Source organism: Saccopteryx leptura, chromosome 1 (genome assembly GCF_036850995.1).
Source record: "Saccopteryx leptura isolate mSacLep1 chromosome 1, mSacLep1_pri_phased_curated, whole genome shotgun sequence".
NCBI classification, from domain to species: Eukaryota; Metazoa; Chordata; class Mammalia; order Chiroptera; family Emballonuridae; genus Saccopteryx; species Saccopteryx leptura.
In genome coordinates, this window is record NC_089503.1 from 27,611,449 (window position 1) to 27,683,537 (window position 72,089).

General features: G+C 41.9%; 1 protein-coding gene across 1 annotated transcript; it reads left to right on the top strand.

Moving 5' to 3' along the window:
- The first annotated feature begins 4,339 nt into the window (after positions 1–4,339).
- LOC136387958 (uncharacterized) lies at positions 4,340–35,125 on the top strand. Its single transcript, XM_066360059.1, has 6 exons — positions 4,340–4,494; positions 6,693–6,850; positions 7,444–7,690; positions 9,801–9,985; positions 31,269–31,300; positions 35,026–35,125. Exons 1-6 carry the CDS (start codon positions 4,340–4,342, stop codon positions 35,029–35,031), a joined length of 783 nt encoding a protein of 260 aa, XP_066216156.1. The 3' UTR covers positions 35,032–35,125.
- The last annotated feature ends 36,964 nt before the right edge of the window (positions 35,126–72,089 follow it).

Below are 72,089 nucleotides of genomic sequence, written 5' to 3' on the forward strand. Positions count from 1 at the left end.
GCATTTGCCATATTCCCCCTTTAATGTATAGACAGACAGCAAATATTTACTTATGGTGTTTCCACTATAAAGACTGCTGTCTTAGAGACAAATGTTGATGAACTATTTCAGCAGTTCCTCCTTCTTCAAAGACTTATATGTCAACATAGAGCTCTATGTTTCATAGGACATACTCAAGCTCACTTCATGCTCCCTGGAGCTTTAGCACAAGGGAATGCCCCCCCCCCCTTTTTTTTTCTTCCTTTTCTTTTTTCTCTTTTCTTTTCTTTATTTTTTTTATTGTTGTATTTTTCTTTTATTTATTTATTTTTTGTATTTTCTGAAGATGGAAATGGGGAGGCAGTCAGACAGACTCCCACATGCACCTGACTGGGATCCACCTGGCATGCCTACCAGGGGGGAATGCTCTGCCCATCTGGGGTGTTGCTCTGTTGCAACCAGAGCCATTCTAGCGACTGAGGCAGAAACCATGGGGCCATCCTTAGTGCCCAGGGTGGCTTTGCTCCGGTGGAGCCTTGGCTGCGGGAGGGGAAGAGAGAGACAGAGAGGAAGGAGAGGGGGAGGGGTGGAGAAATAGATGGGCACTTCTTCTGTGTGCTCTGACTGGGAATCGAACCCAGGAATCCTGCACACCAGGCCAAGGCTCTATCACTGAGCCAACCAGCCAGGGCCTAGTAATGCCCTTGTTGATCAAGCTACCCAAAAGAATATTATATAGAGCAACCATGACAGACCAAGCAAGTCAGTCTCATACTATTCATCACCAGAACGCTGCAGCCCGGTGTAAACAGTTTCAACTTTCTCGGGAAGCAGCACGGCAGATTGGGAAATCCTGTCCAAGGGGTCTTAAACTGCCCCTTCATTTAGAGTTAACTCTCAAGGACCCCTACCAGGACAACTTTGGCAGATGGATGTTACTCATATACCTTCATTTGACAAATAGTCGTATGTCCACATTACAGTGGATACATATTCCGGATCTATAGTAACCTCTGTCAGAACAGGAGAGGCTGCTAAGCATGTTATAGCTCATTGTCTGTATGCATTGTTCTATTGGATTTCCTAAACTGGCTAAACTGAAAATGCTCCTGTATATGGAGCAAAAGCATTTACTGTATTTTGTCATGCTTACAATCTTTAAAGTTAAGGTATTATTAAAGTGTACTCAGCAAATATTTTAAGGTCAATTTAAAAAAAAATTTAAAAGGGGGTAGTCATATCCTGGAACTCCTACGGGTCTACCATATCATACTTTTTACTTAAAAAATTTTTTTTTAAAATTTACATTTCTTTTGAGTGCTGATGAACAGGAGACACCAAATCTTTTTCGCCTGCAAACTACTACCTTCTTTATTAGATCCAGCTAATAACACTGTTTTGTCTTTTTCCAAATAGCTCCAGATATATGGAAAAGATTTATATAGGCGGATGGGGATCCTCAAACCCCTCAGTGAGATCTTCTGAGCATGGCTTTTAAGATACCTAGAGGCAGAAAAAGCCCAATAGAGATCAGGGGAACTACCAGCTTTTAGGATACACCCTTAAAGGCTCCAATGCCCCAAAGGGGTCTCATAGGATGCCATCTGGGTCCTGCTTCAATAGTGGAAAGGAAGGTCATTGAGCTAAAGCCTGCCAGGCTTACGTGCCTCTGCTGTGAGGAAACAGGGTCACTGGAAAGTAGGTTTCCCCCTTGCTCCTCTAAGGGAGGATTCAGTCTCTTCCAGCCCTGCTCCAGCCACCTATGACCTAACCTTGCCCAGAAAGCTGGGATTTGCCACTGAAGGCTGAAGGGTGCCCAGGGCCATCGGCCCCATCTACGACACTGTGGACGAGCCTAGGGTATTTCTTCCAAGAAGCAGGTAAACTGATCTCATTTGCACAAGGGCCACTTAACTATGTTCTGCCTGAATAGTCAGGTTTTTTATTCTTCCCTCAAAGATCTCGGTTGTGGTGTTGATAGTCCTATTTTCTGCTGCTTTGCTTAATATATAGTGCTTCCTTTATCTCTCCTACCTCAATGCCCCACTCATATTTCAGGTTGGGACCTACTCCTAATTTAGAGCTCTCTTTCCCCCTTTTGCCAACTTCGATTATGAATCTACCTTTGCCACCCAGCTTAGTGTATCCCAAGGTTCTCTTTACCAAGCCACAGTCTCAGAGCTCCAGGGAAAAGCAACCTGGTCTCATCTCTCCAGGCAGAGGAGAACAGAAACTTCTCCATGCATGCTGCAAATGGCTTTTCCAGTCTACCTGAATCATTACCAGCTAGAAGCAGCGGTCATTGGGACTTGGACATGAGCTGCAAAGTATAGAATGGTGACAACAACTCCAGTGCCATGCGGACTTTTCCTGGATATGGACTTTTCCTGGACTCCTGCTCCCTGTGACAGCTCCTAACAGACTGAACTGTGATTGGGTTGCATTTTTCAGGGATTTGGCATGGTGATGGGGCCAACTTGGACTTGGTGAACATATTAAGGACACTACTCTTTTATGGATTCTTACTATATTGGCCAAGAGTTTGCTTAAAGGCTTTTAATCACTGTAAAAAAAATAGAAGACTGGATAAAGAAGATGGGGCACATATACACCATGGTATACTATTCAGCTAGAAGAAATGATGACATTGGATCACTTACAGCAGAATGGTGGAATCTTGATAACATTATGCAGAGTGAAATAAGTGAATCAGAAAAAAACAAGAACTGCAGGATTCCATACATTGGTGGGACATAAAAACCAGACTAAGAGACATGGACAGGAGTGTGGTGGTTACGGGGGGTGGGGGGAGGGAAGGTGGGAGAGGGGGAGGGGTACAAAGAAAACTGGATAGAGGGTGACGGAGGACGATCTCTCTTTGGGTGATGGGTATGCAACAGAACTAAATGACAAGATAACCTGGAAATGTTTTCTTTGAATATATGTACCCTGATTTATTGATGTCACCCCATTAAAATAAAAAATTATTTAAAATTAAAAAAAAAATAAGAGAGATCTTAAATGAGGCTGAATGTAAGGAAGTGGCTAAAATATTGCCTAAGATTTATCTTGAGATCCTAGAATTGCAATCGCAAATAAATTGTTCCCTTTGGTGAAGGAAAAAAAAAAAGAGAGAGAGAGAGAACAACTGCTCAAAATGCTTTAACACACTTTCAATTTTTCCAGAATCATGGCTTTTCTACTCCAGCCATTCTGTACACCTTGACTTAGGTTATACACGCATGCACGCACGCGTGCGCGCGCACACACACACACACACTCACGGAAAGAAAGAATGTAGACTTTCTGCTTCCACTGCAGAGTGACTAAAGGTCACACGGGGGCAGAATAAGACAGATAAGAATGCATGAGGCTGGAGAGGCTGCCAGGGATCAGGGCTGGGGTGCTCTAAGGTTTGTTATGTCTGACCTTTTTCAATAGTTTTCTCTTCTTCGTGAAGCCAGGTCTGTGTATCCTAATCTACACACACACACCCACCACCACCAAAAAAAAAAGTATGTGGAGCAAGGTTACCCACAGGTTCCCCTCCCATGAAGATGAGGTCACCTCCTGTGCATCTGGGTGTAGCTGGCAGGCTGTTTGACCTCCTGTCTTCCTCTCTTGCAGGTGTCCTCTGAGTGGCCTCAAGTGGAGAAGGGGGTGACACTGCAGAAGATGTGTAGCTCCTACCCGCTGGGAGTGGAGCCCGGCCCCTGGTGAGCCTGGTGGGTCCCAAAGCGGATTTGCTCAGCGGGTCCTCATTGTGCACTACTTCCTCCCTCCCCAGAACAGCAGTTCACTGAGTGGGCCCTTTGATGTGATGGGCGTTCGGTGCTTTGGTGGAATGTTGCTTATAGATAAATTCACAGAGCAGGAAAACAGCCCTTTCTGTAAAACAGTGACCAACTTGGGGTTCTAAAAAACAGTCTCCCTTTCCCACGGATGTGCCCGAAACACATGGTCAAATCAGGACAGCGCAGTAGATTGGGGAGGGTAACAGCCCTCTAAAGAAAAATTGGGGAGCTCTGCTTAATTTTTAGAGTTTAAAGATCATGTTACATGTGGTCAAATTCATCCTTTTCAGTGTACAGCTTCATGAGTTTTGACAAACACATACACACATGGGACCTCCCCTCACAATTAAGATACAGAGCAGTCCTGTAGCCTCGGAAAGTTCCCTTGTATGTCCGTTATGGGTTGAATTGCTTCCCTGCAAAATTCATACGGTGAACTTCTAACCCTAAGCACCTCAAAATGTGACTTTTTTGGAAATTGGGTCTTTACAGAGGGAATCAAGTTAAAATGAGGCCATTAGGGTGGGCCTTAATCCAATATGACGAGGTCCTTATAACAAGGGGGAATGAGGGCCCAGATGCACACAGAGAGTACACCGGGTGAACATGAAGAGGCCCGTCAACACGTCAAGGGGACAGCCTGGAGCACAGCTTTCGCTGGCTGCCCTTGGAGGGAGCCAACCCGCGAACACTTTGACTCAGACTCCCAGCCTCCAGAACCGTGAGACAATAGATTTCTGTTGAGTAAGCCACCCAGTTGGTGGGACTTTGTTGTGGTGGCCGTCACACACTAACTCAGTCGTAATAGTTATCCCCTCCCCCACTTCATGCCCCTGGCAATCACTACCTGGATTTTTGTGCCAATAGTTTTCTTTTTTCTAGATTGTCATAGAAGTAGAATCACACAATCTTGTAGCTTCTGAGTCCTGCTTCCTTCATTCAGCACAATGCTCCTGAGAGTCAGTCAGTTTCCTTTAGTTTTCATCCCTTTTTATTGCCGAGCAGTATTCCATCTTACAGATGCATCGCAGCTTATCTCTCCATTCACCAGTGGAAGGATATTTGGATTATTTGCAGGGTTTGGTTATTGTGACCAAAGCCTTCATAATATTTGCATATCCTTTTTTTCTGTTTGTTTTTGCATTGAATGTAAGTTTTTATTTCTCTTGGGCAAATACCTAGGGATGGGATTCTTTGGGCATATGTTAAGTGTCTGTTTACATTTGTAAGAAACTACCAAATTGTTTCCAAGGTGGCTGCTTCATGTTTGCACTGTTGCCAATAGGCATGAACCGTTGAGGCGGTTCACATCCTTTGCACTGCACTTGGTGTTGTCTGTTTTGGTTTTTGCTAGCCCAGTAGGTATGCATGAGTATCTCATTGTGGTTTTATTTGCATTTTCCTAATAACTAAAGAAGCTAAGAATTTTTTATGTGGTTATTTGACATCCAGATAACTTCTTTTGTGAAGCTGCTATTCAAATACCTTTTCCATTTTTTTTTTTTTTTTGTATTTTTGTATTTTTCTGAAGCTGGAAACGGGGAGAGACAGTCAGACAGACTCCTGCATGCGCCCGACCGGGATCCACCCGGCACGCCCACCAGGGGGCGATGCTCTGCCCACCAGGGGGCAATGCTCTGCCCCTCTGCGGCGTTGCCCTGCCTCAACCAGAGCCACTCTAGCGCCTGGGGCAGAGGCCAAGGAGCCATCCCCAGTGCCCGGGCCATCTTTGCTCCAATGGAGCCTTGGCTGCGGGAGGGGAAGAGAGAGACAGAGAGGAAGGAGGGTGGGGGGTGGAGAAGCAAATGGGCGCTTCTCCTATGTGCCCTGGCTGGGAATCGAACCCGGGTCCCCCGCACGCCAGGCCGACGCTCTACCACTGAGCCAACCGGCCAGGGCCCCTTTTCTATTTTTAATTGGATTGTTTGCTTTCCTATTATTGAGTCTGAGAGGATAAAAATCCTTTATCAAATATGTGTTTTGAAAATATTTTTTACCAACTATGGTTTGTCTCTTTTTTTTCTTAGCAGTATCTTTCGAAGAACAGAAATTCTTAATTTTGATGTAGTCCAATTTATCATTTATAAAAGAATATATCGTGGTTTTGGTGTTCTATCTAAGAAATCTTTGTCTGACATGAGGTAGCACATATTTTTAGAACCCTTGTTTTTCTTTTTAATGAAGAGGCTGCTTCTGATCCTAAAAAAATCATTGATATTTTCTCAGTCCTTAATGTCCCCCTCTGTGAAATGTGGAGATTGAAGCGACATCTCTCTCCAACGTTTTGATGGAAGGGTACCTACTTTTGAACGAGACTATGCGTGGCACCTGAGTGTATAAAACTGATGTGTATTCCGAATGGGGCTCTGCTCTCTTGGGGACCCTTGAGCAATGTCCCTCTTCCTTTCCTGTGTTCATGAGTCACTTGGGGGCCATGTAAAAATGCAGATTCCGATTCCTAAGTCAGGGGTACAACTGAGGTTCTGCAGTTCTAACATGATCCAGGCCATGCCCATTGCTGGTCCAGGGACTCACTTTGAATGGCAAAGCTCCAGAGTCCCCTCAAAGCCCAGTGTAAAGTCTATCTGTGTCAATATAAGACTTTGGATTTCTACATTTTGCGTGTCTTTCGAGATGAGCAAACTTCTTCCATACCAGTAATTCTCTATATTTATAATCCCCAATTAACTAGTGGGTCTACCAAGGCCTAGGTTTGGGCAGGTTTACTGGAATGGGCCAGAATGAAGTGGGGAAGAATGCTACCAGCAGCTGGGTGCTAGGACCACTGTGAACCATATGACAAAGTCAGTGTCACCCTGAGAACTTGTTCTGCTGCACCAGAAATCAAACCGGCTTAAGGAAGAGGGAGAACTTTTTTGGCTCATGGCACTAAAACGTCTTAGCTTGTGCTGGCTGCAGGTACAGTCAGATCCAGGTGTCTGAATGCTATCATAAGGAATGTGGGTCTCTGAAAGGTTCAGTTCCATACTCCTCTGAGTCGATGTCACACCCAGGCAGGCTGTGCTGTGGTCGGAAGACCATCAGCTGGTCTAGGCCTGCATTCTACCAGCTCAGTGGTCGGCAAACTCATTAGTCAACAGAGCCCAATATCAACAGTACAACGATTGAAATTTCTTTTGAGAGCCAAATTTTTTAAACTTAAACTATATAGGTAGGTACATTGTTATTAACTTAATTAAGGTACTCCTAATTTTGCGCCCTAATATTTTCTTAGTCCTTAATATAAACTTTGCGCCCGCACTCAAGGGGCCAAAGAGCTGCATGTGGCTCGCGAGCTGCAGTTTGCTGACCAAGGCCCCACCCGAATGCCGTCAGCAGAACGATAGCCCCCTTTCTCAATAGTTTCAGCAGAAGCTTTACATTTGAGATTTGTCATCTTCACTCAGGTCACATGCCTGCCTATTGATGTAACAGGGACGATGGCATGTGGGACTCTGGGGTGCAGTAATCTGATGGGCCCAGGCCTAGATGATGCTTACTTAGCCCCTGGGGTGTAGTCAGCTACACCTGAACCACGTGGACCTACATTCTGGATGGAAATGTTCCAGAAGAAAGGAGAGTGGTGTTTGCTGGATGGACAAACAACAGTGTCTACTATAGTCATGGTGAATTCTCATGTGTGAAAGCTTGTGTTTTTGTTTGTTTCAAGGAGGAAAAGGAAAAAGAATCTGTGACTCTGGTTACCCAGGAAACGCTGTCATTGTGCCTTTGATGCCACAGCTCTTCTTTAGCACCCAACTTTCCCCCCAGCTCCTCAGAATCTCCCCTATTTTAGCGCACCCCCCCCCCCCGCCTCCAACGCCCAAAGTTTTCTCGCCACCTGTCCCATCTGAGAGACGTATTTCAATGCTCAAAAATGTGTGCTCCTACCCCTCCCAGCACGAGTGGGACTTGAGGTAAGAATTGCAACAGCACAGGGAATTATGCACCAGAGATGGAATTTCAGGCATTGGGGGATTTTTTTTTTTCTTGGAGAGAAAGGTCTCTTAGGCCTTGCCAAATGACCCATCTGGTTTTGCAGACCCACAAAGTTGGCCAAGTTCACAGCTTTCTAGCCCTAGAGCAATCTCCTGTCTGGAGGTGGCAATGGAAACAGGTGGGGTCACAGCGGGGCTGATTAAAGTGATGTCAGGACTGCCTTGGGAGGAACCTCTAAATAGAAGGGCAGGTGGCAAAGCTTGCCTAATTATCAATGTGCAAAGGCTGTAAACCAAGACCTCAGGAGGGGAACATTCCTGCTTTGTCTCTGGCTGAAAGAAGAGGCTGGTTGGGGCCTGATACCATCACCTCAGCCATCCAGGTGGTTAGAAACAGTCCTCCACTGTCAGTCTGCCGACAGGCCCACACATTGTCCCAGCCAAGGACAGTGGATCTTGCAGCGAAAGAACTGGTTTTGGCCAGAGATGGGATTTTTGTACAGGACTGAGTTGATGTTCTATATTGTCAGGTTAGGCTGATAGGGCATTTTATTGAATGACACACATTCCAGCTTCGGTAACAGTACCCCAGTGTCAATAGCGACTGCAAATAGATTGTCTTATAAAATGAGAACACATGTGCACAGCGTCCCAACCTTCCCCCTCCCGAGTGTATGAGCTATGAGACCACACTTGGCACCTGGAAGGCACCTCTCCCTCCCTCGCCCAGCATACACAATGACTCCCTTTATGCGCTGCCCGCCAGCCTGCCTGGGAAGGGCGCTTGGGGTGTGCAGAGTTTGACTACAGTACTACTGTACGTGGTAATCATTAACCTGAAATGGCGTTTACGATGATGAGAGGTGGTGTGTGTGCTGCTCTGCCTCTGTTCGTCCAGCAAACAGAACATACTGACTCTAAACAGGTAGGACCAGTTGCTGCCAGGCCCTCAGAGACACAATGTTCTGTGGTGGAATTAGCAAGGCATAATGGGCCCATTGAGACAGGCCACAGGTGCTCCCCTCTCTGGGCCGCACAAATCCCGGAGTCGGGCCTGGACCCCAGGGACTGGCCGGCAGGGCTGGGCTTCTAAATGGGCTTTGTTCACTCGCTGGAAGAGAAAGCTCCAAGGCTAAGTGGAGACCCTGTGAACTGAACTTAAGGCTTTGCACAAATTCCCCAGTAGGGTTGAGTCATCCTTTGGGTGACTTCCTATCTAAAGCAAGGTTTGATCACCCTTGGGCCTTTTTGTATAATGGTTGGTAAAGTATGGGAAAGTCATTAGGGTCAATTTGAGAAAAAAGGCGCAGAGGAATTAAGTAGTTTACTCAAAACACAGCAGCCCTTTTGGGCCTAAACTGGAGGGAAGACGGGCCTCCCAATTTGTGTTTCGGCCTGTTGGGAGGCTGCTCAGTTCCAGGAAAGCTGCTCACATTAGGGGTCCAGGCGTCACTCCTTCCTCGTGTCTCACCGTTTCCCTGGATGAGAGAGGAGAGGCAGTGCGTGTGTCGAGCTTAGAGAGAGAGAGAAAGTGGGTCCCAGTGTGGGCTCTGGCCCCCAGCTGTGTGATGGTAGGTAGACCCCTTCCGTGTATGGACCTCAGGTTCCTCATCTGCAGTGAGAACGAGCCAGGCCGGTGCTCCGCGGAGCCACATGCACCACCAACGTTCAGCAGGGCGCACTCTGCCAGGAGCCACATGCACCACCAATGTCCAGCCGGGTGTTCCGCGGAGCCACATGCACCACCAACGTTCAGCAGGGCGCACTCTGCCAGGAGCCACATGCACCACCAATGTCCAGCTGGGTGTTCCGCGGAGCCACATGCACCACCAACGTCCAGCAGGGCGCACTCTGCCCGGAGCCACGTGCACCACCAACGTCCAGCAGGGCGCACTCTGCCAGGAGCACCCGGAAAGGAAGGGGGCGGGCAGGGCTGTGGTAATGCCGAAAGGGAAAAGAAAGCCCTGAAAATTGCGCCACTAATTTGGAACTTTTACTTCTTCCTGGGGACCTGTGTGAACTGTCCTAAAGATGAGAAAGTGCCAGTCAGGATCTTCGAGTCCATGTATTTCATTCCTTCCGTTTTCAGGTCCTGGAGCTTCAGATGGACCGACTTGGGCAAGGTCACAAGGAGAACTGGTAGGAAATCTTCTGCTTCCCACCTGCAGCTCTTTCCACTGACCATGTGGCCACCTATGCTCGGTAACGAGTCCGCAGACTGTCCCTCAGTGGGTCACAGCCACAGCGGGAAACATGGGTTCCTGTGGCTCTCAGGTAACAACATGGCATCAGGGACTGAGCTCAAATCCTGTGCTACACACGTCACCTACATCAGCTCATTTTTTAAAATTAAAAGCCTATGATAGGAACACCTGAAACTCACATAATGTTATCTTTCAATTATACCTTCAAATAAAAAAGAAAACAATCTATCAGAGGGTGTTTTTTTTTATCAGTTTCACAAAAAGATGTGGAAAGGAAGGCTTAGAGGGTGATTTGCCTGAAGTCACAAGCAGTCTGGCTATAGACTCTGCTCACCTAACCATTGCACCACACTGCCTTGCTCTAAGGGAGGACATGGGGCCAGGGGCTCCTATTCAAAGTTATGGAAATATTCCATAAAGATATTTTTTAAAAAAATGACCTCAACATTCCTGATTAGAATACCAGTTGGCAAATTGGGCCCCTCCCTACGGACTGTGGGCTTTCCTTGGTGCACTGGGGCTGGCCAGGAGACAGCCCAATTGTCCTCCTTTCACGCTCTTAGCCCCCTGAAAAGGGGTTTTCTCCCCTTCTGCAGTGTTGCCAGACATGCTGACACTGGGGGCTGGCCGGCAGCCATCTCGCCGGGGTGAGAGTTTCCTAGGCTCCTCCTCCAAATAAGAAAGCAGTGTGATCATTAGATTCCAATAAACTGGGGAACAAAATAGAAGCAGAGGTGGGGTCACAGGGACCAGATGGACAGCTGTCAGAGGGAAGGGGCAAGAGGGAATGAGATCAAAGAAGGCGAAGGGATTGGCCAAATTATATACACATAACACACAGATACAGCTAACAGGGCAGCAACTCCCAGAGGGAACGGGGGAATGGAGGTAGGGGAGGCAGGCAAAGGGGGTGAAATGGGATTGCAAAGAGGCTTTGCATGAAGCACGGGAGGCACAATGCGGGGGGTTGTGGGTGTTATATTGAGTGCGACACTTGAAACCATGTCAACACAATAAATTAAAAACAATAATAATAATAAAAGAAATTGAATAACTGTAGAAAAAAGAACAAGAAAGAAAGCAGTGTGATCACTCTGGCTCCCGCTGCTCAGGCAGACAAGACAACAGCCCCTCGTCCTAGACACTCTCTCCCAGTCAAGGTCCTGTTTCAGGGACTTTGTGTGACAGTCGGTGGGGAGGGAGGGGGGGAGAAGCTGGAGCCATGTTCAAAAGTGACCAGAGCCATTTGAAATGCTTTTCTCTATTTCATCCTGAAAAGAGTCATTCCTGACTTAATCCTCAAAATCAGAAGTGGGAAGGGTAACTCTTTTCCAAATGGATGGGCCAAATCTGGCCTCAGGAGGCTCAGCAGTTGCCTTCCTGTCCCAGAACCCTGGATGGAGGCAGAGAAAGAGACTGCGGTGCTTGATGTGTCATTGCCAAATGCCTCCTTTGCGCTGAGGTATCGTGACACCAGGTCACTGAGTGTGCCTCCTGATGGCATTCAGTTCTAGGAAAATTGCTGAACTAGAACTAGCTGACCATGGGAGAGCATGAACCCAGAACCACGTGGCCCCTTGCGACAGGCCTGGGCTGCAATCTCTTCAGTGTCACAAGCAACTGACTTTAAGGTGACTGTGGCTGGCAGTCAAAGTTCATAAAACACAGCCTATGAGAGGGTTTCAGTAGACTTTGCCCTTACCAAAAGCCTCAGTTGAAATGCCCCTTCTTCAGGGAGGCCTTTTCATAACCTCCGGCCAGGCCTATGTCCCCTGTGATCCTCCCTGGGAGCTCTTGTCACACAGCTCCTGAAATAATTTCTTGTACAATTATTTGTTTACTACCACCCCTCCTAAGGTGTCAGCTCCTCGGAAGAGACTGAATGTCTGATGGACCATCAATGCCTAGTTCAGTGCTGGCACTTAGCAGACATTTAACAACTATTTGTTTCCATGAAGGAGGAGTAATATAGAAAATATTATGATATATCAAAAATCCATAGGAAAATGTTGGAACTAGAAATGATCTTCTGTGTATTTCCACCCTGGGAAGCAAAGCTAGGAGTGATAAAGTGATTTGTTCAAGGTCCCATGGCTGGGTGACTAGAGCTAGAACTAAAATCCAAGACCCTCTGCTTCAGTTCATTCATTGCGAGGGTTGCCTTGAAAGTCTGCTCTTCGTTAAAACTATGTGAGATGCCAGTGCTACGGAGTGTCACAGCTCCTCCGCCTCCAGATACAGCCTGAGTCTATTCACTCCTCTGCTCTAGGCCAGACTTCCATCATCTCTTGCCTGGAATCATAGGAGCCTCCTAGGTAGTCTTGTATTTGCCACCTGCTCTTCTTCGTCCCCTTCTGCACACCTGAAACACAGTGCTCTTTTAAAATCATGCATCATGGCAAGCCCTTCCGCTGTTTAAATGCCACCAGTGGTGTCCTGAGTGTAGCCACAGTCCCTCCTTACCAAGGCCTGCGAGCCCTGCGTCATCCAGCCGTGCCCCCTCTCCTTTCCCCTTCACTCTTCCCTTCCCCAACTGCATTCCAGACAGGCTGGCCTTCGGCTTCTGTTGCTGAAACATTTCAAGTGTGCAGGTCCTCCGGCCCGGAGCACATTCTGGCGGACCCACACATCCTTCTCTTCACAGTGGCGCCTCTGAGCATCCTCTTTATCAGTGGTACCCAACCTTTTTTGGGCCACGGACCGATTTAATGTCAGAAAATATTGGCCTGACCTGTGGTGGCGCAGTGAATAAAGCGTCGACCTGGAAATGCTGAGGTCGCCGGTTCGAAACCCTGGGCTTGCCTGGTCAAGGCACATATGGGAGTTGATGCTTCCAGCTCCTCCCCCCTTCTCTTTCTCTGTCTCTCTCTCCTCTGTCTCTCTCCTCTCTAAAAATGAATAAATAAAATTTAAAAAAAAAAAATTTAAAAAAAAATTAAAAAAAAAAAAAAAGAAAATATTTTCACTAACCAGCCTTTAGGGTTGGTTCTGAATCTGATCATTTTTTAAAAATAAAACATCGTTCAGACTTAAATATAAATAAAACAAAAATAATGTAAGTTATTTATTCTTTCTCTGCGGACCGGTACCGGTCCGCGGCCCAGGGGTTGGGGACCACTTGCTGTATATAGTAACCCCCCACCTTACCCCCCACCCCCACCCCCACCACACCACTATCTACCACGTTTTCCATTTTGTACTTTCACAGCACAGTTTACTCTCTGCAATCATCTTCTTTACTTGTTTGTTTTCTTGTATGTTATCTATCTGCCAAATCTCACCTTAACGGAAGCCCAGTGAAAGTAGGAACTTGGTGGTATACAACAAACCAATCTGCACTCATATATATATTTACTAAATTTGTTGAATAAATTAATGTTAGCAACTGCTTCTATGTAATTGGAGGTACGATCATGGATTTGTTGCTCAAGGCAGCAGTAAAGAGTTAACTCATATAAAATCTTAGAATATTTGTTTGCGGAAGGAAGACAGTTGGATAGACCAAACATTCCCCAAATTGGCCACATCAGAATCACCAGGAGAGCTGATAAGACAGAGTTTCCTGAGAACAGCACCTCCTGGATCAGATCAGCCAAGGCTGAGTCAGGAGGTGGCCGGCCACCCACAGCAGGTGAGCCAGGTTGGAAAAGCACTGGGTGATAGCACCCAGAGCCAAGTCCGTGTTCTTGCCTTTGACCGTGTGTCTGCATTTCTGGGAAACAACCCTAACCACGGAAAAGACTTTGTATACAAAGATATCTATCTTGCTTTATTTATTAAAAAAAAATTAAAGTAATATAAATGCCCAAAGGTAGGGAAAGTGATTAAGGCAACTGTGATGTAGTCACTTGATGGACATTAACATTCTTATGAATACGTCTCCACATGAAATGTATTTTATCCTTTGCTGTAGTCTGAATGTTTGCGTGTTGGTCTGCAACCTCAGGAAGTCCCTGGGTGAAAGTCAAAGCTGGCCCCACACGCGGAGGGCAGGGAGAGACTGAAGAAGAGGCAGGTCACTCCAGAGTGGTAGGTGGCATGTTTAATAAGCAAGGGAACTCACATCCGGGGCTTGTCTTGGGTGCTGAAAAACAAGTAAATCTCACCCACCTGAAAAACAAGTAGATCTCACCCACCTGCCAGAATTTTAAAAGTTTATATAGAGTCCTTAAAAGGGTTCAGTCACATATATAGTCCCGATGATCTCAACAACACATTCCTCTCAAGGCTGTGTCTTTAAATAGCTCCCAGTGTGGGAACGGTGGGCAGAACGTACATCCTGAGGACAGAGGAGAGGAGGGGATAAGGAGCTTCTGATCATCCAGGTCCAGCTCATGGACCAATCAGTGGAACCCCCATGAATGGGATTAATGTCCTTGTAAATGAGACTCCAGAGAACTAGCTCACCCCCTTCCTCTATTCAAAGACATGATGAGAAGTCAGCAGTCTGCAACCTGGGTCTCACAGAACCCAACCATGTTGACACCCTGGTGGACTTTCAGAGCCTCCAGACTGCAAGCAATATAGGTTTGGTGTTCATAAGCCACCCAGACTGTTGTATTTTGTGATAGCAGCTGAAGTAGGCTCAGACAGCCTTCATGCTACAACATAAAATTGTTTGTTTGGTTTGACAGTGGTTCAGTGCACGACACATACTGAGCTGACTATGAAGGGTTGAATTCCAGCTCGGACTTAGATATGATTTTGTGTGCTTCTGTTTCCTCATCTTTAAAATGGCCATAATAATACCATCTAGCTGAAAGGGCAATTGCAAGGATTAAATGAGTTAATATATGACACATATTAAGTCCTCAAGAAATATTATATATTATGCATTAATCATATATTATGTATAAATTGCATTATGTAGAGAGGGGGAAAGACTAAAATGAATTATATTAGTAAGCCTACAGCAAGTTTGCTAAACTTATGATGTATAAGAGATTTTTCTTTTTATTCTCCACTCTCCATGAAGTGGTTCTATTATCTCTAAAAGTTAACAACCATAATGACAGTCAAAACTCCAGTGCAATGCAAAGCTAAGCATTTTCATTGAGGGATACGGGCACTTTCACAAGCCTTGGCATAGTGGGTGGGGTGGAAAGAAGGCAAATGCACTAAGGAATTTTTGCAAATGTAACATCTTATATTCAAATATAAAACATGAGGCTAATAAAGATTCTAGCAATCACTTATACAACACCTCTTAGCCCTCACTTGTCCCGCTGCTCTGTGGCCAAGCCATACTTAGAACCCTAAACAGTCTCACTCCAGAGAGTATGCCCCTCTCTCTGAATTACATTGTTCCTCCAAAAACTATGTTTACACCTCCTGTTCTCGCTCTTCATACGTCAACGCATCTGGGTGGGTTTTAGCTATGTACATGTTCATTACATAAATATGTGTGGACTGCCTGCTTGCAGGAGAACAGCTGTGACCTGGCTCCCTGGTGGCTTTGCATGTAGCCATATAGCCTAGGTGGGCGGAGGCTCCAACCGTGGCTTATCTGAGTCTTGGCATGATGCCTTGTGACCTTCCTGGAACACGAGAACAAGTGAGGCTTATGGAGATCTGCTCCATTGCCACCTCCTCTCACCTTTCTGTCTCCTATGAGAGGCTACCTGGAGCCATTTCTCATCACCGCCTGGTTCTGGGGCAGTCTGCTTCGTCCTCCGCAGGATAGAGCTGCAGAATATGAAACCACGATTTTCTTTGCAGCAACTGTAGCTCACAGTTTACTTTGCAGACTTCAGGTCCATTTGGTTTTGGGGCTGTCCTTTTAGGTGTGTGAGACAAGGGTCACGGGAAGCTGTCACCTTCAGTTTATTCTTCTTTGCACAGTTGATGTAAATAATAATCTGTCTACTTCCAAAAGTGGCTCATCGCGTCTCTACTAGTTGAGTCACTTGGGCCTTACTTTGTAGGATGCATCTGTGGGCAAAACAGATCAAGGCCTGCTTTCATGGGGCTTGCATGCTAGTGGGATGACAAACCCCCAACATGGGCACAATAAATAAGTGAACTTTATATTATAATAGACAGAATCTATAAAATCAGCATTTTAAGGCTGGAAGGCAGATGGCTGTGTTAAATATTCCCAATTGAGGACATGAGGTCTGAGCAAAGACTCGAAATGGCTAAGGGGATGGGTCAGGGGGTGTTTGGGAAGAGGGAAGAGCTAAAACAACATGCCTGATTATGTTCAAGAAAAAGCAGGGAGATGATTGTGGCTGGAGCGGAGTGAAGACAGGCGGGCGGGAGGAGCACAGTGAGTGAGAGGGGAACAGATGAGAGAAGCTGCATGGACCAATCCTGTGAGGGCCTGTGGACTGCTTGGAGGATTTTGTTTTTTTATCAAGAGATGTGGCAAGCTATTGCAGAGTTTGTGTTTTTAATCTTTTTATTGTAAGATAAAAGCTACAGATACAGAGAACCACACAATACAGTGGTATAGCTTAGTGAATTATTATGAGACCTGCTCCCTCTTAGCTACCTTCCAGGCCAAGAAATAAACTTGCCAGTCTCCTTTGAAGGCCTTCCGTGGGCTCTGCCCAAAGTCCCCTGCCTCTGTCCAAATATGGCCACCATCCTGATTCTTCTCTTTGTCACTTGCTTGTTTTCTCTGTTTAATCACCTGAGTTTGCATTTCATCTCTAATCACTATAGTTTAATCCTTAAAAAAAATTTTTTTTGTCTATTTTATTAGAATTTTCTTTTTTCTTTTATTTCCTTTTTACCGAATTTCTTGGGGTGATGCTGATGAACAATATAGTTTAATCTTGCTATGTCCTTTAAGTTGGTTTTAGCCCACAAATCCTCCTTTATTCCTCTCTTTCCCTTATAATGAACTGAAGCACTCAGTCAATTTCACCTCTAGTTTTCCCCACGCTGGATTTTGTTAATCGTTGCATGGCTTTCAGCAGAAAAGTGACATGATCTGACTTAGATTTTAAAAGGATCATGCTGCCTATTGTTTTGAGATTGCAGGGGACAAGAAGAAAAGCACAAAAACCTCTTAGGGACTACTACAGAAGTTCAGGAAAGGTGATGCGTCCTAGATCAGGATGGGAGAGGTTGAACAGGCAAGAGGTGGTGGGATTCAGGTTCTATCTTTAAGGTCCGTTAGCCAACAAGATTTCCTTATACATCGGACATGGAGTGTGAAAGAAAGAGGACTCAAGAATTACTCCAAAGATTTTTTTTTTTTTTTTTAAACTATTGGCCCTGGCCGGTTGGCTCAGCGGTAGAGCGTCGGCCTGGCGTGCGGGGGACCCGGGTTCGATTCCCGGCCAGGGCACATAGGAGAAGCGCCCATTTGCTTCTCCACCCCCACCCCCTCCTTCCTCTCTGTCTCTCTCTTCCCCTCCCGCAGCCAAGGCTCCATTGGAGCAAAGATGGCCCGGGCGCTGGGGATGGCTCCTTGGCCTCTGCCCCAGGTGCTAGAGTGGCTCTGGTTGCGGCAGAGCGACGCCCCAGAGTGGCAGAGCATCGCCCCCTGGGGGGCAGAGCGTCGCCCCTGGTGGGCGAGCCGGGTGGATCCCGGTCGGGCGCATGCGGGAGTCTGTCTGTCTCTCCCCGTTTCCAGCTTCAGAAAAATTAAAAAAAAAACAAAAAACTATTTTATTGAGATATAATCCACATACTATTCTATATTATTTATCCATCTGAGGTATAAAGCTAGTGGTTTTTAGTGTATTCAGAGAGCTGTAATCTAATTTTAGAACATTTTCACCAAAAAGAAACCCTGTACCCATTAGTAGTCACTCCCTGCTCCCATCCAACCCTCCCCCTTCCAGACCCTGGAAACCACTAATATATTTTCTGCCTCTATAGGCTGCCTATTAGAGGTAATTCATACAAACACAACCATATAAAATGTGGCCTTTTGCACATGGCTTCTTTCACCTGGCATCATGTTTTCAAGGATTATCCAAGTAATAGCATGTATCAGTACTTTATTCCTTTTTGTTAGCAAATCATTATTTCATTGTATAGATATACTGTATTTTGTTTATTCATTCGTCAGTTAATGGACATTTGGGTTGTTTTCACTTCGGACTATAAAAAAAAATGTTTATGTGAGCATCTATGTACAAGTTTTTGTATGGACATATATTTTCAATTCTTTTGGGTCTATATCCAGCAGTGTAATATGGTAGAGACATGGTAACTCTATGTTCAACTTCCAAACTGTTTTTTATAGTGCGGACATCATTTTACATTCACACCAACAACAGTGTATGAAAGTTTCAAATTCTCTATATTTTCATCAAACCCTGTTACTATTATTTGTCTTTTTGATGACAGCTATCCTAGTAGATGTAATTGATTTCTCACTGTAGTTTTTATTTGAATTTCCTTAATGACTATTGATGTTGAGCATCTTTCATGAGTTTATTAGACATTTGATATCTTCTTTGGAGAAATGTCTATTCAGATTATTTGCCCATTTCTTAATTGGGTTATTTGTCTTTTTATTGTTGCATTCAAAGCATTCTTTATATATTCAGATACATATCCCTTGTCATCGATATGATTTGCAAATATTTTTTACTCCTGTGCATTGTTTTTTCACTTTATTGACAGAGTCCTATAATGCAGTGGTCTCCAACCCCCGGGCTGCGGACCGGTACTGGTCCGTGGCCATTTGGTACCGGTCCACAGAGAAAGAATAAATACCTTATATTATTTCCATTTTATTTACATTTAAGTCTGAATGATGTTTTATTTTTAAAAAATGACCAGATTCCCTCTGTTACATCTGTCTAAGACTCACTCTTGACGCTTGTCTCAGTCACGTGATACATTTATCCGTCCCACTCTAAAGGCCGGTCTGTGAAAATATTTTCTGACATTAAACCGGTCCGTGGCCCAAAAAAAGTCGGGGACCACTGCTATCATGCACAAAAGTTTTAAGTTTTGATGAAGTCCAATTTATTGATTTTTAAATTTTGTTGCTTATGCTTTTGGTGTTATTTCTAAGAAACTATCACTTAATTTAAGGTCATAAAGATTTACTCCTATATTTTATCTCTGGGTGTTATAGTTTTAGAGATCTAGAGTTTAGACCTTGTACACATAGGTCTATGATCCACTTTGAGTTGATTTTTGTATGTGGTTTGAGGTAGAAATCCTTTCAGACCACTAAATTCTCAATCTTTTGGAAGTAGATATTCAGTTGTCCTACAATTTGTTAAAAAGGTTATTCCTTCTTCATTGATCTGTTTTGTCACCCTTGTTAAAAATCAATTGACAATAAATGTGAGTTCTATGTCTGGACTCTCAATCCTATTCCATTGATTTATATGTCTATTTTTATGCCAGTACCATACTGTCTTGTTTACTGTTGCTTTGTTGTCAGTTTGGAATAGTTTTGTTTCTACTAATTCATAAATAACCCACGTGAAATTCAAACTTAAAAACTGTTAGAATCATCATCATAGACAGGTATGAAACAAGAGTTTAGAAGTTTGGGAAAAACAGTGACTGATTTATTTGGCATAAAATTAAGGGAGTTGAGGAGGAGAGGTTTGTTGTTTATTTGGCAGAAATTAAGAGAGATTGTCCTTTTCCGGAGTCCAAAGGCAATGAGTTAAATTATCTCTTGTGCTTTAGGGCCTCATTTGAGGGAAATTCTAAGGATTCTCAACATTTTAATTTTATCCTTGCTAAGATTAATACCGATATAATTGTTCATTGATCAAACTGAGGAAAGAGACAGAGGCAGCAGTGAATGTGTGTGTGTATGTGTATGTGTGTAGGGGGGTAGCTTCATATTTATTGCCTTATTCTTTAAGTCATGCCTCTTTTCTTTGGCATTACTGTGGTCACATGCCAAACCAGGTTTGGCATTTTTCTTTCATTCTTTTTGTGGAGTGGGAACAAAAAAGTCATTTCCTGTTGGTTTGGTTCTGAAAACCTGAACAATCCTGGTAGAAGCTCAGTACAATTCTTGGAATCCTGCCTGTCAGAATATATACTTAACACTTTTGCCACACCCTTTGCAAAAGGGTTACTGCTTAGGTCTGAAAGGGTGAATGAGGTAAAGAAGAAGAGCATGATGGGAATAGCCTTTGTTGCCTGGCTAGTCTCACACCTCAGAGTCCTATAAAAGTGCACATCTTCTTTGGAACCAAGTGGTATGATGTGGCATTACCAATGTTAAAAAAATGCCTCTACCTGTCTACTTGTTTGGACTCAAAGGTATTTCTAGAATATCATAAAATAAGCAAAATAGATATAACCATCATTATAACCCACTGTAGAAAACAAATCTCCATTCTTACCAACTAGCAAGGAGTTCACATGTAGTTTTTCTAGCTCAAGATTTTTCTTCCTGTCTACAAGAGCACAGAAGTCTAGTTCTGTCAGTGATATACAAAGTCAAGCCGCATGGTGGGAGTTTCCTGGGGACTAGGATATTCTTAGAAATCAAATCCAAGAATCAAAGAATATTAGTCTTGAGAGCAAACCACCATCTGACTGACTCATAATGGAAAAAAACCAAACTGAGGCTGCTGGTAGTGAATGGCCCAGGACAAATTCACACGATTTTTCAAGGCAAAGCAAGACTTCAAAGTAGCAAACCAGACTCACCAAGCTTCTGGTTTGGTGTCCTAATGACCACAGCATTAAATTTGGAAAAAAAATGCTAATACTATTTATGTAAAAACTCAAGACATTTTCCCTATATTTCCGAGTTGACCAGAACCCTGTACCGCTGCCTCGACATGCTTGTCAGTCAATAACCTTGAGGCATAGACACGAATCAGGGCGACTCAAGTGAACCAGTTTAACCTGAAGACATTAAAAAATTATTCAGCAGAGGTAGAGAAAAATCCAATGAATAAGCCTCCATTGCAAGTTCTAACATATCAAGCTTATCTGTGTGTTCCCTTGTTGAGATGCCCTATCTTCAAAGAGCCTTCCCCTGGTTGGAAAGCTAGTCAGGGCCAGTTGGATCAATTAGACTGTAGAAGAGATCTTGGGGTCAGTATCTTGGCTGAGTCATGAATACCAGGGCAACCTCTCCCAGCAGGCAGCTCAAGAGATGATGTGTGTGGATAAGTGCAATCTGGGAAATTGTTCTCTGCCAGTACCCTAATGTGTTAGTGCAAGTGTAGACAAGGAGCAGATCTTTGATCATGGTGTCTCCAGCAGCCAACACAGTAGGTTCTCAATAAATACTTGTTGAAGGAGTGACTAAACCTCTGATTGCACCACACTGTATACTTGTAACAGTCAGGAAAGGAACAATAGAGGTAAGGGGGCAGAACAAATTTAAAGAAAGATCATCTCTTTTGATCCAGAATAAAGATAAATTAAAAGGGGCTATTTATGAAATAAACACTCTTCTGGAGACTCAAGCGGGCCATTCTCCAAACCAATTCCTTCATCAGTGGTCCCTCTGGGTCTTAATAACTTCATCTAAAAAACACAATGAGTACAACCCCTATCTTATGCGGTTGCTGTATAAAGGGTTAAGTGAGGGAACCTACGTAAAGTGCTAAGAATGTCTTGGGTTTGTAGTAAATACTAAAAGAATATTATTATATAAACTTTCTGTCCTCACATGCTTGTCTGTAAAATAGTGAAAAGAATCAGTCCAACCTCAGAGTTTTAAGGTAAAGTAATGATAGCTGAAGCTAATATTATAGTGCCTCCTATATGTTAAACATTATTAAAGGCACTTTGCATTTTTTACTAATTCATTGTAACAACACAATGAGAAAGGTACTGTTACTATTGCCATACTGCATATGACAAAATTGAAGTTTATTTGGGATTAGTGTCTGGTCAAGGTCATACAGCTAGTAAGTAGTGGAGTGAGAATTGTAACTCAAACAATTAATTCAACAGGGCTAGGATACTTCTTGTGCATACAGGTAAGTATTTAGCAGTGTGTCTGGCATATCGTGCATGCTGATTTATTATAAATCAGTACATGTTACAATCATGTATTTATCATGATTATAGTCACGTTGCTATACCCAATCAACACATGCTGATGGATATAGCTTTTTTCTTTATTTAGTTAGCTGAATGAATAGTTTCTTATTTATTTTTAATTGTGACTGTGGTATCATTAAGAAATAATATATCCATTGTCCCTTTTGCTTTACTACATTTATTATTTCTTTGGCTTTGGGCAGAAAAACACTAGCTTTGCAAAAAAGTAACTCTCACCTTGATAATTACAGTGGAATCACATCACACATGCATTAAACCCAGAGGAATTAAACTACACACGCTTGGCAAAGGTAGATACAATGAAGATCACTCTTATTTTATAGAGGAGGAGAGGGTGGCACAGAGGTAATGATAGTACCCTTATTGAAAACCTATCATGTAGCAAGCGTGTATCTTCTCTCTAATCTTCATCATAACCCTGCAAGGTGGGTTATTATCCTCCTTTTATAGGTAAAGAAATAGAAGCTCATGGGGTCAGGTACCTTGCCCAACATCACACACCTGCAGGTACCTTGCCCAACATCACACACCTGGTAAGTGACTGAGTCAGGATTAGAGCCCAAGGTTTGTTCTCATTGAGCCCCACACAACAACCCTCTCTTTAAGAAGGAACCAGGTCTCTGCAAGAAAACCCATTCTAATATGTTTCTGTTGTCCAGCGAGCATGGTGAGGTACTGGCTTTACCAGCAATAGTGAGGCTAACCTGATCACCCTCTGTTTGTCTCGTCCATCTCTTAGTTGGTGCCACAGAAGGATTTTATAAAGATCATATAGTTTATAGATAGCTTTGACCTCCTTGAAAATGAGATACAAGGTAAACTGGATGACCACGGCTTTGACCGTGGTGCAACACATCCATTATCTGCCTAAGGTCCTAGAAGTTACAGAGTGAGCAGTAGTTTCTTCCACTTTGTCCTTCAAGTTTGGCTTGCTTCCTGCTCAGAAAGCCCTGAGGCAGAGAAATGGCCAACAGTTTTTTCTCAGTAAAATATTATACCAACTGGTTGCAAAAGTCGGACCTAAGAGTCTTTTTTTTTTCTCTATCCCTTTTGTTCAGTCCATCAACAAAAATCCTCCATTTTTAGACTGTCCACATCCATTCATCTTGAACTCTACCTTGAACTCTACATATAATTCAAGACATTAGCGACATTAGCATGTCTGACTTGGAGGGTGACTAACTTCTCCAGGTTTGCCTGGGACTTTCCAGGAGTTAGCTCTGTAAGTCCCACTCCTGGCAGCTCTCGGCTGCAGGCTCCAAGATCGTTGATCTCTCCACTGCCCTGGTCTCCTGTTGTCATCTAACAAGTCTCATGGTTCCCAGGTTTACTGGCTTTTAATTCTTTCTCCAGCAGGTAGTCCACTACAATCCTTTAACAGTGTAGATTATTGTGTCATTTTCTCTACTTAAATTACTGCTTTGGAAAGAAAGTTAAGACTTCTTACTTTGGTTGACATGATACTGCATGATTTGGCCCTTTGCTATTTTTCCAACCTCAATTCATTTCCTGTTCCTCCTCCTTCCCTGTTGTTGCCAGTTCCTCAACTACATCAGGCTCTTCTCCCTCCCAGCACCTCTCCTCTGACCCTGCTGTTGCCTTTGCCTAGAACGTCCTTTCTCCAACTCTGTATTTTCACAAATTGCAATCACGTAGATATGTGATTATTCAATTCATGTCTTCCTCTGAGAATTAAATCTCCTTGACTCCCCAGTTCATCACTTAATCCCCAGTGTCTAGTACTGGGGCTGACTCCTAATAAAGTCTATGAAATATTTACTGTATAAATCAATGAATGAGCAAAATAATAGAAGAACAAACTTGGGTTTGTTAGTGGGATTTGCTACTAAGATCCCATGATCTGAAAGCTGGGGTTGCTAGAACATAATAAGCAAAGTCTCTTGAGGGTAGATGGGAGCAAGCCATGCCAAGGAGTTGGAACATTGTCTTGGAGATAGTGAAAAGTGTCTGAGAGGTTTTGAGCTAAGAAGTGAGAGAGTCCTATATACATTTGAAATTTCAGTGTTGGAGAGGTAGGCAAGGGCTCCTTCAGCAAGAAGTCCATTCAACCCTGGGCAGCTGTAGAAATTAAGGCGTGTGTTTGCCATGATTTTATAGAGCCAACTGGGTATCATTGTTCCTTTGGTTAATTTTCTAGAAACAATCAGTCAATTGTGAATCAAAGGTTTCCATAGCTCTGGCCCATAACTAATTATATTTTCAAAATGTGTTTAATCATAAATCAAGTTTTATTTAAAGGGCCTAATTGATGTTGAGATTGGATTCCTATGGGAGCGAGTCAGTAGTGCTATTTGTCCAAGGTTGAATTTTATAGTGTATTGTACTAGGATAACACAGAGGAGACTTCTGTCTAATAATGTGTTGCACTAGCCTCACGCTCAGGAGCAATGACTTCTATTCAATAGTGTATTACACTAGGCTCACACTCAGGAGGAGTGACTTCTATCCAATAGGGTATAGTATTAGGCTCACACTGCTCTGATCTAGGCTTACTATTTATTTTAACACTTTCTTATGAAAAAAATCTCAAAAAATATCCAAAATAAACAGAATGGCATGATGAACTTCCGTGGACCTGTCATTCTGCTTCTATATCACTGATGTCATGCCATCCTCCACCCCCTGCTCAATTGTTATTATTCCATAGCTGCTTTCTAAGTAAGACAAAATTTACATGACACAAATCTGTGCTGTGCAGATTTAACAAGAGGAGTCATCCGTTTAACCTATGCTTCATTCGTGATCCACAACATCTTAATCTCCCAGTTTCTTTGTGTTCCTGCCCGGTCTCTCTACTCCCCCACAGCACCACTGTTCAGATTCTTTTTTTTTTTTTAATCTCAGATTTGTTTAGCTGTTCCTGAAGTTCATATAAGTGGAATCATACAGTCAGTACTCATTTGTGTCCAGCGTTTTCACTCAGGTTAATGTCTATGTGATTCCTCCACACTGTTTCATTCATCAGTAGGTTATTTTTTAATATTGCCGAGTAGTATTCTATAGTAGGAATAACCTACAACTTGTTTATTTATTCTCCTATTGATGGGCATTTATTTGGGTTTTTCTATTTGGGGCTATTATCAATAAAATACAATGAACATTTTGTACAGTATTTTATGGACCTATGATTGGATTTCTATTTGCTACATCCTAGGGGCAAGGTTTCTGGGTTACTACATTTCATTTTGTCTGGATGGCTGCAGTGTTCTCCTAGCTTCCATGCCTGCTACCTGGTGTCAGCCCCCAAATCTGGGCACTGGGCAATATTTCTTTCCCCAAAGCAGAACTCTATGCATTTCAAAAATCTACTTAGGAAGCTCATGTGGTCTTCCATTGTCTTCAAAGTCAAGTCCAGCCTGCCTGGCCTGGCATTCAAGAACCCCCACAATTATATCTCAACTTTCTTTCCCCATGTTTATTTCCTTTGATGCTCTCTGGAAGCTGATCACTTGTCTCTTTGATCTTAGGCTCTTGTAAGACTGAGCCCACAGAACACTGTCTTGCTGGACTTTGTAACCCATGGCAGCACCTGGCTTACTGTGGAATTGGAAAATGTTTGCCGAATGGGTAGTCAATGTGTCTCATGTGGAACTCATACTTCTAACTGCAGACCCAAGAACATGCTGCCCCTGATGCTTTCACTCTACTTTTGTAGACATTAAACCAGATGAGATTTCTCTAGATGCTCAGATTCACTGGGAATTTTTCCAAGTCACCTGGGTCCAAAGATCCCATATAGCTCATGCCATGATCTACCAGTGATAAGGGGCTGAGTGGTATAATGGAAAGAGCACAGAAATAAGAGTCAGTGGTCTCAAGTTCTGGTCCTTTTTCTATCATTCACTGTACGACCTTGGGGAGGTACATCACCTGAGCCTCCATGGCCCCTTTTGGAACACTGGGATGGAAGGTGAGGATTGGCCTTAGCTGGTCGCTAAAATCAAACCTAAAGTCACCCAATGAGATTGAATGCAGGCTCTTTTGCCCTTGTGTATTCTCATTCCTGTGCATTCCATGCCCCCTAAGTATCATCCAACATTACTCCTTGCCCCAAACCATCAAAGCCAGTTATCAGAGCTTAGTTGAAACACCAAATTCCAGGCAGCAGGACTTTATCCAATGGTTGTAAAAGTTGGTCTCCAACAACATATTTGCTGAAAGCAAAGATATCTGCTTGGGAGTGCACTGTTGGTACAGAGTTTTCCTCGGCTTGTACAAAAACTGGTGAGAGTCAGACTGCCTTATTTCCACAAAGGAAGTCAAATCTCTGTCCTTGTTTCAGAGGTACTCATCACTTTCTAACTCTATGACTTAATTTTTCTTTGCTTGCTCATCTGTGAAATGGAAACAATAAGATGTTTATCTCAAAAGCTTTTCAAAAAATTAAATAATGGATATAGAAGACTTAGAATTGTGACTGGCACACAGGAAAATATCAGTAAATATTAGATAATGTCTTTATATCATTAGTGCCATCTTAGGGGACACAGACAACATTGAGGGATCTCAATTCCACACTATATTTTGCAAGGTTTTAAGGTGTCTACCAAGGTCACCAAATGATTTAATTTCTTCACCCTTAGAAACACATTTAAAATGGAAACCCTGTCTCCAAGTGTGAGACCCGGTTTCTCTGTTTTATTGGAAAGAAATAATTTAAACTAGAAAACTTACTTCTGTGAGTGTCTCATCCCTTAGTCCTCCATGGGTGACAAGGGAAGTGGGCAATGGACACCTTGTACCATCTTGGGAAGAAGAGCAGTGACCTGTCATACTCTCAGGGGGGCAGAAGCTTAACGCTCATGGACATGCCCTTGATGATAAGCGAAGGAAGGAGTGAGGAGGCGAGCAGAGTGGCCGCAAACAAAAGCTGGGATTGTTTGAGAAATGGACCCTTTTCAGAAGCCTTCAAAGCCACCCTTTCACAAAGCCTGGCAGGGGTACAGTATCGAGTCTGGGTGACAGCCAAGCATGACCTTAATTTATTATTGCCAAACTGTTTGTTGTCTTTATTTGCCAAGACTTACTAATTGAACTTTTGTTGGTCTGGTTGCCCTCCAGAGAACTGGAACTATTGTTATCTGCTCCGTGAGTCCTCCTGTGAAATGTGCCAAAAACTTGACCCAAGTTGTGGCCGACTTCCCTTCCCTGTTCAGGTTGCACTTTTCCTTTCAGGCGTGTTGTTGTCTTGTTTTTGTTTGGTTCTGTTCAGTTCCAACTCAGAGTAGGTGTTTGGCCTGAACTAGAATGAAATTCACTGACCCAAAGGGAAGGTTTCTGTCAGGAGGTCAGAGAAGCCCTTGAAAAGGCCTGCATGGGAGCTCCCTTCCTTGATTTTCTCCTCGTGTCTCATAAGCTCTGGACTAATGGTTCTTGAAATGTGGTCCCAAGAGCACCATTAGTCTCTCCTGGGAATTTGTTAGAAATGCAAATTCTTGGACCCTATTTCAGAGCTAGCAAATCAGCAGCCTGTATTTTAACAAGTCTTCTGAGTGATGCTCATGTACACTGATGTTTGAAACCAGTGCTCCATACTAGCATTGTTACCCAAGCTCAGCATTGTGGACAATTTGGGTCATCTAATTCTTCATCATGGGGGTTATCTAGTGCATATAGGTTGTTTATTTAGCAGCATTCACTAGATTACATTGGCCCTCCCAAGCTCCCACTCAATGTGACAACCAAAAATGTCTTTAATCCTTGACAAGTATCCTAGGATGAAAGAGATAAATCATCCATGGTTGAAATAATGGACAACATGCTCATTTCTTTGGGCTTTTATGTTCTCTGTATCACAGTGACAAACAACTGCCCCACTCTCTGGGAGGCTCCTTAGCACACAGTAATGATGACAACAAAAAGTATAACCACTTAACAGAAGATTTTGTTTTTCAATCTTGATAAATCTCCCTCTGAATCCATCTATGGGCTAGAGTACCTGACTTTGACTTGAGGAGCTAGTTCCCTTATTCAGCTTTCTTGGTTTACTCAAGACACAACAAAACAAATCAAAACAAAACAAAACCTTCCGAGTTTGGTTTCTTCCCATCTTCTTCTGGGTTTGCTACCCCCAGGGCAGAAGAGACAGAGCCACTGAGTTCAGAGGTGTATACCTGCTGTCCAGAGGGATGTGAATGGTACATTTGATCATCTTTTTACCTTCAAATGGAAGATTTTCTTGTGCATTTCCAGAACGAGTGTTTCCAAAAGCTCATTCTATCATTTCCATCATTGGGTTCTTAACGTTGTTGCATTTGTGATTTGCATTTGAAGGGTAACCAAACCAGGAAATTTGTGATTATGCTTTATTACCACAATTTGATTTCAGATGTTTTAAAAATGTTTCCACTTGAGGAAGCTGGACTTGGCAAAAATCAGCTTGAACTAACTCAGGCAAACCTAAAGTCATTTGCTCACACAAACATCAACTACAGGTTGCAATTCATTTGCTCATTTGGTTGGAATCTATTGAGCACTTGCTACATACCAGCATGGTACTAGATCCTTGGGGTGTGGACAGAGAAGCATAGAGCCTCTGTCTAGGGGAGCTCATCATCAGACAAAGGCAGAAACCATTTTAAAAAGAATGCAGAGCCCTTGACATAATACCCTGTTTCCCTGAGAATAAAACCTAGTGCAATTTTTTCAAGCTTAGAAATATAAGGCCACCCCTGAAAATAAGACCTAGCGCATCTTTAGGAGAAAAAAATAGTATAAGATATTGTCTTATTTTGGGGGAAACAGGGTTGTTGTACATGGAAATAGAGTCACAAGAAATTCTTGATGGAATTCAGAGTTTGGCTGGTTATGCTGATGTTTGTGGTGACATGACTACAGTATATTAATAAATGTTGATTTTCTGTTCAACAATAAATGTGAATTTTTGTTCATGGAAAAATAGACAACCCCTGAAAATAAGACCTAGAGCATCTTTAGGAGCAAAAATTAATATAAGACACTATCTTATTTTTGGGGAAACACAGTAGGAAAGAAGCATGGATGGGGAGCATTCGAGATCTTGCTCCCCTGCATATATCATTAGTTTGGCTCAAAGAAACTCTTATAAAAATTTTTAAAAATAAAAGAAGCAGCAGCTTAGAGCATTTTCCACGGGGAAAAGCTTCACTGCTGAATCCTCCGTATCTAGCACATAGCAGGGGCTTAATAGAGATTTGTTGAAGCAATCTTAGAGGAGAACCATTCTACATAGACTGAGAAAGTTAAAAAAATGTAGCCAAAGAAATTGTTAGGTTTTCAAGGAAAAGGCAAGAGTAAGCCATGCAGAGAGTGTGGGAAGGGTATTTCAGAGAGAGAAAGTAACAGGTGCAGGGACGTGGATGAGAACATGCATCATAGCCTTGGATGAACTTTAAGAAGCTTTGAATGAATTGTCTGAAGAAGTGATTATCTGGTTGTCTATTGCTATATATAAAATATCCCTAAGTGTAGCTTTAAATCAATCATTTCATTTCTATTTCACTTGGTACAAGGTAGAGCAACTGGGACTGATGGTCTACTTATAAGATGGCTTCTCCATTGACATCTCTGGGGTCTTGTGTTCCATGGCTTCTCTCTGTCCACATGGATAATGTCCCATTATCCAGCATCACATAGTCCATGTTGTCTGCCCATTTCATGACATGGCAGTCTCAGGGTAGTTGAGCTTCTTATGTGGCAGCCAGAGTTCTCCCTAGAGCAAATATTTCAAAAGTGAGTGTTCTAAGAGGCTCAGATGGAAGGTTCACAGCATCTTACCATCTAACTTTGGAAGTTTCAGAACATAATTTTGATGTATTCTAACAATCAAGCCAGTCACTATAGCCAGCTAAGATCTAAGAGGAGGAGAGAAATAGCCTCTTGCTCAATAAGGGAAAATTTTACACACAAAAAGAAGGAAGACTATTGACAGGAGTCATCTGGGAGAAAAGCTTCCTCAGTCGATTTCAGGGGTAGAAGGAGCTAGGACTAGAGAATTGAACCTAAAATACATGGAGCAGCAAGAAGAGGAGTGAGCACTTAACTCTGAATTCTGTGAGAAGCTATGGAAGGGTTTGGGCAACAAAATAAAGTTAAGGTAGTGGTCTAACCAGATCCATTTTGGAATTATTCATCTCCGACAGCTACAGAGAATGGGATGTAGTGAGATGGGCCTGGAGACAGGAAGAAAAACTGTGCTATCTCTGTAGCCTTAATAAGCAAAAGTGATTCGAGGGTGGGAGGGGGTGAAGGCCGGGTGATGAACAGGGGTGCCCTAAAATGAGAATATGAGGAAAATTCAAGTTATCAGAGGGCTCCTGACACCTTTCTTCACACAACCAAGCATAGTTCCCTTCCAAATGAGAGAAGAAAGGTATCGTTTTCCATTCCTGGAACTGAATGGGGGGTAAATGGCAGCTGGCAACTGAGCTTGCCCTCAGAGACTTAATGGCCACACCTCTCGGGTTGTTAGGTGCTGCCACGAGGAGAACAAACAGGACTGGTGTGAAGACCATTTAAAAAGGCCCTCAGAACAAAGACTCCATTTGACACCTGTTGCTCAAGGCTGAGTGAAATAAACAAAAGAGTTTGTTGAGCAAACATTAAAAAAGCCTAATTGATGCAATTAAGGTGAAATTAAATAAAGGAAGGTTTTATCCTCAAGTTCATGGAAAATTTTTCACAAGGTTGTCACTGGAATAGTCATTTGGGCTTTTAAATAAAGAGAAGCACAGGATGTGGGAAATTGGCTTATTTGACCCTTAGGAGTGGACCAAATCAAGTGTGGCAATGTGGACTCCACGTGTACAGTTGGTTGGCCCTGGCTGTCCAGTCGTGGGATGGGTGGGGTAGTAGGCTGGGATTGGCTAGAACTGGAGAAGGATGGGACAGAGGCAGCCACAAAGGGAACAATTCAACAAGACCAGAATCTCTTGGTTATCATATTACTCTGTTTTGTTTACCTCCTAACACCACTATCTAGGATTATCTTGTTCATTTCACACTTACTTGTTCATTGTCCTTCTCATTTGAACACACACACACACACACACACACACACACACACACACACACACACACACTGGAACTCTGCGTTTCTTTGGAACATAGAATTGGAGATACTGTCTGTCTGGGTTAAGACCCTCAATACTGAAACCCAAAAGCAAACAGCTCTGCGTCACCATGTTCCAGAGCACACCCTGACATCTCAGAACTGTCTCATGGAAAATTTATGCTTGAAATCAATTCAAACAAGTACACTTATTTAACAAACAATTACATAGTACTTATTATATGCCAGGTACAATTTCAAACATTTTACAAGTATTAACTTAATCTTCATAACGATCCCATGAGGTTGAGATACTCTTATCCTTGCTTTACAGGTGATGGACCGCACAACAGAGAAGTCAATACAGTAAGTCTTGAAGTCAAGTAGTATAAATCACCCAACTTGGTCCTTCTTTTTCAAAATTCTTTTGGCTATCCTCTATTCTTTTCATTTCCATATTAATTTTGGGTCAGCTTCTCAATTTGTATTAATAAGCCTTCTGGGAGTTTGTGTTGAATCTATAAGTTAATTTGAGGAGAATTACTGTTTTGACAATACTGAATCCTTTCATCTATGAAAAGGGTGTGATCCATATATTTAGCCATCTAATTTCTCTCAGCAGTATTTTGCTACTTATGTTAAATTATTCTTAAGTGTTTTATTATTTTTGCTGCTATTATGGATTCAGTTATTTTCTTAATCTTGTTATTGGACTGTTCATTACTAATATTTAGATTTAGTATCTCTTCTTGAGTAAGCTTTGATAATTGATATCTTTCTAGAAATTTATCAATTTCTTGTAAGTTGTTCGATTTATTGCCAAAAAGTTCTTCATAATATTCTTTAAAATATTTTAATTTTCATAGGTTATATAGTGATTTTTAAAGTTTTGTATTAAAAAGTTTAAGTGCACCTCTTTTAATTTTAATTCTTTTTAATTACAGTTGATATTCAATATTATACTAGTTTCAGGTGTACAACATAGTGCTAGACATTTACATAACTTGTGAAGTGATTCCCTCAATAAAGTCAAGTAGTCACCTGGCACCATACATAATTATTACAATATCATTGGCTATATTCCCTATGCTGTACTTTACATCCCCATGACTTTAGTATAGTGATTTTAGCCCTGATTTTAATACTTTGTTGTCTTCTCCTTTTTTTCTTGGTAAACCTAGTTTAAGATTTATTAATTTATTTTTGCTCTTGGAAAAGAATAAACTTTAAGTGTGATTGATATTTTTCTATTTTCTTAATTTTATTGATTTCCACTCCAATCTTTATTTTTTCTTTATATTTAAATTTTTATATATATTAATTTTTAGAAAGAGAGAGAAAGACAGAAACATCAATTTGTTGTTCCACTCATTCATGAATTTATTGGTTGATTCTTATATGTGCCCTGACCTGTGATCACACCTACCACCTTGGTATATCGAGATGTTACTTTAACCAACCAAGCTACCCAGCCATGGCCCAATCTTTATTTTTCTCTCTCTTCTATTTGCATGGACTTAATTTACTGTCTTTCCTTTGTTTCTTGGGGTAGAAGCTTTGAGCATTGATCTTTTTTCCTTTAAACAGTAAGTATTTAAATCTACAAACCTTCCTCTCAGCACTGCTTTAGTTACCCACAATAAATTTTGATATGTGTTTCCATTTTCTTTCAGTTCAGGATATTTTCTAATTCCTTTGTGATTTCTTCTTACACTATGAGATATTTATACATACATTAATTTCCAAATAGTTATAAATGTCCAATATTTCTTTCTGTCCTTGATTTATAATTTAGTTCCTTTGTGATAAGAAAACATACATGCAAATGATTTCAATTCTTTTATATTTATTGAGACTTTTTTTATAGCCTATCCTGGAGAACGTTCCATGGATGCTTAAAAAGAATGTGTACTGTGCTGCTACTGGGTAGAGTTTTCTCTAAATGTGTGTCTATGGGGAGAATGCTGGGGGATAAAATGATGAATGAGATAGAATTCTTACTACTTAAAAGTTTATATCTTGCAAAGCAGTGGTTCTCAACTCAGGACCATTTCGTTCCCTGGGGGACATATGGCAATGTCTAAAGACACTTTGTGTTGTCACAACTAAGGGTGTTTGCTACTGGAATCTAGTGGGGGGAAGCCAGAGATTCTGCTAAACATTCTGTAATGCACAGGACGTCCCCTACAACAAAGAATTATCTGGACCAAAATGTCAATACCACCAAGGTTTAGAACCTTTGTTGTAGAGGACATAAAGAACATACAGCTATAAATTAAAGCTTCAGACAGTAATTTTCCTGCTATGGGAATTACTTCACTGTGGCTTAAGTTAATCAACCCTCCAGCGGTTACATCTGTCACAACGTTCATTTGTCTATCTTTCCTTCTAAACTGTGAACCTCCTGAATGTCGAGATCCACCCAAATCTTTATGGTGTTTAAAAGCAGAGGATCTGGAGTTTAATGAACTTGGATTTTAGTTCTATTTCTAGACTCACTGAGTGTGTAACTTTGGGCTAGATACTTGACCTCTCCAAGCCTCAATTATTTTCAGTTGTCTAATCTGAATAATGTACCTACCTCATAGGATAGTTGTAATAAATAAACTAATCAAAGAAGGCACTTGACACAGTCCTGGCGCATTTAGTCATTATTTTATTATTGTTCTTATTATCTCCAGCACTGACCCATTGCTCTGCAAATATGCACAAATAAAGGAGTAATTGAATTATCTTCTTTCCTTATTTCTATAGTGTGGCACTGGCTCTCCAGAGTAATCCTCAGTGGGATAAAAACAGTCGCTCCTATTCCTAGATCAAGTCTTACTTTCTACAGAGGAGTCATTTACAGAGATGGACAGGAGCCTAAACAGGATGAACAAAGACAAGACAAATAAAGGCTGGCCTCAACTCCATCCTTGAGACTCCTACTAGCCTGATATGAAATGGTCGTGTGGGTAGGCAGTGGGGTTCATGCCCCAAGGAGCCCCGCAATGTCATTCCCTTGGCACCATTTTGGGCCATTTTATCCAGTTTTGCTTCAGAAAAGCAGTTCTTTCTTCTAAATGACTGCCACCTGCCCTGACACTCTCCACCCTATTTCTGAGTCTTCAACACTTCCTCCACATTAGGGACCTCTCCCAGGTATTCCCACTGCCTGTTAACAACATTAAAAAATATCAATGTTAAAAGCCTTGAGATTCTTCCCTGTGTACCTCACTTGACTTCTGGACAACCTGGTAGAGATCACATCCATGAAGCAGTTGGCTAACTTTTAAAGTGGCGGGTAAGGACAAAAGCTTTGACAGCTTCATTTCTCACTGTGTTTGTTCTTTTTGTGTGTGTGTGTGACAGAGACAGAGAGTGGGAGACAGAGAGAGGGACAGATAGGGAAAAACAGACAGGAAGGAAGAGAGATGAGAAGCATCAATTCTTTGTTGTGGCACCTTAGTTGTTCATTGATTGCTTTCTCATATGTGCCTTGACTGGGGGGCTCCAGATAAGCCAATGACCCCTTGCTTAAGCCAACAACCTTGAGCTCAAGCCAGAAACCATGGGATCATGTCTATGATCAAGCTGGCAAGCCCACACTCAAGCCAGTAACCTCGGGGTTTCAAACCTAGGTCTTCAACATACCAGGCAGATGCTCTATCACTCACTGCACCAATGCCTGGCCAGGCAAGTTCATTTCTTCTCAGTCCTATCACTAATAAGGACTCTTTAAATAAATTTTCTCCATTATTTAGAAGATTTTTCCTCTCAAACATTAATTTACTAATAATAATATTGTAAGCTTTTAAGATGGAGTAAATATTTAATAAATTCTTCAGCGTAATAAATATCTCTTCTTTTCATCTTTCCAGCACTTTTCTTTCTGGAAGTCATCCCTTCTTATATAATAAGCAGTAAAAGTATGGTTCACTTCTCTCTGGGGTAGCCATGTGACTTCAGCTGGCCAACTGAGTACTTGATGCCTCTGGCCCAATAATTAGTTTGAAAAAGGTCATTTAACTCAAGTCAATCAGGGCAATCCCCAGAAAGTTGTGGGAACTGTTAGAATGTTCTTACTCTTTCTTTTCTGTGGTTACCAGTTATAAGGAGCATGCAAGTTGAGAGCTTCCAGTGGTCATCTTTGCTACCACGTGAAAAGAGCCTACTTGAGAATATAACCAGCAACAAATACAGAAAGACAAAAAGAGGGAAATAATGACTAAATGTCCCAGTTTTCCCCAAATAGGGGTTTCCCAAGATAAAGAACCTACAGTGTGCCATACTATCCAGAATGGTTGGCCACTCTAGGATGGAGCCCAGGGGATATCATTTGATCACCTGGATTTTGATGGGTCTGAAGACAGTCTATCTTCAGACTGCTTAGTTATAGGAACTAATAAATTAATTTCTTTGCTTTAGCAAGTTGAATGATATTACTATTACTTGCAGTTTCTTGATCCCCAAATAAAAGTGACCTTTCTATTAATCTGTGTTGTTTTATTATCATTAGATAATGTCACAAAAGCTCAATGACCATCATTATTTTTAAATTTATGGAACCCTCAGAATTCAGATTACTCAATGACTTCACCCTCTTTTTTATAGATACTGAATCTAAGTTTTATTTCTACCATTGATTCTTATAGTTTAAGCTTTACACATATTTCTGAAGAAAGAAAGAAAAAAGGAAGGAAGAAAGGAAGGAAGGAAGGAAGGAAGGAAGGAAGGAAGGAAGGAAGGAAGGAAAGAAGGAAGGAAGGAAGGAAGGAAGGAAGGAAGCAAGGAAGGAAAAAGGAAGAAAGGAAGGAAGGAAGGAAGGAAGGAAGGAAGGAAGGAAGGAAGGAAGGAAGGAAGGAAGGAAGGAAGGAAGGAAGGAATTATTCCACAAACATGTCAAGAATGAAAGGCCAAAGAATCATTTGAAAGAAAGAACTTGAAGAAACAAACAAACTGGGAAACAATCTAAATGTCAATCAATAGTAAAATGGATAAGTACATTTTGGTACATGCATATAGAATACCATGCATCATTGAGACACCATAATAGAATGAATAAATCTCACAATAAAAATTTGAGTGAGAAGCCAAACACACAAAAAATGCATAGGGTATGATTGCAATTAAAGAAAGTTCCAAAACATGCAAAAGTAAATCAATTGTTTTCAAAAATCAAAATACTTTACTGATGTTGGTAAAATTGGAAGGGGATCTAGGGAGTGCCTTGGGTGCTGGGAATGTCGGTTCTTGATCTGGGTACTGATGACACAGGCAAACTTGCAAAGCTTGATTGATCTGTACAGGTGATTTGTACACATTGGTATCTACAAAAGTTATAATTCAACAAACTATTTTTTTTAAGAAAGTCAAACACTAGAAAATCAAATGCTTTTGTTTTCATAATCATTTTCTCTGAGCTAAGCCTAGTTTGGAAGGCAAGAGCTAAGCATTGAACCTTAGGGATCCATGTTTTCTAGCTCTTTGATCTTAGATAAATTTTTCCAACTGTTCATGCCTCAGGTTTCTGGACAGTAAAATGAAAAAATGTAATAGTGCTCTTCATTTAAGATGACTGGGTGATTAAATGAGATAATATGTATAAAGTGGTCTAGGCACTTAGGAAAGACTCAGTCGATATAAGTGGTTGCTGTTTCCCCCATTGTTGAGTCAATGAATGACTCTTGTAGAAATAAATATATATAATTATAATATAGTTTAAAATATCATCTTGCTGCACCCTTAGATTTTAAGACCTGATTTTTACAAAGTCCTCTTACCCTATGTGCTTGATATGTTAATATTCAAATGAAGAAGAAAATAAGAGACAGGATGCTTGTGCCTTGAGGGAAGCTCCTCCGATCAGTAAGGTCCTCATCGACTCTCATATTAGAATAAAGTGTGCTTTTCAATGGTCTTTTCTTCAGAAAGCTGACATGAAGTAGGTGTTTCAGGGAGAAGGCATTCTCTTGTCCCTGGTGTTCATGCATCCATGATGCAGTATTTTTTTCTGGGCTATTTCTGCTCCTAGGATCTAACCCTTTCTTTTCTTTAACTTTTGGGAATTGTAATACCTTAAAAGCTGGCTCTGTTCTTCTGTTGTCTTGGACACTTGCCAAGCTAATCTCCCAACATTGAAGAGTATTATGAAAGTTAAGCTGCATGAAAAGGAATAATAATTTTGTTCTACCTATAAGGCTTAGGGTCAGTACTGCCTTTATAAGTTTGTGTGTTTTTTTTGGCAGCTGCCAAATAGTTTCTCACCACCGTGACTATACCCCCACCTTACCACATCACTGAGCTATTTATTCAACTTAGTTAGGTTAGCTGAGGAACTGTGCCAAAAATTGCTATTAGGAGAAGCTAATCTTATTTACCCCAAAGCAACTAAAGGAGCCTCAGAGTGGTTTTCTCTGAATTTCTTTTTGTCTTAAAAACAAAATCTCATTTTTTTCTTCTCTTATTGAAGCAGGAGGGGGGAAGCAAAGTTCCAGAGTGGTTAAATCATTCAGTTATAGTTGATGGTGGGGACAGAACAAAAATCCCCCATGGCTCTCTCCATCGTTTAGATTTAAGACCTGAATTTAAGTTTAAAAATAATGAAGTAAAGAGTTGAGAGTCCAAGGACTATATCAGTTGCAAATCATACAGGAATAAGTATTATTTTGCAATTCTGCACTATATTATATACTGTTAAGGGAACACCAGGTCCCTTTGGATTATCCAAGAGGCAGTAGGTGAGGGAGGGAGACCATTACTGCCTGACACAAGAAAGTTATTCCCTAAGGTGCTTTAAACACCAACATCAAATCTGTTAATTTTTATCCATTTTCCAAAGCTAAAGCAGGTTAACAAAGACTGTTGAGCTTCAGGGTACAGACTGGAGTTGTGTGAGATTGTTTTGGACCTGCCAACAAGAAGTTGTTCTGAATTTTAGTAATTTGATGAGCATGCCCAAGGGAATCCAGGCTGCTAGAATTGACAGCTACAACGGTTGTAGAGAGGGAGAGCTTTTCTCACCAACACGGGGCACTGATGTTATGCTAGTTATGATGACTCAATTTCTCTACATCGTGAGACCTTCTTTTTTCCCTCCCCCCTTGACCCCGAGAATAGATTTTTCTTTTCTGTTACCTTATTTATCCCCAATTTTTTATGTATTAAAAAAATGTCTAAAAGGTCCTCTCTCCATTCCAATCAACAAGGTGAACTGTTAAACTAAATTCACATAGGGAACCAGTAGGTACCCTAGAGCCTAGGAATAAGAATAGTAGTAGTTTCATAGGGTTACTGTGGGAAATAAATGAGATCATAGATTTAAGGCAGAGAGTGAATGTTACCACTTTGTGAGCGTTAGTTTGATGTAGTCATCGTACTGTCACTATTAGTCCTTCCACAGGTGGTTCGGTGGGAAAGAAGTCGTAGAAATACCTCTATTTTGCGGGGGCAGAATAGACTGTGTTTGAAAAAAGCGGTTTCCGTCTACCAGCCAAGTTAGCCCCAGATCAGGAGCGAGAACTTACGTCTCCACATTCTTCATCCTTTTTTTCTTTGACATGGAGCCAAAACTTGGCTGAGACTTAATCCTCCTGCCAATGACAGCTCCAACCCATGCCCCTGAAGGCCAAACTCAGCTACTTTTCAGCTTTGAAACAAGATCACATTCCTGATTTTTGTTTTCTAAATACCCGATGAGCCAATTTCTGCTGTTATTTCCTGGGAATTGGCAAGATCTGTATTAAATAGTCCTGCTGTTTAAACAGTCTGCTGGGCAGCCTAGCAGAGTGTCTAGAAGTTCTAGAAGAGTTGGCAGTGTGCCACGGGGCCTGCTTTTCCCAGGACATCTTAGTGTAGGAATGGAATCTCAGACTAATTATTATTAGCACCCTTTTTTCACTCTCAAAACTATACCAGTTTGGGCTTAACCCTAGAGTCAGAATGCCTAAACTCAAATCTAGACCTACCACGTACTATTTGTATGGCAAGTAACTCCATCATGCCTCAGTTTCCACTGTTGTAAAATAAAAATGATGATAATCATTGAACCTGCCCTTGAGATTGTTGTGAGATTGAATGTGTTAATTAATGCCTATAAAATGCTCAGAATAGCATCTGTCCCATCCTATGTGCTATGTTATGGTAAAGCCCCTATTAAACTCTTACCAGCAAAATCAGTGGACACCCAGCCCCACTTAAAAATTTGCTAAATGAGGCCCTGGCCGGTTGGCTCAGCGGTAGAGCGTCGGCCTGGTGTGCGGGGGACCCGGTTCGATTCCTGGCCAGGGCACATAAGAGAAGCGCTTCTCCACCCCCTCCCCTTCCTCTCTGTCTCTCTTTTCCCCTCCCGCAGCCAAGGCTCCATTGGAGCAAAGATGGCCTGGGCGCTGGGGATGGCTCCTTGGCCTCTGCCCCAGGCGCTAGAGTGGCTCTGGTCGCGGCAGAGCGACGCCCTGGAGGGGCAGAGCATCGCCCCCTGGTGGGCGGAGCGTCGCCCCTGGTGGGCGTGCCGGGTGGATCCCAGTCGGGTGCGTGCGTGCGGGAGTCTGTCTGGCTGTCTCTCCCCGTTTCCAGCTTCAAAAAAAAAAAAAAAAAATTGCTAAATGAGAAAAAGGTTTCTGCCTTCTTATATTAGAGAGTTATTTCAGGGGTCAGAGGAAATATAGTTAAAACATATGAAACCGTTTATGATTTTGAGGATTATTGTTATGCTGGGAGTATGAGGCAACAGGGCACGGAAGAAAAAGTACCCAACAGGTTGTCAGGCGTTATGGAGCCCATTTTTTTCTTTATAGTCTCTTTTTGTTATTTATTTATTTTTTTGTAAATTTCTCTTTAATTTTAAATTAATTGGACATTAAAACATTTTATTTATGTCCATATTCCACTCCCGTTCCTCCCTCATCTCATAAACGACTATGTCAATGTCTTAATCTTTTTATGGGTATGAATTAATACAAAATAAGTATTGTAGTTTTGTGATTTTTATGTTAATTGTTTATGCATCTGATAGTATTTCTTAATGTTTTTACTAAGCACTGTCTTTTTAAGGAACATCCATGTTTTTATGCATTTAATAGCCCATAGCATATATCGTATTTTATCAGTGACGGACACTGAGGCTGTCCCCAACTATCTGCCCCGCTAAACAAGCACTGCAATGAACAGTTAGCTCACATATTCTTGTATTGGTCAGTTTTGTTGCTATAATAAAACAAAACATATCAATGGCTTACAACCACAAAGGTTTCTTTCTTGTTTGTGCCACACAACTGCTGGCAACAGGCTCTCTCCCCGATCCATACGTCTTCCAGAATCCAGGCTGAAGAAACAGCCCTTAGCAGGGACAAACCCTACTCCTGGCAAAGAGAGAGAAGAAGAGAGCTGGAGGAAATAGGCACCAGCATTTGAAGCTTCTGCTCCATCTGGCACACATCACTTCCACCCCTGTTTCAGTGACCAGAGCAAGTCACATGACCAAGCCTGTCATGAGGCAGAAGAGTATAACTCCCACAGACAAGCACTGCAAATCACATGGAGATGGGTGGAGGGGTATAGCCCTTTCATTGGGAAAGGAGAGTGAGTAATTGCAAACAATAGAACCCCTTTTAGAGCTCGTTAAGAATTTCTTTGGGATTTATGCCCAGGAGTGGGATGAGTGGGCAATAGTGAATATGTATTCTTAGTTTAATGAAATCAGATTAGTAAATAATCCAAACACACTCATCAGTGTATAGCTCAGTGAATGTGGGTGTTTTTTACCCCTATATCCAACCAATATTTGCATAATATAATTCTAATTTTTCAATCTAATAGTTTTAAAGGGATATTTTTATTGCTTCAACTTTCATTTATTGAATTTTAATGACTTCAAGGATTTTTTCACTTATTAACTTTTCAGTTTTCTCTTCTGTAATTACCCGTTAGGTACTCTTTTCCATTTCCTGCAGGATTGCTCTCCTCTTCTAGTGGAGAATCGGGGGACCATATGTGCAATGTATAAATGCATTTTGATTTCAAATATGACAAAACTCTTATCTTTCCTGCCATCTGTCCAGCAACTTTGTCCATAATGTTCTGTGTTAAAAAGAAATCCTTATTTTTATTCAGGAAATCTTTTCCTGCCCCTTGATCACAAATAGGTTTCACTTTTCCCTCTAATATTTGATACTTTATCTTTTGTATTTAAATATGTAAGTCATCTGGAACCTCCTTAGTTAGGGATCTTGTTTCATTTTTTTCCAAATAGTGAAGTAGTTTCCTCTATTTCATCTGCTAAAGAAGCTGGCCTTTCCCCATAGGGTTGCCATGCCCCCACTGCCATAGAATAGTCTCCTGTAGACATGGGTCTGACTCTCACATCTCTACAATATTTAATGGGTCTATTCATCTATTCTTGCATCAGTACCAAACTATTTTTATTACTATCACCTTGTAATACATCTCAGTGACTGGTAAGGCAATTCTCCCTTCTTCTAAAGTTGACTTAGATGCTCATAGCTCTCTTCCCTCAAAGATATTTTAGAATTCATTTTTCAAGTTCCTCACAAAGCCCAGCTGATATCTGATCGAATTTAATTTATGGATCAACCTGGGAAAAAGTATTATCATTATAATGTGAGATTGTTCATTCAAGCACATTGAATATCTCCAGCCTCCACATATTCAGATAATTTTTTGATGTTTTTCATTGGAATTTTAAGTTTTCTCCGTAGAAGCCACGTGTAGTCTAGGTTAAATAATGTCTAGATTCCCTATAGTGTTTGTTGCTTCTGGGTAGGTACCTTAATTTGGGTGAGCTTTGGGCTCTAGATTTCACTCTGTCCCTGTGTGTGCTGTATAACTTCAGGCAAGTCATTCACTGCTTCTTGGTGGCAGTTTCCCTATCCATTAAAAGATCAAATAGAAGTTGCTGGTTTTGAGGGTGTCACAGGTAATAATAATGATGACCGACCCATATTAAAATCTCAGAAAGTTGCCCTGGCCTGTTGGCTCAGCAGTAGACCATTGGCCTGGAGTATGTATGTCCTGGATTCAATTCCCATTCAGGGCACACAGGAGAGGCAACCATCTGCTTTTTCACTCCTTCCTCTCTCTCTCTCTCTCTCTCTCTCTCTCTCTCTCTCTCTCTCTCTCTCTCTCTTCCCCTCCTGCAGCCATGGCTCAAATGGTTTGAGCAAAATTGGCCCTGGGTGCTGAGGATCACTCCATAGTCTTGCCTCAGGAGCTAAAATAATTTGAGTGCTGAGCAACAGAGCAGTAGCCCAGATGGTCAGAGCATTGCCTGGTAGGGGGCTTGCAATGTGGATCCCGGTCAAGCAATATGTGGAAGTCTGTCTCTGCCTTAATAAAAAAAAAATCTCGGCCCTGGCCGGTTGGCTCAGTGGTAGAGCGTCGGCCTGGCGTGCAGAAGTCCCGGGTTCGATTCCCGGCCAGGGCACACAGGAGAGGCGCCCATCTGCTTCTCCACCCCTCCCCCTCTCCTTCCTCTCTGTCTCTTTCTTCCCCTCCCGCAGCCGAGGCTCCATTGGAGCAAAGATGGCCCGGGCGCTGGGGATGGCTCCTTGGCCTCTGCCCCAGGCGCTAGAGTGGCTCTGGTCGCGACAGAGTAACGCCCCGGATGGGCAGAGCATCGCCCCCTGGTGGGCGTGCCGGGTGGATCCCGGTCGGGCGCATGCGGGAGTCTGTCTGACTGCCTCCCTGTTTCCAGCTTCAGAAAAATACAAAAAAAAAAAAAAAAAAAAAAATATATATATATATATATATATATATATATATATATATATCAAAAAGTGCCAGTCCTTGCAGAAACAGGTGAACGGCATTCACCATACCTTGGTACATCACAGGCACTCAATATATGTTAGCAACCACTGTCATCATGCCTGTGTAACATTGAGGAAGTGAACACTCAGAGAAGTGAAGGAAATTCCCCAGGCTCACCCAGCTAGTAAGTGGCTCGTTTTGGATGTGAGAAGCACTGAAATCTGAAAGTGAAACTCCTTGTTTGAAATATATCCTACCTCAGTCAGTCCTATAACCTCTGACAGTTTGAATTATCAGCTCCGAAATGCCTGTCAATGGGCTGGTTATCCTGACTTCCAGAGTTCGTGACAAAGCCCCAGAATACCAGAAGCCATGAGAAGTGTCCAGGGCTTCATTGAGCACATGGCTACTAGAGTTACCATCTGCTCTGGCCACCTGCACTTGTTTCTACAGAACATCAATTTTCCTGGAAGTCCGATGTGTTCCTGGATGCCACTGGCTGATAGTGGAGTCAGATAACAGCCCGGGAAGGCAGCCGACATTTGCAGGCCAGGAAGTGTGTGTCCGTCCAGCCAGCAGGGTGAGAATCAAAGCCTCTCTCCAACTGCACATGGAGAGGAGGTGGGGACAGTGGAAATCTCCAGGGAAATGGTGCTTCAGCAGCCAGGACGGGCAGCTCTGATGGGCAGCCCTGAAACCTGTTAAAGGCCCAGCCTGTAGCCAGGAATGAGAAGAGAATGTGGTGAGAGCCTCCTGAGGGGTCTTTCTGCTTCCAGGTTGTAGCCTCTCTACCAAGAACCCTTTCAACTGCAAATGATAGGAGCCCAACTTAAACTAGCTCAATAAAAAACTAGCTTAATCTTGATTGAATAAAAGTAGAAATAGCAGCATAAGTAACTTCTAAGTGGTTTTAGGTTGGTTGGATCCAGAATGTCGGAATTATTTCACCAGTTTCTCTCTCCCCTCCCTCCTTCCTTCCTCCCCGACTCCCCACCTCTGTCCCACCCCATTCCCCGCCCTGTTCTTTGGACAAGCTCTCCCTGAAGGAGAAAATTATGGCTCCTGGCAGCTCCAGGTGTATGTCGGAATCTCTTATTCAGCATCCACACCAGTCCCTGTAAAGGTCTCTGCTTCTGCTTGAGCCAGGGATCCACATGCAGAAAATGGAAGGTTGTGCCATGTAATTGATAGACCTATCAAGATTTTAAAAAGTGTTTCCCCAAAGGCAGTCATGCGAGGCCAAAGGAAGAATGAAAATGGCCGCTGCCCATTGCCTGTTTTATACTATCCACAGAGCTGGTGGGCATGCAGAGCCCACACTAACTGTGTGGCCTGTTCCATACCATTTCCTGCCACCCCGACCCTCCTGCTATCTGCCTCATGCTCTAGACACTGGATCATGTACTATTCAAACCAAGTAGCACTCTTTCCTTCAAACATCTGGACTTCCATGTTTGTTGTTCCTCTTCCTGAATGCCTTTCTTTTATAGTGTGGTTGGCTCCTTTCCAGAACTTTTTATGACCCTCCCAGACAAATGAAATACCTTCCTATAGCAATATGTACCTGCCTGTCTTTTTGTGTAGTAGTCAAAACTTTGGAGAAGGTTACATATGTCTCCAAAGTAGACCCGAAGTTATTGAGAGCAGGAGCTAATTTCTGTCCTGCTGATCTTTGCATGAGTAAATGCGGCTCTCTGGGAGATACTGTTGTTTGTCCACCCAATATCCTCCTCTCCTTTCTTGCTACTGAGCCCTGACTTGCACTCTGTACCCAGCTAAATACTGACTTTCTCAGCCTATCTTGTAACCAGTGATGGCTCTGAGATCCGTTGGGAGACATATTCTGGGGTAGAGACAGTCTCGTACAGATTTTGGCTCCTTATTAAGAAAGATCAGATGAAATTGGCACCATCTTTTCCTCTTTCTTTCCTGACTGTATTTACTTGGTTTTGGGGACTGTAGCAGCCATCTTACAAACAGAAGGAAAAGGTCAAGTCTTGATGATTGACGTTCTGGACCAATGCCTACAACCACCTTCCTCTGGATGTTAGGTCAAGACAGTGTTGCCCCCTTTCTGTGATTTCCCCTCCAAGTGAAAGATTTCAGATAGTAAAATACTCTATTTTGTGGAAAATCATTGTGAAATAGGGAGTTAAGATGGTGGTACCCAATCTGATTCTTTTTTTAAAAAAATTTATTAATTTTAGTGAGAGAGAAAGGGAGAGAGAGATAGGAGCATTGATCTGTTCTTGTATATGCCCTGCTTGGGGAATCTGACTCTTAAGTCTGAGAAGTTGTACCGTGCCTAAAAGGCACATATCTCATTAGTAAGTAATTGCGGTTATTTAAGAATTAAACTTTTTTCTTTTGATGTATGTGTATTTTTTTTTCTAACAGCTATTAAGTTGTTAGCACACAAATGCTTATTAAGTTGTATGAACCTCACCACTTAATAACAGAACTGTGAGGAAACATTAAGAGTGCTTTTACTGAGAAAGGATGACTTAAAACATAAACAAACATAGAGTTACTTGTGCAAAGTGGAATGAGGAGGTCATTTGAAGAACAGAAGGATTCTCTTTTATTCTTCTAAAAAAAGGAGCACCTTTCTCTTTAAAAAGGAATTCCAGATGATTCTTCTTATTAAATGCCAGATCATCATTGTCGTATTACTTCTCACGAGGTTATGCTGCAGTCTCCGTGTTGAAGTTTCCTGGCTTCCTCGGCACCTCCCTCTTCCCACCTTCAGAGCTCTCTGAGAAGCACGCCTGCTCCATGAAGCCGGCGGTGACTAAGAGGACGCACGTGCTTTTGCACCTTCTTCCTTATGTTCTCCAGCCCAGGAGCATGAGCACAGGGGTGATAGGCTGATGATTCAGGTTGTATTGGTGACTTCCACTCTTACAGTGATTATATGTTTTTCTACTCTGGATGTCTTTGTTTCAGACTGTAAACTCTTGCGTGAGTACTTAAATCAGCATAAACCAAGCTCATTTATAAAAATTCAACAACTATTTATCAAGGACCTGCTATGTGTCAAAAACATCCTTTCTGATGACTAGTTTGCCAAGGACAGCCCTGCCTTCATCTTGATAGCCAGGGTTGTCCCATGGGCTGGGTATGCCACGTCCTGAACCACGACAGGAGTGAGTGTCATATAGGCCACGAAGGCAGCGGTAATTCCTAGGAGTTGTGCGTTATGGCAGCCTTACCAGCAGCTCTTGCTGTTCGATTTCTAGTGACTATGAGATCATTAAAGGCCATTGAATACAATGATTTAAAGCTTAGGCTTTGGTTCCAATTCCCAGCAGTTATTTATCTGCAGTGTCACTCAAAATTTGAGCTTCTTTTCCTCCCTTGGGAAACAGGAATTCTGGAGCCTTGGAGGATTATTGTGAGGGTTAAACAAAGAAACACATTGTATTCCCCATGTATAAGACACACCCTTTTTTTTTTTTATTTATTTTTTTTATATAATTTTATTTTTTTAATGGGGTGACATCAATAAATCAGGATACATATATTCAAAGATAACAAGTCCAGGTTATCTTGTCGTTCAATTATGTTGCATACCCACCACCCAAAGTCAGATTGTCCTCTGTCACCTTCTATCTTGTTTTCTTTGTGCCCCTCCCCACCCCCTATCCCTCTCCCATTCCCCCCTCCCCCCCGTAACCACCACACTCTTATAAATGTCTCTTAGTTTCACTATTATGTCCCACCTACGTATGGAATAATACAGTTCCTGTTTTTTTCTGATTTACTTATTTCGCTTCGTATCATGTTATCAAGATCCCACCATTTTGCTGTAAATGTTCCGATGTCATCATTTCTTATGGCTGAGTAGTATTCCATAGTGTATATGTGCCACATCTTCTTTATCCAGTCATCTATTGATGGGCTTTTTGGTTGTTTCCATGTCCTGGCCACTGTGAACAATGCTGCAATAAACATGGGGCTGCATGTGTCTTTACGTATCAATGTTTCTGAGTTTTTGGGATATATACCCAGTAGAGGGATTGCTGGGTCATAAGGTAGTTCTATTTTCAGTTTTTTGAGGAACCACCATACTTTCTTCCATAATGGTTGTACTACTTTACATTCCCACCAACAGTGTATGAGGGTTCCTTTTTCTCCACAGCCTCTCCAACATTTGCTGTTACCTGACTTGCTAATAACAGCTAATCGAACAGGAAGACACACCCTTTTTTGAAAAATTTGGGGTCTAAAAACTGGGTGCATCTTATACAGTGGTTGTCAAGTCATTTAAGGAGTGTGGCACCAGGCAATACATAAAGACAGTGATGTCATCAGACACAGATAAAGACAAGCTAATGGATGAGAGTTTTGACAGTGATGAGGAGTTGTATAAATTTTTTTTTTTTTTTTTTTTTTTTTTTTTTTTTTTTTTTTGTATTTTTCTGAAGCTGGAAACAGGGAGAGACAGTCAGACAGACTCCCGCATGCGCCCGACCGGGATCCACCCGGCACGCCCAACAGGGGGCAAAGCTCTGCCCATCAGGGGGCGATGCTCTGCCCTTCCCGGGCGTTGCTCTGTTGCTACCAGAGCCACTCTAGTGCCTGGGGCAGTGGCCAAGGAGCCATCCCCAGCACCTGGGCCATCTTTGCTCCAATGGAGCCTCGGCTGCGGGAGGAGAAGAGAGAGACAGAGAGGAAGGAGAGGGGGAGGGGTGGAGAAGCAGATGAGCGCTTCTCCTGTGTGCCCTGGCCGGGAATCGAACCCGGGACTTCTGCACGCCAGGCCGACGCTCTACCACTGAACCAACCAGCCAGGGCCAGAGTTGTATGAATTTTATGATGAATAAAAGTTGAGTTCAATAACTTTATGTAATACATTTTTTTTCAAATTTCAGGCCCCAAAATTAAGGTGCATCTTATATATACATAGGAAATACAGTATATGTGAAGAGCTCTCATCACCATAGCTAGCATCCAGAAAAGACTTGATAAATGCTAGCACCTATTATCCTCATTATTGATACATATTTGATAAAATTGTTATGTGGGGGTTGGGGGTGGGCAGGAGTAACTCAAGATAACAGCATAGTCTTCTCCCTTGTTAAGATGAGTCTGTCCATTCACTGCTGAATCTCAGTCTTGTCCAGCTCCTAGCACATAGTAGGTGGTCAATATATTTATTAATCTCACAGTTTTTCATAGTTCTTCATGTTTCTAAACACGATCATACCTGAACTTTTTAATTCAATTCTAGTACTAATTGTAACAGAAGAAAAAAAAAGAAAGGAGTAATGGAAGTATTGCTAGTACTAATGGAGGTATTGCTAGATTTTTGGCACTGTGCTTTGTATGCATTATTTCAATGTAGCCTTTGAGCTCCATATAATGCAGAAACAGACTGAGGCTTCAAGTTATTTCCCCAAAGTCACCCAGCTAGCAAGTGACTCAACTAGCTAGTGAATGAATAAGAATAGCTTATCATTCAGTAAATACTCATTTAACTCCAACTATGCAGCAGCAAGGGTTAAGACCTAGAAATCAGAGTCAGAGAACAGGACAAAGACACTTTCTTAGGAAGCACATGAATAGTTTATCTGGACAACGTTGTTCTGCTATAGCTTTATGCTGGAACATTTTCTGGTCTAACGTGAAAATGAAAAAACAAAAACGATCCTGTTTTTTGTACAATTTCTGGGAAAGGGTCCATATGTAAAACTAGCATTATGATTGTACAGTGAGGTCCACCCAAACAAGTGAAACATGTTGCCAAACCCATTCAGTGTGGTACGACACGGGCCAGGCCTGGCCCAGGAGCTCTGACCCTGCGTGTGAGGTGGAGAGAGCTGAACAAGAGCACAGGCACTGGAATCAAGCTGGCTGGGCTTGAGTTCTGGCTCCACCACTTCGAAGCTTGAGTGAGTCACTTAACCAGCCTGGGGTTTAGTTTCCGCATATGTCAAGTAGGATAATAAAAGTAAGTAATTCACAACATGGGTGAATCTCACAAGCATCGAGCTCAGTGAGAGAAGCCAGAACAAAATACTCCGTAGTGTATGGTTTTATTTGAATGACAATCTGGAAAAGAACAGAAACCAGTTAGTGGGATGCCTGGGGGTGGAGGGGTGGGATTGACTATAAAGGGGACTAAGCACTTCCAGGAGTAATGGAAGTATTTGATAGTTTGGTTGAAGTATAGTTATACATATATATCTCTATATACAGGGTGGGGCAAATGTAGGTTTACAGTTGTTTGTATGGAAAATAATACAATAATTAATAAATAATAATGCAAGAATAAATTCTGTGTTTTACATAATCACAACTATAAAACTACTTTGTTCCCACCCTCTCTATTAATGTACACACATACATCGTTGTCAAAACTCACCATATTGTACACTTGAAGCAGCACCTGAGAGAGAGCGAGCCTACTATGCATTTGTTGTTCTTTCCAAGTCAGTTTGTTCAAGTAAAAAGCCAGCAATAATTATACAGAATATAGGATTTTAAAAAAAAAGGTGAAAAATAAAATTTTTTCATGAGTTGCTAAGTTTTGATATTTGTCACTTAATGGAAGATGACAAAGGAAATATTAAATTTATTGGAAAAAATGCATAATCTTCTAATGTACCATTAAAAGACTAGCACATTATCACTAAGTGAAAAATAGAGATGGGTGATGGATTAAAATGGCAATTGAATCTATGTGTCTTCTGTCTGTACATAGATAAATATTTATTTAAGAGTGTGAAAACAAATTCTTGGGCCAGTCAAATATGCAGGCTACTTTCCCCCTTTTCCTAGAATTCAATCTGAAGTTGCTTGATTTTTGAAGTTTCTGGAATTGCTTTTGTCTCCACACTCTGATGTCAGCCACTCTAGGCATGTAAACCTGACCCAAATACCACAGGGGGATGGGCTTGGATCATATTCACTTGTCTATAAAACTATTGGCCTATAACCTCATAAGGTTCAGGTCTTGGGAACTGAGTTTGAACTTCCTTTTAGCCACCATCAGCTGAGTGACCTTGGGCAATACTCCTGTGTCTCTGATCTTTAGTTCCCCCACCTTCAAATTCAAGGAGTAAGAATAGATGATCTGCTAAACCCTTCACACTTCAACTTCTAGAATGCTACACCCCATGGAATAGAGAGGCAGACATGTTTGTCAGCTTTCAATGTCTACCAGCTATAAATGTTCCGTAGACCATAATTTCTTATGTGTAAAATAGAATGAGAATACCCATCTTCACAGATTCTTTGAAGAGCAAATGAAATTATGTATGTGAAAGTTCCTAATATAGTTTCTGGCCCAGTAACTTGTTCTCTTTTCCTCTCTTTTTTTCATTCTTTCTGTTTTCCTTCCTCCCTCCTTTTCTTCCTATTAGTATAATAGACTTCCATTTAATCTTAAAAATTCTTTTTCTTGTTCCATTTAGTCAGAAAGCATATCTGGTCTTCCAAACCTGTGTATTCATAGTGTGATATGCCCACTACTATTGCCTGGTGAAGGTGCTGGTTATTCATTAAAAGAGAGTTTAAATAAACTTGCAATTATAACCAAGATAAAGCGGCTCAGAATGCTAAAACTGCCCTTCTGCTTTTTTAGGTATAGTAATAGATTTTCTTAAGGTTTCTTTACCCTTACTATTCACTTTATTCATTCTGCAACCAATGTTTGATTCTTTCTAGAGCCAGGTGTGCTCGGTGTTAGGGGCAAAACATAAGTCAGACACGCAATTAAGCTCAAAAAGTTTTTCAGGTGAGTGGAGGGAATCACAAGGCTATGAGAACAGTCTGTTCAGAGCACATTAGAAGTCCAAAGAAGAGTGTGAGAAGATGTTCACCAGTTAGAGGTGGTAAAGAAGAGAACTATATGCAGAAGGAACAGAATGCATGAAGGCCTGGGTATGTGCATGCACAATGACCCTGTATAGTCTGGAAACTACATCCAGATCGTGGTGGTAGGAGTGTAGACTACAGTATGGTAGACCCAGTGAGAAAAGGAGCTGGGAGTCCTAGATGGCTTCTCTTTAAGCTAATGCTTGTCTTCCCAGAAGGGAGGACATCAGATGGCTGCACAATTGCTGGTGTTGACAGAAGAGCAACTCATTATGTCCCAACTCACCTGCCAGCCATTTGCATTGGGAGGTCACTGGTCTGTTGCACCGATGGGTTTGGACATGGTTCTTCAAGGTTTTCAAGGACTCAACCACAATTGGATTGATTATTTTAAAAATCAGGTCATAGTCATTAGAGACAGCATAATGTAGAAGCCATTTCTTTGAATTCCAACACTGTGGTTGAGTTTTTCTTGGAAATGTGGTCAGATATTTTTACCATCTACAAGTTCATTGCACAAGTGTGAGGTTAGGAGTTATAGATTAAGAAATAAATATTTTTATGAGACGATGACCCACAATTTTCTAGTAAAATGAATTGTTGATAGGGAACCAAGAATTCTCCAATACTGAAAGCATGCTAGGTGCTTTTTAACCCTTTGAACAGCCTGCATGGTAGTCAGAGGTATGCCTCCTGACTCTGACAGCAGCACCCCTCCCATTGCACCGCCTGGCCTCCTACAGATCTTCCCAGAGAGCCCTGGGTAGGTCATTTAGCTTCTAAGGAGCCAAAATAAAAAGAGATCAGGAGACAATGGCCTTTTCCTTCTGTTCTCTCACCTCATTGAGGCCACTGACACACAAACACCCAGAGGCCCAGGTTTAGATTTAGGTGAGAAAGAGAAAGTCTCATCCTTGGATCTAAAAAAGGGGATTGCGAAACTATTGCAAACCTAGAAAATGGAGCCAAGCACCTTAGACATTTTGACTCCTTGTCTGAAAAGAAGGTGAGAAAAAAGTATATATAGCCACACTTTGTAACAAAAGTAGATGAGAAAGGGAACAACAGGAGAAATTTAGAAAAGGAAGAATATGCAATAAAGTTGAATTTCCATGAATAACAACAACAAAAACGTAGATGAGAAAGAAAGCAGCAAAAAGGGGAAAGGAACTGCTTCTCTTTCAGAACCTGGTAGCTCTCTCCTATTTTAAGAAGAGATTCTTCCCGTTTAAGCGGCATCATTCTCTTCTTTTCTGCCTCCATTCTCACATTCTTTCCACATTCCTTTGGTTCCTCCTTTCATTTCTCTTTCCCTCTTTCTTTCTCTTTCTTGTTGTTGCTCCTGTTTCTTCAATCTCTTTCTTAAAGTTCACATTAAAATGCCAGCCTTAATCCCTGAGAAGCAGCTCTGTGTTCCCCGCCGCTGCGTTGCACAACTTGTGGTGTGGCTCTATGCCACCATTAGTTAGGCAGGGAGATTTTATGTGGCCAAGGAACATCTTGTACAATTCCACTTTTTATCAAAACCAAATAGCATAACAATACATGCAGAGCCCCGTTCACATCAACCTCATAAGATTTCACTGTGATAAAAATACTGAGGTTGGAATAGAAAATCCATCTCTGTTTGAAAATAAATAACCCTGTTCCTCTCTTGCCACCCCCCAGCCCCTTCCTGAAGCCCCACTCCTCTTCCACTTGCTCACCTCCCCACCCTCTTGTCATCAAGTGCTTCCTTTGGCCTCCAACTGTTCAGGTTTCACCAGTCTGGTGACCCATTAGGATGGGGTTACACCACACTAGGGTGGGGTTTCAGGGCAGGGAGGAAAAAGGCTTGAGTTGGAAGCCCCACTGAGGTTGGGTTTGACTTCTCTGGCTATCATGGTCCCCGTAATCCTAGCAAAGCAGGGATGTCTCAGAGATGGGGGTTTTCACTGTTGGAATCAGAACAAGAAAAAAGGAGAGGAACATCTGCAGATGTGGGTAAGTTTCAGCACCTGGTTCAAGAAGCGTCTGGCCCTGCTCATCATCCTTAGCCAGAGACCTGAGGAGAGAAACAGGAGTCAGGAAAGCACTGATCGGACAGCCCAGAGTCAATGACATAGGCCAGCTTGTCATGGCATTCGTTACATGGCATGGCATTAGGTTAGGAAGGCATACATGAAGGATAGCCTTTCCTCTCACTGGCCTCCTCCTAAATGATTTACAACAATAGGGTTAAAAGGAACTCAGACCTCTCCCTGACATCTCCTGATCTTAACGTCCCAGGGAAGTCATAAGAGTTCCCAACAGGAAGTCATCACGCTCTCTCCCTGAGTATGGAATCAAGGTCTTCAGTGTGGGTTACCTAGGAGGTAGGACTAGAAATGGAAGTGACTTGTGAAAGGCTGATGAGAAAGATTATCCCCCAGTTAGAAAGCCTGTGTTCATCCTCCTAAAATACAGGCTCAAGACCAGTTTGTGGACAATATTCATTCATTCATTCATTCATTCACTCATTCAATAGTCATTGAATTTCTACTGCACGTCAGCCCTATTCTAGGCTCTGGGGAGGGTGAAATTTACGCAAAACAAAGTCCCTGCTTTCATGGCAAAGAAAGATTTATACAATAAATAAATAAGCAAAATAAAATAAATTAACTAAGTCAGCTAGGAATAAGTGCTATGAAGCTTTTTCCTGAAAAACAGAATATGAAAAAAAAACCAAACAAACATGAGAAATACATGGCTACTTTAAATTGGGGTGGACAGATCCCTTCTCTGTAGAGGTAACATTGAGGTGAGACCCACGTGGGGAGAAGAAGGCCATGGGAGAGCATTTCAGACATAAACAATGGCAAGTACGAAGGCTTGGAGGAGTCGCAAACCTGGCATCTTAGAGAAACACAGAAACGTTTCGTTGAGGCTGGACTGAGTGACAGGGGTGTGGAGGGTGTGCCAAGAGATCATGAAGGGAGGGCCCACCTCCAGGCTCCTTCCTGAGCCCCAGCCACCTGGCCTATCCACAGGGCCCTGCCCCTTACTCTGTGCCCGGGTCCATCCAGTTCAAGTGTATCTGGCGTGAAGTTGGAAAGTCTCTACTTTCTGGTGTGTGGAGGGGACTTTGGGTTCCAATGTGGCCACCCCAGGGAAAAGCCAGCCCCCTACCTTCTTGCCCAGACTCCAAGCACTGGGATTAGTGAGTGATTTCTCTGGGTGTCAGCCTTTGGGTGTGAGACTTTAAACTCTTAATTCCAAGCCATTACAGCCTGGGTATCCGATTGCGGTTGATGACTTCAAATGGTTTGCTTGTGTGTGCCAGACATTTTGTCAATGAAGGATTTCTCTCCCAGCTTTGGTTTCAAGTGAGTCTGGCGTTTGCTGAAATGCCAGTTGAATTAAAAAAAAAAAAACAGATGAATGAGAGAATGAAAAGGGCATTGAATACCTCACTGGAAGACTCTATGAAAGGGTATATGGGTGCATTTAAGGCAAAGGAATATTAAGAGTGTTTGTGTACTAGGGAAACAGGAAGGCGAAGCTATTGAGAGCATAGCTCTGGACTTAGCTGTCTAGGTTCAAATCCTGGTTCTGTCACTTGCTAGCCATGTGACCTGAGCATGTTACTTAGCATCTTTGTGCCTCAGTTTCCTCATCTGTAAACTGTGAAGGGTAGCAGCACCTTTACAGTGGTTGTGATGATTAAAGGAGTCAATACATGTGAAGTGCTTAGAGCAGTGTCTGGCAAATTATGCAGATGCAATGATTACAAGCTTTTATTGCTGAAGGAGCCATGTTGGCATGCTCCAGGGTTTGCGCTTGCAGCGGCTTGGTTCAGCTCAGCAATGGATCGTTGAGACTGAGTGTGAGCCCAGGACCTCAGGTCAGACCTTTCGGAATCATAGCTCAGTCTCTTTCAGAATCATACCACACTCCTAATTCCAAGTCGTTAAGCTCACTGACACAGGAGTTTGGTCCCAGAAGGGAATAAATAAAAAGGTGTAGACAGTGCATCCCAAATCTATCCTTCCTTCTGGACAGAAAAGCTCAAGGCCGTAGTGGTAGGGCAGAGCCTTTCTCCTGCACGAAGGGAACTACACAGAACCTTGTAAGAAGGTCCCTGGGCTTGGTGCACAGACCCTCTGGCTATCAAGAGAAATCTCATCCCTAGAAAGTTGTATCTAGATCTGTGCTTTCAAACTTCAAAAAAAAATAAATCTTGTTTTTAAAGCAATTGACCAATTCAAATGAAATCTCATCAGGAGTCCACAATAAAAGTGTTGAAGAGCTACACCTTCCTAGTGACCCCTTTTCCCCCTGTGACTGTCCTTGAAGCAACTGGAGGAAACATGATTTAAAAAGTACAGGCTTAGCTACCGGAAATCCCCACGAGAAGTCGACCTCGATTTCCCTCAGTTACTCACCCTCTAACACTCTTATAAATTTAATATTAAAAATAATATATTAAATAATAATATATGTACATAACTTTCAAAAGTCAGTCTTAAAATGTAAAACAGCTGTCCCTGCTTCACTTCTGCTTACCCTTAAGTTGTTCTCCCAAATGACGAGGACTTTCAAGATGTAACATTCACCTTTTAGCTCTCTCTTTGGAATTTCCCTCTCTATCTTGAAATGATGCGCCTCTCCTGCTAGTTCTTTATTTTTTACTCTTAGACATTTATCTTTTGACTCTCTGTGGTGGATGGTTAAGGACCCAGCCACCGCCCGTTTGCTCCTCCTATATCCCCCACCATTACACATGCCCTGCTCCACTTACTCACATGTAACTATAGCAAATGTTTGTTAAACCATGATTAACTGTTTACCTGATCACACCCATGAGCATAGTGTTCACAGATGAGCCACACAGTGTACCATAGTTGTATCTTCTTTCTTATATATTGTTTCTGGAGTTAAGAGTTGCCTCATCTTTCCTTTGTGGTTTTGTATCCTTAACATTAATTCATCCCTCAAATTCTCCAAAGGTATAAAACTTCTCACAGGGAAGCCAAAGTCAGCATGTATTCAGAGGGTTCCATTTTCTCTTTGGGGGGTGGGATTCCTCCTGGAGACCCACGGTCCTCTCCCTACAGTCGAGGCTTACTGCTCGGTAAGTCTGCCTTGTGGTTGGTTGGTTTCATGGTCTTTCTCTCATTATCATCCTGAGCATTCCCTAAATCTCTCTCCCACACTCAGCCTTGACTCCCAGATTTTGTGGCTTGGTTTATGACCCCTTTTTCAGTGCAATGCATTCTTTTGCACCTTCCCAAGAAAAGCTGCTTGGAAAGTGACTTTTTTGAGACCATGCATATCTGATCGTTTTAGTACATGCTCACATGATCTGTAGCTGGCAGGCCAACCTTTTTCTTTACTGTAAACTCAGTGGCGCTTGTTAGACTCATGCATTTTGCTCTGTCTGCCCGGAGTTGAAGAATAGATGTGTCTTTAACTCTACATAGGAGGCATGATCCTCCATCTCTTGTGAAAGGATTCCTGGAGACATAACTATCTGTCTCTGGGTGCGTGACATGCCATCTATAGTAAGATAAGGCATGAGATAATTAATACTGTCCTCCATCTGCTAACCATATTTTCACTTAGCTAATACTTGGAGAATAGTGCCTATACTATGTGCCATGGACTGTGCTCAATGCTGGGACCTGTTTTGATTTGGAATGAATAATCCATGTGTATTTATTTTGACAGGTTCACATGGAGCCCTCAGGCCATATGGCAACACTAAGACTTTTCTTTCAAGCTACTCTTCTCAACTAGGTCAGCTTCCCTGACTGTAGTCAGCAGAAGCCAAACTCAATAGAAGAGCCTGCCAAGAGAAGGACACAACAATGAACATCAGACTCTCACAGGTGTCACCCGGCAAACAATATAGAAGACCTATTGTCTTGAGTTTAGGGGCTCTGAGGAGTCAGAAAAAGCTTACCTCCCCTCCTCATACAAAGAATGTTCCAGAACCTCTGTGCCATGCTCCAGTGGAAGTCAATGGAGCTCCTGGCAGATGGCCTATTTCTTCCTCATGAGCCCAACTGGAGGAGATCTCAGAGAAGAAAAACAGTACAGAATATAGTAATAGTAGCAACAACAACAGTAATAATTGTTATTGTTTCTGTTGAAACCAAAGGGAAATACCACGTTAACAGGGCTATTTGGACTACTGGCCCTCTGTTAGGGACTTAGTAATATTAAGTTCTAACACTCGCTTTTGCTTTGGTTCCCAGAAATGTTTTTCATTATTAGTAAGTGAACTTCTAAGAAAGGGACCCAACCAAAAGTAAGGGCTACTGTTTAAAAAAAATTTTTTTGTTTGTTTTCTGACCCTGCAACACTACTGTTAGAATTTATCCAAAAAATAAAAAAAATGGAGATATGAAATAATGAAAGATGTGAGAAAATATACAATTTTAAAGCTATTTACTGAAATATTACTATAAAATTAAAAACTAAAAATAGCATGAAAAGCTCCCTGATTAAAATATTGGACAGTACTCTCATTTAATGGAATATTATATAGTTATTCAGAAAAAAATATGGAGAATACCAAAGAACTAAGAATGGTTATCTCTGGGTTGATGGAATAATGGTTGGTTGGTTTTTCTTTCTCTTCTTTTTCTTTCTTATCTATATTTTTCACAATAATTCTACTTTGTTTTTGTAATTAAAAAAACAATAAAAAGTATTTTAAATATATAAGATAAAGAAGACAAGAAGGGCTCTAGGAAGTCAAGGGCAAAACTTGAGAGAGGCCTCCCCAGGAGGCAGAATTCCCAGGAACCTCCCGGACTCCTTGTTTTTTGGTGTCTTTACTCCAGAAGCTCATGGTTGCTGACTTTCTGTAGCACACGCTGGAGCAGACAAGGCTGTAGGTGGCTAAGAGATTAGGTGTTGGCTGTGGCCACAAGGGTCCCAGCCACCCACATAAGGTTGGTGAGTCAGGGCTTGCTTCATGCTGTTGCAAGAAGCATCCAAGCATCACATCTGGAGTTCAGAGAAAGGTCATCTCCCATCTGAAGCCCTTACAAAGTTGAGCATCTGGTAGAAGAAGCCTTTCCTTAGGGCAGACTCTGGAAACCACTCCACAGTCCTGAACTGCACTTCACCTGCCTTCCAGTTAGCTTACAGCGCAGGTGCAACCATGCTCATGTCTGTGCTATGCGGCAACTGCCTGCCCCAATTCTCAGAACAAGACGTCGACCATCGCTGCCATCTACTGATCACCTACTATGCGCCAGACTTATGCTAGATTTTCTATATATATTGTTTCCAAATCCTTGCAATTTTTAAGCCAGGCATAATGATCTGTACTTTTCTTTTTTAATAAATAAATTTTTATTAATGTTAATGGGGTGACATCAATAAATCAGGGTACATATATTCAAAGAAAACATCTCCAGGTTATCTTGTCATTCAATTATGTTGCATACCCATCACCCAAAGTCAGATTGTCCTCTGTCACCTTCTATCTAGTTTTCTTTGTGCCTCCCTCCCCCTTCCCTCCCCGCCCCCGTAACCACCACACTCTTGTCCATGTCTCTTAGTCTCGTTTTTATGTCCCACCAATGTATGGAATCACGTACTTTTCAAAGGAGAAAATTGAGCTCAATAACGGCCCAGCATCTCAAATGAAGGAGAGCAGCTGGGATTTGAACCAGGTCTGTGTCACTCCACATTCACAGGCCTGCTTAAAGACCCTTCTGCCCACATTCCAGCATTAGCCATAGACTCCCTTGTTTTTCATTTTGTCCAGAACTGTGTCTCCCTTCTTTTGGGTCTCACTGAATGCCCCACCATGTACTGGGCCATCATGGATAGTGAAATCAAAGTTCAGGGCTAGTGAAATCATTTTAGGAAGAATTGCAACTTTTCTCCTCTCTTCCATTGTCTCCCAACCTCTGCCCTATCATCTCATTTCAGCCTTGGAGTAGGAGTCAAATTCCTACATGTCTATGTTAATATTCAAAATCCTTCCAAAGTTTGAGGTTATCCTCGGGCAGTGGTAGAGGAGGGTACTCAGCTCTTCTCTGGTTGTTTTCTAACCTGCCTGGCCTTCCTTGGCTTCCAGCTTTCTTCACCTCGGGCTTTGAGCCCAGTCAGCGAGGGACGATGCCTTTTCTTCCTGAACATTCCCACCTCTTGGGCTGTGCCCCCACTGTGGCCACTGCATGCAGTGCCTGACACAGAGGGTCGTGGAATGAGTTAGTGTGTGTGGATGGATGCATGAATGCCTTCCACTTCATCAAGTTAATGATCACTGTTTCTCCAAGGTCAAGCTCCAGCCCCACTGTCTCTGTGAAGCCGTTTCCCCAATGTCCCAGTCTACAGAGCGAGCGCTTCACTTACAACGCTTAGAACACCATGCAATCATGATGCGGTTTGTCACTCAGCACGTGCTGTCTTATACGGGGCATGGGTTCTGTGTGTCCTCTCAATGAAGGTAGGGAGTGTGTTGCATTATTTAGTGACTTTCTAGCTAGAGAGATCTGGGTTCAAGTCCCAATGCATCACCTACTAGCTGAGTGACCTTGATAAGTTCGCTTACCCTCTCTGAGCCTCAGGTTCTTGATCCATTAAAAACAGCAAATGTCCACTTATAAGTTATTGTGACAGCCAAGTGCCCTTTCTCCAAAACATCAATGAGTCAAATTAGAAAATAATATGTCGAGCATAACCCCATTTTCATAAAAAGAAGCATTTCTTTTTGTGGACTTGAGTCGATATAGGTGTTTCTTTGTGAGTATGTGCATGAAGTCTGGAGGGACACATACTTAACGACTCACACGGCTAATCCCACCATAAGTACTCTAGAGAGTAGTTATCTGTGTGTATGAAAAAATATGGAAGACAAAAACAGACTTTATCAGTAACAGTGTTTTAGTTATTCATTCGTAACCACCTCCAAATGCCAGTGCTGAGACAAGGTCATCACTCATTCATGGGACACACACACACATTGTGTGTCTGGTGGGCACCACACTCACAGTCATTAAGAGGTGTGGTGCTGATAGGCCACTGCCACCTCCAACATGACCAGGGAGCATGCAGTGGGAGCAGATGGAGGGGAAAAGCCTTTGCTCATAGCTCTTGGACAAAGCAAGTGACATGGCCACACTGAACTTCAAGTGACAGAGAGGTGTGATCTTCTCTGCGCCTGGAAGGAGGGACAGTCCAGGTATCTGTGATGTACTTGGCTGGCTGCACCACTGGCTTAACTTTATGTCTCTGCACTCGAGAGAGCACTGGGCACAATGTGGTCGCTCTGGTGAGACAGGTGACTTCGTACCATGCATCAGAATCCAGGTACCGCTCGAGGCTCGAGAGAAAAATAGGAAAATGAGTAAGGCTTAGTCCACTTAATAAGAAGCTAGTGAAAGAAAAATATATATACTCAAGGAATTGCAGTGGGTACAGTGGCACAAATGTTATAATAAAATTATAACACCCTAGGCCCTGGCTGGTGGCTCAGTGGATAAAGCATCATCTTGGCTCATCGAGGTCACGAGTTCAACCCCCGGTTAGGGCATGTACGAGAAGCAATCATTGAGCGCACAATTAAATGGAACAACTAAGAGGAACAACAAGTTGATGCTTTGCTCTCTCTCTCCCTTCTTCCCACCCACTCACCCTTTTTTCTCTCTCTCTCTCAAATTAATAGAAAACTTCAAAAACTAATAAAATTATAAGACCTTATGAAAGTGTGCATTAGTTTTCTATGGCTGCTATGACAAAAAAAAAAAACACCTCCACATATTTAGTGGCTTAAAAACAACATAAATTTATTATTTTACAGGTCTGTAGCTCAGAGGTCAAACACAGGTCTTGCTGAACTAAAATCAAGGGACAGGCAGGCTGCATACCTTTTGGAAGGCTCTTGAATTCATTTCCTACTCTTTTAGTTTGTTGGCAGAATTCAGTTCCTTGGGGTTATAGGACTGCAGTCACATTTTGCTGTCTGTCAGCTGAGGATTTGTTCCTGATTTCTAGAAGCCACCACATTCTTTGGCTAATAACCCCCTCTTCTATCTTCAAAGCCAGCAATAGTGGGTCTAGCTCTTCTCATCTCTCTGACATACTTTTTTTTTTTTTTACTTTCTCTTCTACTCTTAAAGACACAATGGTAAGATTGAGACCACCTGAATAAGTCAGGAAAGTCTCCCATCTCAAGGTCCTTAATCTTAACCATAACAGCAAAGTCCTTTTTGCCATCTATGGCAACATAACTACAGATGTTAAGGATTAGGGAGGACATGGATGTATTTGGGGAACCATTATTCTGCCTCCCAAGGGTGGTTTTAAAATCATACACAAGTATAAATTGTATATATGTTATATATGTGTAACTCACTGTGATTGAGCCAAGAAGGGAAAGAGTGATTTCAAATAGGAAGACAGGGAAGACTTGATCTGGGTCTGAAGGAATTAACTCAAACATGGACAGACAGTGGTGGGTAGATTCCAAGCTGAAGGTCAAGCACACCTAAAGAGAACAGTGAGTCTGCCTGGTGTGTTCACAGGAGCAAGAGTGGGCTAGTGTGCCTGCAGTGGGGACAGTGGTGATGTGGGACACTAGGCAGGACAGAAAGGTGAGGCGAGCTGGACTTGGTGAGTTTAGGGAGGCTGCAAGCTGCTGGACATGAGAACGTGGGGTCTGTGAAGTCGGACAGACCTAGGTTTGAGTCTCAGCTCTGCCACTTAGTTGTGTGATGATGAGCAAGTGATAACCTCTGTCCATCTCAACTGCCTCAGCTGGGAAAAGAAACTGCTACAATAGTACCTATTTTATAGGGTTGTTGGGAGGTTTAATTACGATACCATTTGAACTGCTTAAAATGTCATGAAGGATGTTGTTGGCTTTACCAGTCATGTCCTTCCTGGCTGTGGTTGGGCCACCTGCGCTGAGGGGACAGAATCTGGGAGAACCAGACAGGTGTTTGCAGGAGAATCCTGCCCAGCCTCCTCTCCTACCTCCAGAGCCAACCCCATGGGTTGTGTGGGTGACTTTCCCACACACCATACACCCTTGTTATGAGGGGAGAGCCTAGGTTAGTCTACAAAAGTGCCTACCCTGAACTTTCGCCGACACTGGTTAACCATGAGGGACAAAGGGACAGTATCAAGACCAGTCCTCAAACCAAAAGGAGTTCCCATGTCCTAACAGGGGGCTTGGGCACCTTTTCAATCCCAGATGCTTTTACCAACACGCTTCTATGACCCAAGTTAGTAAGCTCAGTACGTCCAGGTCTTTTCTTCTTAGTCTACGGATTGTGAGCCCTACACATGGCATGGGTGTCACACAGAATTGAATCGGAGTCAAGTGTTTAGGATCCACCTTCAGAGAAGTGGGAGAAGGGCACAAGGATGACTATAGTATGTATGTGTGCATGTGTACATAAATAAATATAGTTCACAGAATTGGTTTGCCTACCCTTTGTAACGCTAAGCCAAAAAGCAGATGAGAGAGGAGAAACGTGTATCAGAATTAAGAGTAGGTGTTCAATTCTTAATTTTCTCTGCAGGGCTATCGAGCTAGTATAAGCCCTGTTAAGAGAACAGAAGAGAGCTACAAGCTCTACTGGCCTCGGACAAGGATGGCAGCGAGTGAGGGCAATGCCTTTTACCCTCACCACCACACCCTTCACCCCAACAAGGATTTTTTTCTTCATACAGCCAAAGTAATAAATAATAATTTTAGAAAATACAGATTACTAAACAAGAACAAAATAAGGTTCATGAATAGACCCATCTCCTAGATAAAACCACAATTCATATTTTGCATTGTTCTTTTCATTTTATTCCCACACATATCCTTTTCAATTTAACCAGAATGAAATGATGTTACATATGCTCCCTTGAGAAAATGCATGCTTATTAAACACCTGTATGTCACCTTTCTGAACCCTTGTTTCCTGCCCTGTAGCTTTGTAAACTGGTCATATAAATGTAAACATATTTAATACATGTTAACAATTATCAGTATCATAAACAAGAATCATAATTATTATTATCTTTCTTAATCATCACAGAAACTCTGCCAAATTATCACAGGTGAAAAAACCAAAGGCTCAGAGAATTAAGTTGTTTACTCAATATACGTAACTTAAAGGGCATGAATTCAGGATTCTAACCCAGGTTTATTTGACTCAAAGTTCAATCTCAGTGCTGCCCAAAAGGTGAACAAGGAGAGAGTGCAAATTTCCCACGAGAGGTTTTTAGTCTGGAATGATATACAGTTTGCACCAGAATCTTCCCAGTGCATTAGCTAAACTGATTTTTGCTCCAAACTCCCCTTTGGATACAGAGCAGCAAGACAACTACAGCTATTCAAGGCAGATTTCCCAAATCCCAGTCAGCCCCAGGCCCACCTGGCTCTCTTGGTTTCCAATCAGTCAATTCTTTGCTAACAATAACAACTCAACAGCAAATCAGAAGTCTTCCAGTAACCAATCAGTGACTCCTAAAGCTTTATAAATACTTCAGGATTGAACACTGCGTCCCTGTGCCTCCCTAGTCCCTCATTAGGGCACATAATTGAGAACCAACTTAAATGAAGTTCAACTGTCATTGTCATTCCTCTGTACTTTATTAGATTTCATTCATTTGGTTCCCACAGGCCTCCCAGCTAGAGCGGCTTGAGCAGGAAGCATCCCTCCAGGGGTCACCTCTGCTGCTTTCTCTCACACAGGCACACACATGCACATATGCACATGCATACACGCATGCACTCACACACACACTCATGCGCACATTGAGCCACTGTGAGTCATGTGTTTGAATATCCCCACATCTGGCACCACATGCTGGGCTGGCCCAGATCACACCAGGGCAAAGGTTGACTTGGCACACAGCTTGGCTGTCTGCGGGGATGTGGATTCAGGTGGAGTTAATTAAGGGAGAATTGCCTTCCAGCTCTTAATTACTGTGCTGCTCCTACATCCTGTGATGTTGTTGCTCCTCTTCAGTCCCTAGAGAGGGAGCCCGTGATGAAACTCAAGCAAGACAAGGAGCTTGAGGGCAGCGCCAGCGAGCTCCTCCGGCTTACATGGCTTGCAGGGTTGTACAAGAAACGTCTCCCCAAAGAGCCCCATTGCTAACGTAGCTTGTCTACTGATGGTGACAAAGACCTGGAATTCTACCATCAGAACTTCATTCTTGTGGATTAAAGTTTCAGAGCTTCTAAAGACCCTCTGTTAAAATGCACGTCCCTGTGAGGGGAATAAAGTAAGGTATATTGATCAGTAATGCATTCATGTGAATCAGTGCACTGGGCTCTCTTGTTATTCGACATGAACCACATAAGTAGGATGGGAGGCTTTATGAGATAAGTGGGATGGGGAGCGAGGCAGAAGGGGAATATTGGACCCTGGAGCAAGGCTGACTTCACCACGTTGATTCCCACTGGCTGGTGTGATAACTCGACTGTGGACACTGTTGGTGACCTTAACAGATCCCTGGCCTGTCTTGGTGACTGCCACACCCTGAAGGTGATCAAGGTGACCTATAGCTGGGAGCATCTGGATACAAAATTAATTAATGACTGTGAGGAATCTTGGAAGACCAGTTCCATTGATATGCAAGGCATGATTATTAAGTTATTAGTAGGACTTGTTAATTATCATTTCAAAAGTTGCTAATGGAAGGGGGTAACTATCTGTTGCTTTACATGGAGAAAACCTTGAGAGAGCTGTGGACAAGCGTGGGGATGGTGTTAAGGGCACAGGGTAGCCCTCCCTACTCCTTCTCAGCCTGTGCTGAAAAACTGGGTCTTTCTACATCTAGAGCAGGGGTCTCAAACTCAACTCAGCATGTGGGCCGCAGAGCAAGATCACAGCCATTCGGCGGGCCGCACTAGGTCTACAAAAGGCAACTGTTACACAACACTTTTCTCACTGCAGTTGAAAACAAAAAAAAAATCAGTACAACAAGCACAATCGTACATGCAGTTTACTCAGTGTCACAAAACGACCAGAAACTGTAGTTCGCATCACAACTGCTGTTAACTAAGCTAATATCTAGCTAGGATGCTAGAGAAATGAAAAATACAAGTAGGCCCCTAGGCTTACTTAATTTTATCCAAAATATTTTGAACTTTGTGGATTAGTCTGCAGGCCGCACAAAATTGTTCTGCGGGCCGCATGCGGCCCACTGGCCGCGAGTTTGAGACCCTTGATCTAGAGTAAGTGACTGGTGGGGCTATGGTGACATGTATTAGGATGTATGAGGAACAGCATCTAGGCTGGGTTGTTGGTCTTTTTACCATGAGCCTACCTAGTAAGTAGCTCTCTCAAGAATGGGGACTGCCAACCACTAATGATAAGAACCAGTCTGTGATTACTCCATACCTACCATCCCTTCTTGGGCAGTCTAGGTGGTAGGTATGACAAAGTACTCGTAGGGAGACCAGCTGCACCCAAGAAAGGTGCAGCTAAACTCAGCCACTAGAGAGGTGTGTGATTTTGTGCAAACTACTGCCTTAAACTTTTTAGCCTTGGTTTCTTCATATAAAAACCTTGGAGTCACAAACCTTATCTCAGTTTTATTCCAAGAATTGATGTAAACAATGAATGAGACAGCAGATATCAAAGCTCTCTGTGCAGCATAAAATGCTAGTTGAGTGTTATCTGTATAATTGTGGTCTTTGGTGTCAGGGTCTGAAACTGTATCTATTTCTCCCAGAAGCTTTTTCAAACTTCATTTGGAGATAAAGACATCATTAAGTTTGACACAGTGAATAGATGAGGAAGAAGAGGCCTCTGGAGTGTCATGTGAGAAAACCTATTTGACCCAGTGTAACTTACCCAACGTTCTGCCACAAGCACCTAAAATTTTGAGCAGTTGTCAGTATTTATATTTAAAGAAATTTTGCCTCCTGAAGGTTCAACTTAGAAATACCTACCATATTTCCCCATGTATAAGATGCACCTGTTTTGAAAAAATTTGGGGTCTAATAACTGGGTGCGTTTTATACAGTAGTTGTAGATTTTTTTTACAAGTTTGGACAGTGATGAGGTTGTATAAATTTTATGATAAATAAAACTTGAGTTCAATAACTTTACGTAATACACTTATTTTTTCAAATTTTGGGCTCCCAAAATAAGGAGCATATCATATACATGGGAGTGTCTTATACATGGAGAAATACGGTTCATGATAGGTGCTTAATAACCAGTTGGAAAGAAGTAGAAGAATCCATGATTATCTACCTATAGACCAATAGGCAGTATATTGATTTATCAGAACAGTCTGTTCTCTAGCAAGACCTTGAGATATGGGACTTGAGGTGAGTAACTTAATAAATAGGAGGGAGAGCTCGGGGAAGCAAGCAGGAGCCCTGAAATCAGCCATAGATGTCGGGTGCCAAAAAGTTTCAGAGAGAAGTTGTAAAGAAGAGTGAAAAATAGAAAAAAAACATATTGTTACTGTTAATATAATTCAGACTTTTGTATAACTCTTTTCACATTGGGCCTTTTGTGCATATTTTCTCTCTTAATCTTCACAGCAGCCTAGCGCATTACTATTTTCTTTTTCTATAGAATAGACGGAGACCTGGAGAGCTGAAATGACTTGCCGCAAATTGCAAACACAATTCGTGAGGAAGGCAGGATTCAGATGCCAATTCCCGAGCCTCCAAGTCCTGCACTCCTTCCACCACACCCTCCTACCTGGCTTCACATTTTACCTGGAGGGAACACTCTTTTCTAATTCAAAGTTACCGGGCCCTAAAGATTTTTATCTGTCCTTCTCTTAGGAAGTGACTGTGATGTTGGAGATGCTCAGTGAGTAGCTGGCTCCCATTCTCTCCTTCCCTTTCTTCATAGGTCACTGTCCATTCTGTTCCATGGTGCAATAATTCATAGAACATTACCATGTACTGGATGTTTTGCATATAATATAATTCTCAGAACAACCTTTATGACAAGTCTTATATCCTCAGTCTACAAAGGCAAAGACCAAGATTTAGAGAGGATAAACAGCTTGCCCAGGTCAGGCATTGTCATCAATATACAAAAGCTACCAAGTGGTATCTTCTTCCCTTTAAAAAAAAAAAAACAACAAAAAAACCCAGAACCTAACTATTCTCAAACTCCCATTCATGTGGATATTAAACCCTCAGAAGTCACTTTTAGTCATTGATACTTTTATTCATGTTTTCATGGGTTCTATGAACAAAAGTTTCTCTACATTACACAACTGGATGTAAAATTTCTATTTCCTGTAGTAAGAGGTATCTTCAACTTTTCCAGGAAAAGCGGTACCGATTTACACAGCTACCCATGGCATCAGAGAGAACCATTGCTTGCTCTGCTGCCTAGCTGAAACTTATTAGCGTTGTGGAAGTCTTACAGTTTTCCCCATTTAGTAATGCGAAATGATGTCTCATTGTGGGTTTTTTTATTGAACTTATTGGAGTGACATTGGTTAATAAAATTGTATCAATTCCAGGTGTACAATTCTATAATACATCATCGTGTATTGTATTGTGTGTTCACCACTCCAAGTGAAGTCTTCCTCCATCACCATTTAGCCCCCTTTACCCTCTTCTGCCTCCCCCACCCCTTCTCTCTTGTAATCTCCATAGCTTGTCCGTTTCTAGGAGGGTTTTTTTTATTTGTTTGTTTGTTTTTTGTTTTTGCTTAATCTCTCCATCTTGCTCACCCAGCCTCCCAACCCCCCTCCCCTCTGACGGCCGTCAGGTTGTTCTCTGTGTCTATGAGTCTGTTTCTATTTTGTTCACTAGATTCCATATATGAGTGAAACCATCTGGTTATTATGTCTCTAACTGGCTTATTTCATAATATCCTCTAGGTCTATCCAAGCTGTCCCCTCAAAATAAGATTTCCTTTCTTTTTTTTTACACAATGGCTGAGTAGTATTCCATTGTGTAGATGTACCACAGCTTTTTATTCACTCATCCACTGGTGGGCACTTGGGCTGTTTCCAAATCTTGGCTATTCTAAATAGCACTGCAATGATTACTTGCTTTATCCATTTTGTCTTTTCTTTTTCTTAGGTGATGTGCTTTTCATTATCATAATTTTAGCTATTGAATTCTTTATATTTATACTGCTTGTGATTTGTTGGACTTTCTGAATCTAATTGGTATATTACTTAAAATCTGGAAAATTTTTACCATGTATCTTCTCAACATCGCTTTCTCCAAATCTTTCTATTCTCCCTTCTGTAACTTAAATGAGCTTTTCTTAGTGTATCACCAGCCCAGTTTTTCCTTTCATCATTTTGTGTCTTTTAATAGCTTTTTCAGATTTCCCATATCTTAATCTCTATGTGCTACATATTTGGGTAATTTCTCCAGATGTATCTTCAAGTCAAATAATGAATTCTTCAGCCAGGAGATTTTGATTTTCATAAAGATTTTGACTCCTATTACTGTTTTCTTTTTCATTTTTTTATTTTTAATATTTTTCTTTTATGTTATTATATTTTATTACTTTTTAATGTTATTATTACTTAAATCTGCCTAGTCCTAGCCACCCATCATGTTTTTAATATTCAATTTTTATTCTATACTTGTGAATCAAGCAGCTTTATTCTTTGTGTGTCTCTCATTTATTGTAGGTTTTTATTTTTATATATATTGGATTTTTATTTATGTGACCATTGAAATATTACCTATGAGTTTGCTTTGTGGCTGGGTTTAAATGTCAACTCACCAGAAAAGATTAGTGTTTGCTCTTACCATTAACTAGAAAGAGCTAACTCAGGAACTGCTTTTGATATTTGGTTTGCTGTGTTTTGTAACACACTGGCAGTATGAATTTGAATACAAGTTCCTATAAGGGTTTGCTTGCAGATAGGAACTCTTGGAGGAAGCCATTTTCTCCTCTACTCAGAGCCAAAGCTGAGACACACCCCTTTCCTCACCAACCCTCTTTCTGGGTGGATCTGTTTTCTTAGACATTGTTTCAACTGAGGGATTGGTCTTGTCAGGGTCTTTATTCTATAAAGGTGTCTCTGTTTTGATTCCCACCTTGAGTATTCAAGCCCTGCCTCTTGTCTTCATCTGTTATAAGTGTGGTTGACAAAAACAAACATAACAAAATAATATAGGTTGTAGGTCACTGGAGAAGCTTCCAGATTTAGTACTTACTTCTCTCTATGGATTTATAGTCTAACTTTGGATTTAGCATCTGAAATGTTCTCTTCTTACAATACTGGTTAGGTTGTTTAAAAGATTTTTACTTTACATTTTACCTAACAATTTTAGTCCCCCCCTTATTTCTTCATTCTTTCTTTCTCTTCTTTTTTTTTCCAGAAGGGTTGCACACTATCCAGTCCTCTGTGTTGCTGGAAACAGAAATCCCCACAATATTCACCCACTTTTCCACCTGGAATGCTCTCTGTCATTCTGAAATTCCTAATTGAGACGTCATCTCTTCTGGGGAACAGTTACTGCCACACTCCCCTAGAAAGCAAAATACATTAGTCCATTGTCTGTGTTCCTACATACTTGAAACATACTTTTAATAAAGACCTCCCACATTTTTTTTGTCATAGTTATTTGCTTATCTGCTTCTTCCTACTATTCTGCAAGATCCTGGCAGAGTATTTTAATTATCATTTTATGTTGGATATTGAACAGAGTGCAGAACAAAAAATAAACATATTTATTTGAATTTGAATAAATAAATGAATAAAACATCATTGTTTACCAAATGAAGTCAAAACTCATTAGCATGTCATTCAGGTACCTCCACAATCTAAATACAATCTACTCCTCCACCTTTACTACTCAATTAATACATTGTTAATTAATGCATAAATTACCTATTAACTCATTTATTCATATATTTAGTCATTATCTAAGTATTTTTTGAGTGATTATTATGTTAAAGACTCTATGCCAACTAGTGGGAATATCTTCATGAATAAGACAACTATGACCTTCTTCATGGAGTATGTTAGTAAAGGGGAACTAATATTGACAAGTAATTACATAAATACATAACTTCATTGTGCTAAGTGTTGTGAAGGAGAGATAGAAGCTCTGTGAGATACTTGGCACAGTGTGGTGGGGTGCTGGTGGGAAAAGCATCCCAGGCAGATGGGACAGCTTCAGGGAAGATTCTGAGGCAAGAAAGAGCATGGTGAATTCACCCACTGCTTCCTCTCACTCACTCTGTAACAATAGTATTAAACCGGTCATTGTCCCCTGAACAGGTCCACAATGATGCCTGGGTTCAACTTGTTCCCCCTGTCTGACCTATCCTATCGAATACCTATCTCCTACCACTTTTGTCTGTTAAAAAAATTCAAGATTCCGCTTCTTTCCCAAAGGCTTTATCCATGAAGACTCCTTTGGTCTGGAATTTATTGCACTGTCCTTTGTTCCCATTCAGTATCTCCATTCTTGGCATTTATCTCAGAATTGAGCCATTTATGTATGTGAGCTACATCAGGGCGAGGGATACGTTTTATTCAGCTTGATATGTTTCTGCTACGAAGAATCTCAGTTTAGCCATAGTTTATTTCTGTGGCAAAATTACAAGCAGATTGTTGAGCCGGACCAGAAACCGCAGTGACGTCAGAAAAGAACTTCAAACTGGTTTACCAAGAGAAGAGTTTTTGAAAAATTAACCATGCCACACCACAAGTTCACAGGGTTGTGGACAGGTAGCCAAGACCCAGGAACTTCTCAAGCTTCTTTAGCACTGTTAACCCATTGATTTGACATAAATAAAAAGTTCTGAAATACTTAATTTGGCCATATTAGATAACACTAACTACCCAGGTCTGCAGGCAGAGAGTTGGTGTATAAGTTTAATTGCTTCCTGTTCCTTCTATAGAAATGGATTCCAAGGACTACCTGTCCCAAATACTGAATGGGAGGACAAGGTGCCCAAAGTGAGAGGACAGATGAGCCAAAACAAGAATTAAAGACTCAAACACCATATTTTTTAATATTTAAAAATTGTAAACTAAGTTCACACACAGTTAAACAAAATATGTTCTAACCTCCTACCTTGACAAAAATACCTTGTAAACAACATAAAAATTCAGCTTTCAATGTGCACTTCTCTTGCACTTTGCAACATGGTGCTCTGGAAGGACTAGCTCCTAGCATTCTTCAGGGACCCTCCTCCTTCTCTTCCCACCAGACCCCATCCTGCAGCACAAGTGCCTTGCATGCACATAGATGCAGATATTGTAGCCCACACATCCAGCCTCCATCTTATCTCTCACAAATTGGTGCCCAGTGGCTAACTCTCCTAGTGGCTCATTGATGCTCAGGAGATGAGACCTAGGGCAGAAGCTTATGCAAACCTCAGAAGCAAGTTCAAGACCATTTGAGCAGGGGAATTATTGGATTTAGGAGCATGGTTTTAAAGAAAGATTATGGGCAACCAGGCAAGCCCTTTCCTATGATCCCATGGACCCTTCACTTTATTGAGAGAATATTAGAAAAGAACCGGAGTGAAGACTTCTAAAGGGTAGGGCTTGGCTCAGGAGCTCTTCTTACTTGCACGAAAAGGGATGTGGTCTGGGTACTAAATAGTGGTAACAAAGAAAAAGGCAGCCTCTTGCACTTCAAGGTAGTAAGGCCAATATATCTTAAAATATCCTCTATATTTACACTCACATGTCAGATGATCTCATCCAGTTTTAACATCTCTCTGCTGACAACTCCCAAGTTTTTATCAGTAGTTTACTCACAATTCTCCTTGACCCCAGACTTGTATATCAACCTGACTGCTTAACATCTCCATTTGAATGTCTGATAGGCATGTCACTTAACATGTTCAAATCTGAGCTCTGTCCTTTGCCCCTCTAGACTGGTCCTCATGAAGACTTCCTGTCTCAGATAGTGACAATTCTATCTTTTCATAGTCTCAGGCCAAAATCCTCACCATCCCTGACCTCTCTTTTTCCTTATGTCCTACAACAAATTATGACATATAATCATCAAAATAGATCCAGAACCTGAAAACACATCTGGTCATTTATCACCATCACTGCTACTCCTTGTGGTTTAAGCTACCATCACCTCTTTCTTGGATTATTGCAATAGCCTCTAGCTGACCTTGTTTCTGCCCTTGCACCTTACATTTCCCCCCTCACCTACTTTTTTCTCAACACGGCTTCCAGATTCAGTTTTTTCAAACATTAGAGTATGTCACTCTTTTACTCAAATTAACAGCTTTGTATTTCATTCAAAGCAAAAGCCAGACTGAGCAGAAGCCTTCAAGCCCTGTGTAATCAGCTCTGTTACCTGCCTGCCTACATGCCCACGTACCCTCTCCCTCTCCTGCTTTGCTCCAGCCACACTGGTCTTTTTTTTATTTGAATGCATCAAACTGCCTCCTGCCTCAGAGCCTGTGCTATTGGCTCCTAGAATATAAAATACATTTGATTTTTGTATGTCAACCTAGTATCTTGTGAATTTGCTAAATTCACATTCATTAGGATGATCATTTTATGGATTTCTTTAAGATTTCTTATGTAAAAATATTTTTCCTCCAAAATGCAGTTTTCATTACTTCTGTCCATTTCATATGCCTTTTGTTTATACTTATTGGATGTTATTGTCATTATGTGAGTTCTAGGTAGCAGAATTCGTTCTCAGTTTTTTTGTGTG

Coding starts and splice junctions, on each gene's coding strand:
- LOC136387958 (XM_066360059.1), top strand. CDS start 4,340: ATGAGGGCCCAGATGCACACAGAGAGTACACCGGGTGAACATGAAGAG. Junction 7,691..9,800: donor CAGCACGAGTGGGACTTGAG/GTAAGAATTGCA, acceptor TTCCGTTTTCAG/GTCCTGGAGCTTCAGATGGA. Junction 9,986..31,268: donor TGGGTTCCTGTGGCTCTCAG/GTAACAACATGG, acceptor CTTGCTTTACAG/GTGATGGACCGCACAACAGA.